Source organism: Sinohyriopsis cumingii, chromosome 8 (genome assembly GCF_028554795.1).
Source record: "Sinohyriopsis cumingii isolate HCF-2022 chromosome 8, ASM2855479v2, whole genome shotgun sequence".
NCBI classification, from domain to species: domain Eukaryota; kingdom Metazoa; phylum Mollusca; class Bivalvia; order Unionida; family Unionidae; genus Sinohyriopsis; species Sinohyriopsis cumingii.
Window position 1 is genome coordinate 50980676 of NC_142968.1, and position 72089 is coordinate 51052764.

Here is a 72089-nt window from a genome sequence, read left to right on the forward strand (position 1 = left end):
TTTTAACTTGCGCGATAAACGGAAATATGTATATGGAAAAATTATCACCAAAGACATATAAACACATGGACACGCATTAGCCTCGAATAGAATTGAGCGAGTATCTGGAAAACAAAATGCGTCAGTGAGTGGAGGAATCAGTTTATAAGAACGTTTAATGCAATTAGAATGGGAAGGACTGAAAAAATTGAACATTTGTGGCTTGAAAATTACAACATTATTGAAACCTCAACCAGTAAGATCCAGGCAACATAAATTAGAATTTCCAAGACGATAACCACAAGAAGAATTTCAAAGACAGCAAGGCAACAATAACTACGAGAACTTCTAAGACAACAAGAACAACAACAGCAATAAGAATTTCTAAGATAACAACAAATGCGACAAAGACCAGTATCGCTTACATCCCCACGGGAAGATTTCTCGAAACTTTTCAAGAACAACCAAAGAAATAAAAGGTCTTGTTCTTCTGTGTTAACCCTAATGAAATGTTGATCGATTAGCAAAACTTGTGCGATCAGTTCGCCCTGGTACTATTGCACCAGAAGTGGTAAATGAGAACACATAAATTTGTCAGTGATTGAACACCAGTGGTATCAGCTACAGTAAAACTTTTCGCGCACTGATTTATGAACTCAATAAAGACGTTGGATTTATATATATATATATAGATATATATACATACATATATATATATATATATATATATATATATATATATATATATATATATATATATATATATATATATATATATATATATATATATATATATATATATATATATATATATATATATATATATATATATATATATATGTATATATGTATATATATATATATATATATATATATATATATATATATATATATATATATATATATATAATATACATATATATATATATATATATATATATATATATATATATATATATATATATATATATATATATATATATATATATATATATATATATATATATATATATATATATATATATATATATTCTTCTTCTGAGCACTGCTTGCTGATAAACATGGCCTTCAAACGATCTTCGTCTGACATATATTTCATTTTGTCATTATACATGCTGTTGTAAATACAACTCATAATGTTAGCTCAATCATCATTAACGAAGCCAGCTTATGAAGTGCCTCTTTCTAAACGAATTAAACCTAATTACGCGGAAATGAACCCACCCTCAGTTATGCCATTTCAACTGAATTTGCATCAAATACGGTTGACATCAAATCGTCGTCAATAAGAACAATTATACGTTGGCTAGAAGACATTTCAGATGACGATCAATTTTAACTCATGGGATGTAGTATAGCTCTTGACATTATCAAGAATACCTCAATGGTTCTCATCAGTTTAACCTTTGATGCATTTAGTAGTTTCTAAAAACCTCGGGTATTGCTCTTGAGGGTTATATGCCGCTTGAAATATCAGTGTCTAGTCGATTTAATATCAATTAATCCCGCGTCGCTAACGTATCTCTCACGTCTTACTAATTGGTTGACATATATTGTGGTTTAAGACGGGCCCATTGTAGATCGTCATGTTCAAACATTGACGTTGCAACTTTACTTTATAGATAGCTATGATATTTAATATAATCTGAGTCGGAGGATTACATGTAATACAAGATCTTATTGTTACACATACAAAACACATGTCTTTGACTGCACCACCAAATTAACAAAAATGCTCAGTGAATCGTCCAAAAAGACGAAGACGAATTCACCGATGAATCTGCCCGGTTATATTTCCAGTTTAGGTCTCACTAACAAGTACTCATTTGCAACAAAAGAGAGCTCAACCGTTATCCACCAAGGACGCATTTGTCCGTGTAATATTTCTTGGGTGAAAATGATCGTTTGTGCCACCATTCAATAGAGTAATCAATATAGATCTCAGTGGGTTTTGTATTAGGCCACAAGGGCGCATAATCTCTGAAGATTTAAATATTCCTGAAGCAAATAGTTTATATGAATGTATGGCGGTTGTATCAGTAACAAAATGTAATTGGTTAGATGCACGTGTGCTTTTTGCATTTGAGCGTGATGAATGATGATAGGGTCTGCTTGTTGAGCAATTGTCAGACGCCATTACTGTATTATTTGAATTAGGATGGGCCCTCAATGTTAGAGACGCGAAAGTATAATTAATGCGGAAATGCAGCTGCAATATGAGATTACCAGAAGATCTGCTCTGTTTATAAAATGCAAATGTGCATGTGTTGTCGTCAGTGCAATTTGTGGAATAATTAGTATAGCCGAGTTAGATTATGTGTTAGCAGAACATTAAAATCACCGACAACTCCAAGCATGAATAAGGAACCGAGGGGCAATGGATTTACAGACAGTATCAGTCGATAAATATCCTTAAAACTAAACAAAATAGCATATAAATATAAAAAATAATTAGTCACGGCACAATAACAAAGACGATTACCTCATTAGTGTAAGAATGTATGTTTATTTGTTAGTGACATGATTAATATAGATCACCCTCGTCTAGTACTCTATGACTGCAAACTGTTCTTTCTCATGTGTTTCATTGTCATTGATTCCAATCCTAGGGTGTGCACATACACGTGATTTATTGTAGTATAAACCTAAGTTTTGCAGGATTGAAGGATGTGTTCTGTATCAGCCATAAGAATTCAACGACGGTGCAAAACACATCTTCCTACTGTTACTTTAGAGTTATCTATTATGCTGGCATTCTTATCAACTGCAATTAGTCCATGCTCTTCTTTCGAATAATGTTCCTACAAATGATCAAGAATTCATATAATTTCTGATATCATTTTTTGAAAGCACTTATATACAAAATAAGTTCACGAGGGTGTGAAAGTTAGCTGCCAGTTTCGCTCCTATTAGTCAATGGTATATTCGATCGGCTCAGTTCTTTAATATATTTCATTGGCTGAATTATGTTTCCATGCACCGTTTGATACATCAGATATACACCTGCATATTGAATCTCAATTTTGGGAAGGAGATCAGGAATATATGCGCAGCAAGTAAAACTATTGTATTTGTTGTTTATGGAATCCATACATGTTGCATTGTAGTGGCGAGGCCTGTGTTCATTTATGACTACCATATAACAGACTTGAAGGTGTAATACATTCCTGACGTAAATGATTGATTACAGAATGTCTGTCGTATTCAAAATTGTTAGGTTTAGTACCATATTTATATGCATGTAAAGGAATAAAAAAATTTATGGTTGTAACTTTTGGATAATCTTGCTGATCACAAATGAATGAGGCTTTCACTTAAATTTTATTGCAGTTGTTTCCGCTGTGTGACTTTGGTTAGATTAATATTAACGATGAATTTGATTCTTCCTCTTGTGCATGTTGCGATGTAACATTTACACGCGCATATTCAATGCTGAATTTACTTTGTATAGTGCGATTCGTATTATTGTCAATTGCTCTCTGAAACTGGCATAAATAATAACTACAGTAAAATAGCCAACTATGTCATTTAAAGTAACTCACAGTGCGTTTTCTGATGACAGCTATAAGTATGCCCTCAGTGGTTTTGAAAGTCTTATCTGTGTGATTGTGAAAGGTTTGGTTTGTATTTGGACTTGAATTTTGTGAAATATATGGGAGAGATAAAAAAAATTTTTTAAATACGCTAGGGACACCAATATTTCTTGTATTGTTTCTCTTTGATAGTTTAGATAATTTTGATTGCGAGAAGAATTTAATTTTCCAAATCTAAAATATGTTGTAAATTGTGGTTAATTTTGACCTATGTCTGTGTCTACATTACCATTCGATCCGATGGATACATTATCACACAAGTGAATATGTTCATGTACGATAGTATTGTAGGTGTCTTGTTCAAGGGAGAAAAATATCTATCTTGGTACGTTTTCTTCGTTTTTCACCGAAGTCTTCACGTATTCTGGGAGGAGGTAACACCCGAGGGACTCTGGATCCTTCAGATTACCGTTCTATTTTAGAACGTTCGCAACAGTGGATACTTGTTTTCTTCAAACAATACATTTTAACAATCTGTCAATATCTACTGTATTTTGTTTTGTTAACTTACATTGTTTGGTAGTTTTTATTAATATGATATTCATTTAATTACATACTATTGTAATGCAACATTGTATGTTGGACTTGACCATGTCCAAAGTTGAGTACTTCTGATTGACCTGAATTTACTTCTTATTTTATTCTGTGTAAACAACTAATGCAGAGTTAAATTATTCTCTTTGTGGATGGGTTTAGAATCAGAATTATTAGTAACAGAAGCAATTATGTTTATTTGGGTCTAGGTCCAGATTTTGGAATTTTCTTATTTTATCTTAAATAGTCGAGATTCTGGTTTCTAAAATTAACTAATAGTTTTATTTCGCAAATACCAGAATCATCCTAGAAGTTTATCCCTGTGGTAATATTTTTTATATAGAAAAGACCAATTGTGACATGAGGTCAAGTAGATAACTATATACTATTGTAACTGAGAGGATTATTTCAATTGTGCTTTAAGATCTAACAATTTAAAGTTCTATTATATTTTGTGACCAATATTTCAATTTTGAGCTGGAAATACATTTCTTCAAGTGATTACTTTCTCCGGAAATACAAAAGTATTCTGATAAAATTCTTGGATAGAGACATTCACATGAATTTATAGAGAATTCAAACCTGGAAAGTTATATTACTGTGATTCAACAAAAGACTGTTGACACATCAACACTCTACAAGTTACCACAAACACGATATCGCCTTCAGCTTGGTGGTAGTATGAACTTCTACTAAATTGTATTCAGGACTTTAAGTAATTACTACTTGTTTTTGCAATTCTTGGATTTTTGGAGGATTTCATTCGCAATAACGTAATTATTTCTGATTTTCACTTTGTATTCTAGGGAAAGAAAATCAGTTGTTGAATTTTACAAAGTTTGTTGTTTTCTAATCTTTTCCGGTACTTTTTTTAAGAGAATAAACTCGTAAATACACAAATATTGATGACACAGTGTAACAATAATTTACACGAGAAGGGAAACGGATTGTACCAGTAAGTCCTTCTTGATATAGTCTGTCACAATTCGTCTTAAAGTTGACGAATGTACATTACTATCTGCTAATGCTTTTTCCAGTATATTTCTGTGAAATGTGTGTGAATTATATATTTAATTTATCATTTATCGCTATTCTTTCTTAAACTCGGTTCTTCTTTTTTTATATAGCAAATTCATTTTTTGGTTCATAGCATCCTGTAATACTAATTATCTAACCGTCTCACCGATGACTGATATACTAACATTACTTATTACTGTTATGTATATATATTTTATGTGCTTATCTTGTGTACATGCGTGTATATTGTACTTTATGATAGTGATCATTTGTAAACTACATGTTTACGTAGTTAAGATTTGTCCATGATTATAAGTTGTAAATACTATGTTGACATAAATATTCAGCTTAGAGTGTTCCTTTGACCTCTTTACAACTGAACTGGAATTTTCCACTGAAACAACATACATTTAGGACGGAGGTAAATATTCATTAGTAGGGACTTGGTAAACGATTGTTTCTTGCTTGAGGACCAACCTGCAGGAATCCTTACAGATGTGTTGTGATTCCAGAGGAATTGTTTATCTAAATTGTTCATTGGAAGTACAAAGTATTTATCGACTTTGAAGTAAAATTATCACATTGGAAATTTTGTGAATACATTCAAATACATTCTGGATATTATCATTATGATACTATTGGAAATAATTCGGAACATGCTATGGTTTTAGACTTGTGATGACACAATTATGATTACTATAGATTTGATTCACATTACTGTACATTTATTTAGTTTTAATTTGCATTGTATACAAATACATAACATATTGATTTTACTTGCATATTTGGTTTTAGTTCCTTCTCCAAAAATATTAAGAACTTGAGTCGTAATAGTACAGGTATCAATCCAAGCCCTTGATAATTATTTATGCAATCTTTGCAAATATTTTTGTGTAAAAATATACTTATTCATATCTGCAAGTGTTTGCGAAAACAAATACTTATACAACTGACTTAGAAGGACGATACAAAACAAATGTGTCTGATAAGATTCGATTGTGTTCAAACATTTTGATAAAAATTTTATTTTTATAAAAACGATTGTATGCGATATTCTCAAAGGTAATTGAAATTATCAGACTTTCTAAGCATCCAACTTCAATTCATCTTCGCATTAGGAATGAGAGATCAAAATCATGGTTCTATTGATGTGGTAAAGTGTTTGCCAATAATCCACAATCACATAAGTGAAAGATTCTCAGAGATTTTAACAATCTAAAACAATTTTTTAAACTGTTTCAAGCGAAATATCAAAAGTACATAGAAATATCGTAGATTTTCAAATATCGTTCAAATATTAGAAGTATATGTGTGCAAATATATGTATCAACTGAGAGTTTTAGGATGACTAAATAAGTCTAATTTTTAAACTGGAGGAAAAAAACCCACACAAACACAAATCACAGACAGCGACTTATTGCAGTATCTTCAAAATAAACTTCAGCAAAAGTATCGCGTACTCAAACGTAATCCGCACCTGGCAAAATAAAAATGGAGGAAGTAATGGAGATCAGTAATACTTTGATTACAAACTAGAACAAATAATTGTAGATGAATATATGGGGCTATGTGACAAATGTTCACGAGGAGAACTATAAGAAACAATTGAAAATAGCCTTCCAAAGAGATGTTGCTTATACAAACTAATCAGAGCGAAATCTGATTATGAATGTTCTGCCGCATTGGAACAGATTTATTCAACAGAAAGAAGGAACTATTAAGCTAACGATTACAAGAGGAAACCACGTCGCTAGCTAAGAAGCAGGCATACGACGAGCGGGAGACCAAAATGTGAATTTTTGTTTGATTTGTTTCAAGCAGGATCATCCGAGTTGGGATATATTTAGCAAAGACAATAAGAGCGATTACACGAGCAAGATGTTTATTTATATTGTAATAGAAATTAATAAACTGATACAAAACTCGTGCGCATAAATTTCAACAATGGATTTAACACGATGCGCGCCAAGTTAAACAACTGATATATGGTAAATATATTTGTTTCTAACTGGAACGAATCACAGCATGTAACTTACAACTAATAATCAACAAAAATAAATAAAAATTAAACAAATATGATTTAGCGTAGATCTATCACCACGTAAGGTAAATAAATTTTGAATGTATACAAAAATTTGATTATTAAGGGTGAGTCAGGTATGGCAACGGATACAATTACCTATGATATTTGCTCAGGCAGATTCAAACTGCTCCACAGCTGAGAAATTGACATCGTCTCCAAACGCAGTCACACAGCTCTGAAATAATCAAACGGCTGCCCCAATGCACCCAGATAAATCTATAACATCTAAAGCCATGTAATACATGGTATATGGTCATGCATAAAATATAGTGATGTAAGTTACCATTGCGCGTACGTAGGGTTGAATATTTTATAGTAAATTATTTTATCCTGACTATTGTATTAAATTACTAGAATAATAAGGTTCGCATGTGAATCTGCAACTGGAATATAACAAAACCTTAAGAGGCCATATGTTCTGGTCCCTTATTAAGTGTAACATTTAAGTGAATACAATCCATCCATCATTCCCTACAAAAATACACGAGGTACAGGTAGAATGCTCAGCATTCGCTCCTTATTACCTAGTCTCCTAATGTAATGTAATTGGGGGAATGTAACTGAACGAGAATGTAAACTTTATGGTAAATTAGTTTTCTCCGAGAATAATTACCCAATCACATTATTTAACTCCAACAAACCACACGGCCTTGCGAGTATTCTCGTTAGTACATCGCTGAGCTAAAAACTAGTGACACCGGGCGGTGACAACAGGGACGGGTAATGGGCACGATATTTTGCCCCTCTGTTCGAGAAAGTCAGGTAAGGACGATTATCAACTTTTAGTAGAGATGGATTGCTGATATAGTAGTTTTCAGTTCTAAAGTAATGTGACTGTGTAAGTATTCTAGGAGAAAGATAACTTACTGAAACATTTGCTTTCCCTGGACCTATTGTTGGATAGAATTACTTGATGTGCTAATATTTATTCTAAATTTTGTATAGTTGAGGCTATGTAATATAACGCCATGTTGTTAGTTTTATGATAGTCTGTTTTCAATTTCACCAGTTTGTAACTGAACAAACATTGGATTCCCCATCTAAACAATCACTAGTTCTCCTAATTACATTAGGAATACAACCTAGGGTCACTTGACATGTGATATTTACATAAAGTCAGGAAGATATATATTGAATTCTTCTTACCAAGACAATTTAACTGGCGAATGTAGCAAATCTAATAAGCTGTGTTGATTGTTGCAATCGGGTTTGTTGGCCACATTGCTACGTTCATCGGACCTAAGATTGTCAAGATTTGCCTCTGAGAAGCTAAATCTTTGAGATAAAAGCTCGAAGAGATTGACTCTCTGCATGCCAGCCAAAATGTTCTATGATATCTTGGATCAAAATGTTACATTCGAACTCGAGGCTCGCAGAGAAGGCTATACTCATATAAGCTGTAACATTCATGAGACGTCTCTGATCTTGTGAGACCTCAAAATACTCCAAACGTATAACCCAAATCCGGCACGAAGCTTTCACCAGAAGAAAATAGCGTCTGCGTGTGCCACGACTTGTCTCTGTGCATCACCTTCATTTACTTTGACTGTATATCAACGTCTCCTAGTTCATCCTTCTTGAACTCTAAGTTCTTCCCTTCATGAACTTCCTTTTCCCTTTATTCTGACCTCGTCTTCTTTTAATCCGTACTCCTGTCTTCGGACTGTCTCGATCTTCTCTGCGAAAGCTCGTCGTTGTATGTTCTCAGGACTTACGCATCCTAGCACTAAACATGCATTTCCTTTTACACGACGACCAACTGGTCCCTTTCTTGTTTCACGAGGAAAGCACTAATATTTAGGCTTCTATGAAGTCGATTAGGAAAATTCTCAGACTAAAGAATTTCGGCTAGGGTCGTCACTTTAAAGTCAGATTGCTCTAAAGTGTACGTCCTAATTTATTCTACCCAATCGTAGGCAAGGGTCCATAATCTTTCTCAAAGAAATAATTTCCTTCATCAGATTTAGACAGCTCAGAATCTTTGTACGACGGTGTGTAACAATTTTCTCTTTGAAAATATGAGAAGTAGACATAGATTCCTACCAAGCGGTTAGGGTTGGTAGCTCAAATATTTACTTCTAAAGACCGTTTTAAGATACCTCAGTCAGTTTCACTGGGACGGAAATATTGCTCCTTTGAAGTTTACACAAAGACTTTCCTGGCTTAACTGCGATACTTTTAATTGATACATGCATTCAACTTTAAATTTTCTGTACTTCAAAATTCGACACTTCACACCCTAGATAATCTGAATGTGGGAGAGGAGACCGTTCCAGCCTGAAGGTGGATATAACTTGCCATATACATCTGGTATTGGAGAAGTAGTTCCGTAGCTGCGTGTAACCAAACCTATTCCATTCTTTCTCCAAATTTGAATGGTGACTCAAACGGAATGCTCATTAAGGCGAGGGTATGCTGAAGTTTGAGAGACTTGGACCGCATACATGTGTCACGTATCAGGTTTAAGTTGGTCGAAGCCGTCAAGGCATAGTCCACAGTATAGTGAGCAGCCTGGTTAATGACTATAAATTATGGTTATTGCCTCGCAAGCGTGGCTGTCGTAGGATGTATCTGCTAGTCTGAAGATTGTTAGTAAGACCATATGTAACACTGAGGAATCGCATTTTATATCAGCTAGATGAGAATGTGTCTGGGTCTAGGCGTTTTGATAAGAAACCCTTGGAATTTTCAGGGTTTTCAATTCTACCCGATAGACTGTCATTGACTTCCTCGATTGTAGCATATTGGGGAAGGAGTCGGATGAACAGTGTTCGATATTTACCTATGCTTTAACGTATATTCTTGAGTAGTGGCAGGGCGTGGAGGGCATTCTGAAGCTTCTAATGCTCTTAAATTTCCTTGACTTAAGCCTTAAAGCTCAATTCAGTCCGTTCCATGGTCGTATCGGAGAATGGTTGATTTGAAGGAGCTTGGTCACACTCACTGAGTCGAGTCCCAATACGAGTCCACTTGCAGCCCGGGATATTTCAACTCCGTCCTCTTTGAAAACGGTTCTTGCTCTCCCTTGTGGATAAGCAGTGAACATTCGGAAGTACGGCACTGCCGGAACTGCCGGCTGGTTTGCCCGGCATATGGTAGGTCTGGATTAGTGGAGGCATAGAAGACTGTCAGGCTATCACCGATGCATGCCGCTCTAAGACTCTAGATGGACGGACAAATTTCATGCTATCTTCATGCTAGAAGATGCGGAGGGACTTACGCCCACTGGATTGCCTACAAATGGGGGGAACAGTTCCCCAATGAGTCGAAATTGCAAGCCACGAACTAGTTAGCTGGACCGTTCTCTCGAAAGATCCCCATGACGATGAAAATGGATTTGGAAAAAAGTCTATACTTCCTGACTTACAGGCCCTAAGGGCATGCTCGGACATGTGGGGGAACTTACCACCGCTGTACTGCCTAAAACTTGGGAACACTCTCCCAATGCATCTAAATTTCCAGCGACGAAAGTTAGATGGTCTTCTTCAACATATTCTGTCCTTCCTTCCCGTTGATGCCTTATAGACAGTTGCTCTGAAATTGCAGGTTTTACGTTTAGTAGACGTTTCTCCTGAAATGACACAAGAAGAGAATGCAAAAGCATAGGTTAGCAATTAATTATGTTGTTGTTGTTGAGGGGTTTAACGCCATTTTTCAGCACACGATAGTCTGTGCATGGCTGCCAGTATAAATGGTGGAGGAAGAACCTGGGAAAACCCCGGAAAGAACCACCGACCCACCATTAATCATGTTAATAACTAGCTAAAACTGAAGCACGTATTACGTTCGCTGCATGTCATAGACGATATACGCTTAGCATTGCCAAAATAAGAGTCATGGTAGTCTTCCAAGTACTGAAGTTGCATTTATTGCATTTGGTTGAACGTTCTACTGTAACGACACAAGAAAGGAAAATAACTTATAAATTAACAATGCTGCATGTTTATAACTTGTTAAAGCCAACTCCATACAACCGATACTAACGAAGGATGTGAAAATAGTGTCAGGCTAACTCGTAAAGGACAACGATGTATAACGTGGTCTTAAGAAAGATGAATTTGATAAAGTTTACAAAGTCACTAAAATTTGACAGAAATTATACCAATAATGTATACAACCTGCAGGAGAATGAGTGTCAGACAAAGTAAACCAGAAAAAAAAAATGGGATGGTGCAAACTGAACATCAAAATGGATTGGATTGTCATTTTTAATCAGCACAACAGCGAAGGTAAAAACTGCCGACACCCGACCGTGGTAAGGGGAGGTAATGTGCAAGAGTTAATGCCCTTTATCTATATGAGATAAATAGGAAATGACAAGCTTTGTCCTTTAGTAGGGTTGATTTCTCGAGGTAGCTGTCAAAAATTCCTAATGTTAATTCCTAACGTGGGAAAAGAATTATAAGCAGAAAAGATTTTGTGCATTGCAAAGTTGTTTGTCTACCCTGAGTTTATAAGTACCATGGCTGTGGTGAATACCACGGCCACTACACACATGATATATTGGTTTCATGATTGTATGTAGTTTAGTCGCGCAGCATAGAGTGAACCGAAGTCACTATATTGAAATAATGTACCATGTAAATAACCACTTTCAGGTAAAACGATACGCAGAAATTAGACCCGGGCGCATTTTGGTTCAGATATAATAAATAGACATTACATATACACAGTTCCGTGACAATGTATAATATAGGATGACGAATGTACGTGCTTAGATAGCTATATTGGAAATTCTGAGCAATGCACGTGTTCGGTAATGTCTAATACGTAAATAAGAATAATTATGAGTAAAAAATGCACACAAGTATTTCAAGAGCTTTCATAAGATATAGAACAGTGCCATTTATAAAATAGTCTCTTGAAAAGTAATGTGTAATGTTTGTCCTTTTAAACTATGTGTAATATGACCGAATAGTGGTTACTCTGTGTTTTATCAGACCATATCTTGCAGAAGAAACATTCACATTAAATTTGTACCTCTTGTTACTGCTATTTATATTTTATCGGCCGACATCAGTGTCTACCACATGCTTATAATGACATTTGCAAACATTTGCAAACCTTCAAAGTATTAACTGAAGTTAACCTATACAAAACACCGATCATATAAATCAAATTTTCATTCTTTTTCTTACGGTAAACGCAATCCTTATTTGTCATAATTGTAATCTTTTATGTAGATACTATTGTAGGTTGAATTAAAGGTTAGTCACCTGGTTATAACACTGCAAATGTCTGCAACAGGTTTTGAGCTTGAAATTACATATGAAATATTCTTGAGGAATTTGCTAACTCTGGTAGATTTATGTCATTTCAACGCTATCAAGATATTATGCATTATGTTGTTCCTACCCAGACTGATCACTGAATTTGCTTCTGCTAGACTAACACATCATGCTATTCTTAGCATCTATAAACATAATCATAGCTCCCAAACTATAAAGTATAGCTATAAAATTTTAACATAGCTTGAAACAGAATAACTGTTTTCAGTGTCGCATATTTTTGATCCTTTTCAAACATTAGTACAATCAATCGTAGAACTGCACTATAGATAAATCATAAACAACAACAATTTTACTATTTTGTTCTTTTACTTGTTTAGTTTCCTCTTCTAATAGTTCTCGTTTTTCCTCCTTAGCTTGTTTATTTATATGTTGCATGTTTTTATTCGTGTGATTCGCGGTTCCCTTGCACATGAATTCTTTTCTTAACTTTGGAAGTACTATTGTGTCCATGCGCAAATAAATTGTTCTAAATTTAAATGCAGTTCAGCCGTTACATTTAAACAACATATCATTGACAATGATTTTTGCTATTAGATATTTTGACATCGAACACTCCCCAATTAGATTTTATCTTGAATGCAAAATCCTAACATAATCTGTAATTTGTGCCACGTTTTTAAATGTTATACATCTTGCTCTTTGCAGTTCATATATTGCATACCTCCGTTTAGTTTAAGTTTGAATTTGAGAAATGTTTAAGCTTGCATTACTAATTTAAAATAAATTTGTCTTTTGTTCATTGTCAACCAAACGGTTTTTCTTGCTTCTTCTCATCATTGTATTGTGTATGTTTTTGCGTTTACTTTTGTTAGCTTGAAATTTCGGTAGAAATGATCAATCACCCTAATACCATTGTGAAAGACATTCTAAACATTAATTAGGACACTAGACAGAATTATGCTAGTTCAAAATTGATTATGATCTATAAGTTTAATCGGTTTTATTAATTACTGACCACAAGTAACTAAATATTTATAAGAATTAAAACAAATTAGCTTAAGGCACATACAAAGCTAAATGAAATGTGCTATTGGATAACCTGATCTTATGTACCCTTAATTGTTCCCCCCAAAATAGTATGTACCTATACTATTAATGAGAAGTTTACAATATACTGTGATTAATTTCCTGCATCCTGTAAATAAACTATTTGCTAACTTCAGACGGCGGTTATAACACTGTACGTTTGACATGTTCACTAACTAGTCAAACAACATAAAATTTGTATGATCAAATAAAAATAATTCACATCTTTGTCTGATTTGCGGCAATTTCAATACGATACAATATTCATGTTAGACATATTAACATTACTGTATATGACTATGTGATATAATTTATCATCCACGTGAACTAATGTATCACACATATGTGCTCTTGGATGAAATTCGGAATCAGTTTGATTGATATTAGAAACAATATCAATGGCATTAAATCTAACATTAGAAACGATGTTACGGGACCCAGCTTGTCAGCGTACACGTCACACAGACTAACTTGCACTCTTTATAGGTATCATGCCAGCTTCGGAATGGCACTCATCAGTCTGATGTCTAATACGTTAGAATCAAGCTCATGCGGTTGGTGTGACACATTTAGTCTTTTGCATATTCTCTCTTCGTCAGTTAGATAGTATCCGAAGTTGCGTTTGTAACAGCATTGACAGTCTTTTGCAAACCACAACACGTAGACGGTGAGGTGTTAATTCAAACGTTTCTAAACGTGCTAGTCACTAACGGGATCAGGAGGAAAGACATGTTATGTAAATGATTACATGTAGAAGCTCTCCTACCTGGCTTATCTGTTTGTGCTTCAACATACAAGGTATAAACGTTTGAGTAAGTGTAATACTGACACCCTGAGCATGTAATAATTTCCCTACACCACATTAGACGCCTCATTTTCTTTTCTAATGTCCTTTTTAATATGTCGCCACAATTAGGAGGACATTGTCACATGTTCCTGGGACACTTCATTGTAACTTTTGCATTTTGATAAACTTATACTATGCTGCATATACTCTCTTGCCCTTGTCTGTAATGAAAATATTCATCCTATTCAAACATTGCAGATTGATATCTAAGACTTATGATATTGAATAGTCTGATTATAAATGTATGCATAATATAATAATATCATGTTCATCGTGGTTTTTAGCTCTATAACCTTAGAATGAGATCTTCGGTTTCACTAGTGCTAGTGGAATATTTTACCAAAGCATCTCCCTTAGATCAGTACAAGAGTTTGTGTCATTATTTATAGAATTATGTAGCATTAATGTATAAAAGTGAAATTTATGGTAGGAACAATTGCTTCAAATGAACAATTACAAAGTTCTTTGAGTCTGTTTATATGATGTTTTATTTTAATTCCAGCAACCATAGCCATATTGTGAAATGTTACTCACAGAACAGCTATTACGGTCACTCATATTTTACCTTTCTTATGCATAGTTCATTATACCTATCTAAAAACTGGCTTATTCAAAATAGTTTCTTTATCTCACCTTTCATGCCATACAGTTCCATTAGGATCTCTACTTCAATCAGTTTATATGCAGAGGTCCGAGCAACACGTGACTTGTTGTTCAGGTGGTGCGTAAGCACTTTTCTCGTAACAATGGATTCAGTGCTAACTTTTCATACAAGTCTTTTTCTGGTCTTACATAAGTATTTACTTGTACAGTTACATCATCATCCTGATTTAAATTTGTCATGTTGATCTGTGGTAAAGGCCCTTTTCTGAAGAATATTTTAATATCTGTATGTACATATTTTGAATAGTTGTTTTTATCTGAAAGTGTTACATAGTATAGTCACCCGTCAGTCACACTAGACGATGGATCTGCGCCGATAGATACTGACATTTTCTAAGTAGTATATGTCATGTCTGCAAAGTTCGATGCGAGAATGGTAATCTAGGCCACATTTGCGACACCTCTGATCTGTAGTTCGTTTATTTCCTTGGTGCTGGGCGTTCCTGTGAATCCTTATCTTCTTATGCTAAGGTCTCTGACGTACCTCTTGTTGTCATGCACATTTATCTGCGACAAAATATTCCCAAGTATCTATGCAGATGCTAAGTGCCTTTATGTCACGCTTGCATGCGTTTTTATAGCGTAGGTGACGTCTTCCAATGGGCGTTTTCCTTGTTTCGAACTCCCATATAAGAGCTCGTTTTGAATGCATCAGTCCTCTATTCAGTATACGTGGCACAACCAATGCACTCGTCCATACCTTTTTGTTGTTTATAAAAAGTCCATTACTCACTACCATATAGGAGTTTGATCAACTCACTATCTATGTGTACTTTAATTTGGTGTGTTCCGCCAGCTTGCTGTTAGTCCATAATCATTTTGTGAGTGTGATTATGTAGAGTGTGCTGTTAGTCTCTCCGATTCCGATGCGTCAATATATTATATTCGCTCTCAATTGAAAGATTGTCCATGTGCAAGAATTCGTAAACTATCTGTAGCTCAAAGACATGAATGTTGATTAAAAGCGGACTCACACTGTCCCATCACTTGCGGCTTGCTTAAACGCATGGAGACACAGGATCGCCAGTATGCGTCTCCAAACCAAAGATGAGTCGCTGACGATCCTCCTTTGATTGGGTTGTGACTGCTGCTTTGTCTGCAAATAAAAAGTCTATGATGCATTTAATTTGCACTGACATTTTCACCTTAAGTTAGGAAAGGTTGAAAAGCTTCCCGTCTGATATAGTGCGAAGGTTCGTACCTTCTGTGGCCTGTCGAAGAGCACTTGAAGGGGATGGAAAAGAAGATACTAAAAGAACAAGGGGCCAGTGACACTGACTTGCTTCGCACCTTATATGGCGCTGAACTCTTCCTATATCGTTAAAAATGGTCCCATTCATGTCTTTTTGCAAGGACTTCACAATGTTGAGTAGGGTGGGTCGAAAGTAAATTAAAATTTGTTAGGATCCCTGCTAAAGTTTGATGTTATTTGGGTAGTCAACGAAGGCGACATATAATTGTTTCCACTACTCTCTACACTTTTCTTGTAGCTGCCTGAGTGAAAATGCGATAGCGGTGTTGGATTCGTTGGCAAAACAAAATCTGTTACACACTGGGTAGAATCTTCCAGCAAGTGCTTGGAGCTTCCTCAATACAACGTTGACAAAGAGCTTAGACATGAAGCGCAGAAGGTAAATGCCACGATAGTTGTTACAATTGCCCGGTCGCCTTTATTCTTGTATTGTGTGACACAAAATGTATCCTTCATTTCTTGTCGTAGTGAGCCTTGTTTCGAGCATTGACTGAGGAGTTCGTTTAGCTTTATGAAAAGGGCTTCTTTGGCGCACCTAATGATTTCAAATGATATGCCATGGCTTCCGTTGACCATTCCAGGGACAAGCTCGTCCACGCCTAACAAAGTTCACTACCAAGCTCGTTTGTGGTTGGAAAAAATACCATCTACTTTGCACTGTCTGTTATAATCTTGCCGGTGGTGATCTTCAGCGGGGCCATCTTCTTTTGTGTGTCCAATAGCCACTTTGATACAGCTGTACATGTCATTTATGTCACCGATCCAGGGGTAGGTCTGAATTCGCGAGCAGAGTTAAAGCCATATATTAATTTCAGAACGCCTGTCCTAAGTGGTTGGAAGCTTTTCTCAGTTCGTGAGGTTTCTAGGCAGAAAAAGCCTGTCTTTTCTCCTCGATAGCTGGGAGAGTTTTATCTGAGTGAGCCCCAACGAGTCATTTGACTTTCCAGGATTTGTGCCAAAGGCTTAAACTGCGGTTGTATGGATATTATCTCTGTGATGTTCTCATTTGTTAGAGGCATTTGTTTTCGCTATGCTGGGGAGGACTTCCTCCATACCTCTGACATAATTAAGCAACTTCTCTTGTAGGTGGGTCTTGATTTGTGTCGATTCACGGCCTATCCTTTTTCTTGAAGCAATTCAGTCTATTTTGCGGGATCTTTATTTTTCTGCACAAATTATAATGATCAGTGACAGTCTGTGCTATAGTAACTGCACGTTATCTTTAAACTGCTAAGATTAGAACATCTTGTGAGTATGAGGTCAAGTTAATTACACTGTTTGGATATGAGGTGTCTCTAGGACACACCTGTATTGCGGCTGGTTCTAACGAAGGGTTTTTATGACAATACTGTAATGGCAGCAAAGTTGAAGGAGGCGCTGACAATTATCAATCATCTCACAGAACTCCAAAATGTTGGCCGGTTAGCCAGGAGCTATGGTCGGCACCGCTTCCAGCACTGAAATTACCAAGGACGAACAGTGGTTTCTGTAAAGAGACGTTTCCATTGGTAACGCTGAGATCGTCCTAAAACTGGTCTTTAAAGTCCGGGGAGGATGTTAATGATTGTGCGCAGTCGCTGATGAGGCTGATATATCCGGTTGATGTCTGAAATTTCGTTTCCTGATCTTCTCATTTCCCTCTGATGAAAATAAAATGAAGTTCAGCAGATTGTTCTTGACAGAGAAACCATCTCAGTGCTCTCCTGGCTCATCTAAAAGCTTTCCCTGGTAGAAGAATGAATACGCTACACTCGTATCCCAACGCACAGAGAGAGGCAGGCAGATCGTGGCGGGATAGAACTTCATTGGCTGGGGAATGCCCAACTTTTATCTGTCTAACGAGCTCACCAAATCCTTCCCATAGTCGGAATCAGCCCTTGGCGCCCAGCTCGACGAATTATTATTAGTCCCGATTTATTATTAGTCGTGGTTATTTCCGTTAGCATTTGTCTCTTCCGAGACATCCAAAAGGCAGTGGGGCGTGTTTATCTATTCGCCGGTAGTACTGAATGATGCGTGTCTGGGGACCATAATTCATCCGAGTCCGTTGTAATTTAGCCTGAATCCGCAAGGTACTCAGTTTCCGTGCGTCGCCAAGCGGAGGCACTATTTTAGGTTTGTTTCTGTATAAGTTACCTACTGGAAGAGAAAGGCGTACGCACTCGGCTCTCCTTATCACATTGCTGCTAGCTATTCGTGGAAGCTAATAGTGAGAGCGAGAACTTCTACTGCACTACAGTTCAACACTAGATGCATCATAACAAAGAGTATGACACTTACATGCTTGATTAATAAGACACTTTAATTCTTTCTGCACATCACTGTGAAATATATTCTCATATGTAGGTCAGAAAATGTTCAGGTCAGTGTCATTCAATGTAACCAAAACGCACCTAATTCTTTCCGTGCATTAAATATTTAAACCCCAAACTCTTCAATGTCATTATGACTTGACATTGAAGAATTTGGATTTGAAACAATCATTCAATGTCACCATGACATGTGTGGATTTGATTTGTTTATAAAGAAGTAATCTTATTTCCTTTTAGTCTATCTTTGTTCCCTTGCGTTTCATTTCCGTGTAGTTGCATCCCGATACATGTGCATATATTTAAATTATATCTGACGGTATGCTTCTGTCAGCATGGCTTTTTATTTGTAACGAAATAAAGATTGTATTTTCATCAAATAAAACAAATGATATCCAGTAATCAAATAATAATTTTAAATATTTGATCATTTAAAAAAATCGAAATTTGTTTGGAACATATTTCATTTCAAACCAATATTCACTGTTACTCATTTTGAGACCATAAATTACCACCAAAACATTCAGAAAAGTATTTAGATAGTAGAGGAATTTAGTATTTATTAGTAGCATGATAGTCAAAACTTACTTTGAAGAAAAAAGCATGCATGTATATAATCCATATATGAGATGACGTCGTCGCTGATTTTTAACACAGCCAATTTGCTATTGACTATGTCAGGCCACCCGAGATCAGAGATCACTTTGTAGAGGTCCACTATAAGGACTTCAATTTCTTGGATGAGCTCTTTGGTGAATGGGATGATATCGGACATTATATACTAACGGCTAAGAGTTTAATCAAAATGCAACGGAAAGCACGAGAAAAGATCTGTCCAACGGTCTAATAGGCCTAAGTCCTTTCGCCTACGTACAAACTAACGGTTTATTCTTCACCACGTATATCCAATCAGTGCCCGTTTTATCAGTCAGCCTTGCAAAATACCGCGGAGTGTCCATGAGATTCCATTGATGGAGCCTTCGCTAATCTTACATTTTTAAAACAATTTGTTTATCCGATTTATAATTGGATTTCTGTGGCTGTGGTGGTCCAACATTAGAAGGCGATGTCAGCAGCTATCCCAGGACGGTTCTGACCGACGAACTGGATTTATCAACGACGTAATCTGACGTTTATTCTTCCATAGTGGCAATCAACGTCGATTCATTTAATGTGATAGCGTTTTTTGATTCTTTACCAGCAATAGACATGATTCGGCGTTGAAATTCATCATTGATTTACTCCAGTTGATATGAGCCTGTTGGAATACTCACGAAATTTCCAGTCGAGCGGGGGTTGAAGCATCCTCTTTGTTTTTGTACGCGAATTCAAGTGCATTGTTAGCTTATCATCCACCAAATGATTTTGATCAGATGTTTTGCCACCTATTATACAATCTTAATTGTGCGAGCGTGGTCTAATGTGACCGACTGGACACACCAGGTGAGAGGCTTGAGTCCCAGGTGCTTTTATAAGGGTAGGAAACCTAATATAAAACTTCGGCTCTCGCTGATATGATCCTGAATGTTTGTGGTGTTGAATTAGCGACAATTTGTGTAATATATAATGCTGGTGTCGATGATGCGTCCATCTTACATTTATGTTCTGTCAGTATTATTTGCTCAGATTCTAAACGTCGTCAACGTCGCACACGCTTGATGATAAATATTGCTTATTGCAAAACTCTCGTAATCGGATATTACACCGTCGCTCATCCCAGATTATATTATTGATAATAGCTGTGCATGCGCGTGCGTTGCGTTTGATAATAGTTATGCGTGTTCTAGTAATTTATCAGCCGCGCAAGTTAATAGTTTTTCCTCGATCATATTAAGAATACCAGCAACACCATCTTTAACGGCAACATCGATTCCTATTACTGGTGCACCCACTTACGTCGCTGATAATGTTCTAATTAACGTCATTGTTTTAGCTACTACGGCGGATACCGCGTATACAACATTTTCAATGTCGACGATGCGAATACTGTATTTTTTGGTTTCGTTGTTTGCGTGTAAATGATATTTTCAGCGATGCCTGCCACGCACGTGCTTGATCATAACCCAAGGACTGTGTGAGACTGTGAACGTTAGTGTGGATATTCATTACGTGAGACTATTTCGCGAAGATTTCCAAAATGCAAAAATACGTCTTTGTGGTTAAATGTTTCTCTTCGGGATCCAATATAAATGTTTCCTCGATATTTTGATTTAGGACGACATATCCTAAAGTGTGAAGAAATGAACTCTGAGATCCTATACAAGCTCATCTCGTGTCTAATATATTGACACATCAACGTCACCGGGACCAGATTTCTTAGCTCTAGCGCGATATCTTCCGTAAACATCTACCATTAAATAATCTTAACCTTTTTAAAACGACGGACGGTTATACCTGGACAGTATTCTGTCGGGACGGCTATACCGTTCACTGTTGTATTCACTGCTTTATTGCAGCGGCAATCAAGGCTATTACAGCTGCAAGAAGTGGAAATATACCTCCAGTCTTTGCTATATCATTAATGGCAAAGATTAAGTGTAATATTGGTCTTTGATTTTCTGGCGTCATTGATGTACCGGAGCTGATGTCTGGTCAGGTAACCTTTATTTGGTACATGCAACATTGTTGATTTAAGTGATATATTTATTCCAGAACTCTGTTTCGATGCTGAATGTAGCTTTGTAATCTGAACAGGTGTCGGAGTAACACTGAGATGCTGATGTGACATTTATACAACATTATGCATGATTCAATTACGGATCACTTGAAATCTAATTACATCTTAGCGAGGCAGCTGTTAGTACCATTTTTAAAAGCCTTTGGTAAGACTTTGCTGGATTAGAACCCGCGACCTTTCGCATCCGAGGAGTCCGTTCTAACCAGTAGGCCACCGGTGCGGTTTTAGCTAAATGAATGGTCCGATTTTCTGCAATGAGTCGGTCAACCAATTTCCGATCGGTTTCCAAGTGAGCTTTCCAGGTATATTTGCACATTATGATGTAATCGATGTACGCGTCACAGTTATTGAGACTAGAGGTTGGGACCCCGAGTGGCCTAGTGGTCCAAAGCACTTACAGTTACGGATCATTTCCATCTCATCTGTCTGCGTGGGATCAAGTCTCGGGATCAGCCAATGTGGGTACGTAAGATAGCTTCACAGTAGCTTCTCGTGGGTCTGTGTTTCTTTCCGGCGTTTTCCCTGGTTGTTCCTCCATCATTTATACTGTCCGAAGAAGAGTTTGAGGATGAATGATTGTCTTGTCTCCCCTGATTAGTGTAGCTAAAAGAATTATTACCTGATGAACATCATTTTCCTATGGCTCCGGTAGCTGCAAAAGTAGCATACACATTAGAGGTTTCACTCTGAATAAGGTCAACGTTTGATCCAAGGAAGGCAAATCAGCTACTGGTGGTTTTTGCAAAGTAATAAATGAATACTATCTTTATCTAATAAGTCACTTCTCCAACAGCATCAGGTCCAGAAACTACGTATGATGCAAAACTGACACAATCGAGAGGAACTTCAAACAGATCCGCACTCTGCTCCACGAATAAGATCACATTTGGTAAAGGACTTCTCAGATAGAAGCAAAGTACCTGATTGCAAACGGCTATGTGAAGATCCAGTGTCCCAAACATTGTCAATACTAATAGACCAGTAAGTGATATAGAACGTTCTAGCATGAATGATAGATAATCTCTAAAGTATAATCAGACTGGTGTTTGTTTGTCGATAGAATCAAGACAAATCGTTCAACAAATCAAAAGCTCTGTCTGAATATTACGTGTCCCCACACTTATTAGAGACGGCATTATTACGTATATTTTTGTATTCAAGGCATATGTATTGTTAATTCTGAAATGTAATGTAAATAAAAGAAATACTTTCTCTTATATTTGCACATTACGAACAAAGATGCCTGAACATTTAGATGACGAAAATATTTTATTTTTATTTGCTGTCTGTTTAGTTGTTATTAAATCCTTTTGCAAATTCTTGGGTCTTTTATAAGCAGAAATTGTTTTATTTTTGTAAAGTGGTTTTATTCTGTTTTTATTTGATAAAATTTAGGAGACTCCAATATTTATTAATTATATGGCCTAAATTAGGTAATGAAGGATCATAATGAATTGTGAAAGGAATTATATTTTTCTCTATTGTACATATTTCTGTGCTTAAAGCCTCATGTTATGTAAGAATACGGGCTTTGTTTAGCGCAGAATGAATTATATCTGAAGGATTTCTCTTTTGGAAATAAGTTTTTAATTCTTTCAACGAATTTTTTTAATTGAAAATCATCTGAACTAATGCATCGGTATCTTTTGGCCAGTCTATATGGTATACCGTTTGAACATGACATGGGATGACACGATGAATATTCCACGTATTTGTGGATATTAGTTTCATTGACATGAACAGTTGTAGAGATAGCGTTATCAATATTTTTTATTACATTTACATCTTAAAATGAAACATGCGTACTAGACGCAGTATAAATTTAATCGTCGGGTGAAAATGGTTTAGGCGATTAATGAATTGTTGTCTGTTCTTCTTACGAATGGTTCCAAATAATAAAAACGTCATCTAAGGATCTAAGCTTAACAGATGGATTGAACGTTTCGTTTTGACGAAAATGTTTTTATCTAATTTACTCATGATAAGGGAAACGAATGAAGGAACCACAGGAATAACTACTGCCGTACCCATTAATTGAGCGTAATTTGTATTATTCAATTAGAAATAATTTTTTCCTAGGCAAGTTTTATTAATTTGCAAATATCTTCACTAGATAGTATGCTATTATTAAGATTGTTACTAAGAAAATATTTACACGCTTCAATACCATCTGTACGCAGAATTTTTGTATATAGTGATGATACATTTAATGATATCAGGATTGAGCTATCAGTTAGCTGTGGTATAGACTTCAACGTGTAAATGAAATCAATAGTATTTGAATGTTTAAAGGAAGTGATTTCATTAAAGGTTATAAAACACTATCAATAAATTTGGATCGGATTTTAGTATATAAATTATAACCTAAATTAAAGGGTAATATTAGAATTGAGGTCTACGTATTTTAAGAGGGAAAGTATCAAGTTCATCATATAGGGAATTATTATTTTTAGAGATCTCATTAATGCACATTGACATTTTCGATTTAATTTCTTTTGACAGGTCTCCTTCTTTTGTATTATTTTGCGTCATTCAATTGACGTTCAACTTCTTTAACATAATCTTCTTAATTCATAATAATAATAGTGTCTTAATGTTGTCCTGAAAAATATTACTATAATATCTCTTTTGTAACATCTCTTTTGTGATTGCGTCAATATAAAAATATAAATCGGAATCACGTCCACTAAGTGGTGTAAAAGACGATTTAGTTGTGTCGAAATAATCCATATCTTTTAGAAAAAAATGAAAAGAATCATATTTACCCTCCGAATTGTTATATTATTTATCCAAAAATATATTTTAATTTTATGCGTCTAGGAAAATTGTAAAATTAATGTCTTCAGCTAATTCATTTTATTGCAATATTTCGGTTTGGGACAACCTTTTAGCCCTTACCTAACAGTATATAGTCATTATTAGTTAATCTTCTACGTGAGATGTTTAACATGGTTTCTTTTCCTCTCTTAATTTGTTTTCTTCGCTTTTCTCTTTTTTACACACTCTTCCACTTTTGAATCTATGGAAGCTCCTATTCCTTTGTCTTGTGATGTCGTTTATATCAGTCCTTGTACAAGGCTTAGCTGGTGTGTCAATGTCTTTCTCATGGTCGATGTTTCTGATTCCCCCAGTGTTACGGCTTCTGCGTATGTCTTCGTCGTTTTTTCGTTGCTGTTGTTCATCATGTTCATTCTAGTATGAATTTATAAAATTCCTATTTATCTTGATTTTTTGGTGTACTGATATTTTGGGAGGTGCTATATGTGTATTACTGTTACATGCCTTAGTTTCTTTGGGTTTTTAATACTTCCTTTCTTGCCGTTCCTTACTCTGTTGTTTTGATGATTTCTTGCTTTTCTGCTGCTGCTTTGTCGGTTGTTTATGGATCATTTTGCCTCAGAAATACATTTTTTCGTTCATTCTATTTCTTGTCATACTTCTTGATCAAATTTGTAAAGGTTATGTCCATCACGTTTCTTCTTTAGATCATCACTAACATTTTCCATCTGGTTTAAGTGATCATTCTTGCTATTGTCCTGCTAATCTTTCGCATATTTTCAGCTAGACTTTATGTAACATATTGTCGATTGAATTTTGGAATTCTTCATTTCCGCTTCCAATGTAGATATTCGGTTTTAAGAGTAAACCTGATGGAATGATCTCCTCCTCAACACATTTGTTCAAGAAACTCCTGTGAATACAGCTTTTCATTTGTTTTTTCCGATAGTTTCAGTATTTGATATTTCAAAGACGTCTTTTCTCTAGGCGGATCATAGCTTGATATCATTATACTGTTGAAAAATTTCCGAATTGGGATATAAAAAAACAACACAAACGCCGATAGTTCTGTGCAACTAGTTTCGCATTTACTGTATCCTTCTTCAGTCACAAAATGTTTCGAAAGAAACGGATGATGTCTTTATATTTTAGAATGAAAATTACGTCACATACGTAGCGTCATAAATGATATGCGATATCACAACAATTATATATATATATATATATATATATATATATATATATATATATATATATATATATATATATATATATATATATATATATATATATAGATATATATATATATAGATATATATATATAGATATATATATATATATATATATATATATATATATATATATATATATATATATATATATATATATATATATATATATATATATATATATATATATATATATATATATATATATATATATATATATATAGACAGGATGTTTTCGATGCTCCCAATTCTTAACTTCATGGAAACTTTACTGGATTTGGTTATTTCGGTTGTTATAGTTATGGATCTGAAACTCATTCTTCCGTAACTGGCTTGGCTGGGCTTATACCATTTTCAAGTATTGTGCTTGCATTTTATGTAGTTATTTTTGTTCTCGAAGAGAACATACAGAATGCCGATGTTTTCCTACTTATATAAAATGTAAATTACGCATGGCATAATTCGCAAACTGAACTTTTGTAGTTTTAGTTTTTACTTGTATAAAACTAACATATCAATACAATATATTGCCAATTTTTTTTAAATGTTCGATCCTAATTATGATCCTTGTTTCGAACTATTTATTTATGAAATGAATTAAAATAATTTTGCTGTATCATAGCATCTTTAATAGAATTTGATAAAATTGTTTACGTTTAATCAGAATTTTGTACAGTAATTGCACCAAATTGCAAAATGAAACGATAATTCTGAAATGATTATGTCTATTTTCGGACACGTTGGAGTCACTGTTCGGATATAGGCTGACATATCTAAAAGGATCTAATTATTAGATTATTTATTATATATAAATAATACATATTTAATGGGAAATAAAGCTATATATGTGCCACGTATATTTGTAATTTCAGTGCTAGCGAAACACCGCTTGTTTCATAACCTGGAAGATTATATATATATATATATATATATATATATATATATATATATATATATATATATATATATATATATATATATATATATATATATATATATATATATATATATATATCGTCCATTTTATTTAATTTATGGTGCTTGAGACTGGTATAGCATAAGTTTAAATTATATGCTTTGTCTAAGCATTGGAAAAACAGTCCAGCAGGGACGTCCTCTTCTATGCAAAATCACCCACAATTCCACACGAAAACCCAAATTTAATATAAAAAACAAACAAATGTAATCCAGGAAACATCACCGAAGTACTTTCTGCAGCGCATGTTTAAATGAAATGAATTGATGCAGGAAATCTACCCAAATAAATAATAATAGTGACCAGCGCATTTATCTTTATCTTTTGCATATATTTCAGACGGCAGCCTCTCGTAGCAATGTGACTGTTTCTTCTGAAAAAGAGGAATATTTAATTTTCTTATCATAACTACGTGTTGAAAAATTGAAGACACACTAATACCAGATACATTAATATGACATTATGTATCTTATAGGAAGCAAAATTAGAAATGCATTTGGAAGAAAACAATTAGTTCAAAAAAGAAGTTCAGCAGCTATATGTATAGATTTCATTTTTAACCCATAGGCCAGTATGAAGATCAACCCCGAGTTTCACATTAGGATAACTTAAATCTAATTGGTATCTTGTTAAGAGAAAAATCACAAATAAAGAGATGTATTTATTTCCTCCCTGTGTAACACATACAAGGTAGACAAGATTGACGATACATTTGCAAAACACCGGATTTTTACAGTTATAATCGGCTACGCGTAATTTTTAAGGCAATTAGGTCAACAAAACTGCAGTGCAATCGTATTAAATTGGTTGAGTTGAATTTTATAGATGTTGCAAAATTTATATTTAGGGAATTTTGGAAACACATAGACGCCAGTGAAGTAATAAGTTCAACATTGTATTCTTTCCTTTATTACTAAGAAAATCTAGCCATGTCAAAGTTTGCAAAGTCGATGCGAAGAAGTATTCTACTGGTCTCTCCTAGAGAAAAAAAGATATTTTGCGCCTTCAGCTTCAAGAGGAAGCATGTGCGAAATAGAATATTTTTCTTTCTGGAATATAGGATTGAATAAAAATTTCTTAATCAACTTCCAGCTAAACGTGTATTGTAAGGAGTGAAATATACCAGATCATATATGTATATTTTACTTTTATGCTCCGGAATTCAGCTCCGTCTCTCAGTAAGTATTGGAACGGTAACATAAAACTATATATCAGCCAGATGAAAGATGAACCCATTTCCTACACTATCTCTCACGAACACTGATTTCAAGTTCGAAATTGGATTGCGATATACAAGATACAACATTGTAACACTATGACAGACCAATCAAACTCACTGATCAAAGCAACATTTGGACAAATATTACAAAAAACAAATTATTAATGCGTTCATACACAGCGACAACATAATAAGAAAAGCATGTTTTCCCTGTTTTCGATGACACCCCATGAACGTTCGTATTTCACTATGCTAAGATATATATATGATAACAGTCTTTGCGAAAATGCATTCCAAATACATTTGCATCTGTGTGGCTTGCTGTGGAGTACAATTTGTAAATTTGTATTACAAGACATAGGTCCATTCGAAGTGTTGCATGATGACTTTGCGAAAATTCCAAACGCAAGCACTCACTTTCCATACTAATTAAAATTATATCTTTGATCTTGTTAAGCTACTTAACATATATATATATATATATATATATATATATATATATATATATATATATATATATATATATATATATATGTATATATATATATATGTATATATATATATATATATATATATATATATATATATATATATATATATATATATATATATATATATATATATATATATATATATATATATATATATTTTTTTTTTTTAAAACCAATTATTAATTTATTTGTAAAATATCTTTATATAGTTACAGTTTACCTTTTAAATAAATCCAACAAATGTGATGTGATTGTGATTTGGGTTTTTAACGTAGCTTTAATAATTTTTCAGTCAAATCGCTACGATGTCAGCAATGTGGCAGTTTATAGTGATGTCTAGCCTGAGGCATCATGCCGCAGACATGTAACATGATGTCCCACCCAGTCACATTATCCTGACACCAGATCGACCAGTCCTAACACTAACCTCTTAATGCTGAACGCCAAGCGAGGCAGCTGTTGGTACCATTTTTTAAGTCTCTGGTATGACTCGGCCGGGGATCGAACCCACGACCTTCCGCATCCAACAAATGTAACAACTTTGCCAAAAATCACAATCTAGTTTGTTGCTTTGACTGCATGATGCCCTCAAGATATCTAAAATGATACCATTGATCTCTCAATACATGAATCCTGAGAAAGTATATTACTTGTGCTCACCTTGGGTGAAGTATTGAAACTAATGAGATCCAAAAGTCACCTTCTGGAATTGTACAACTGCATAGGTATTACTTACCTAAACATTGCAATACACACATTGTAACCAACATGAGCGCCGTGAACTCATTTTTGTCATGGGTTTCATGTCGTTGAAATTGTGAATATTAAAATTTGATATCTTCAGACCAAAATATTTAGTATAATCCTCACGTATGATCAGGCAGGAGCACAATTATGCATACAATGTCAAAGAAATGTCCAAGAGCGTTAATTATGTTATTGAGCCAGAGCCTGAAATTATTAGCATGGTTTTATGAAAATGGTTCACCCCAACGACCTTGCGTGGACTTTATTGGAATGATCCAGGCATGATACGATAGAAACAAGGATGCAATGACTGTTCCTTTCAATACAAATGCAGATTTTTAAAGTCCAAAGTATGCATTGCGTAACGAATTAGTGTCTAATTCCATTGCATTTGCAATACATAAATCTCGTGTACATGCGTTACTTCCCATCTGAAAATATGAACTGATTGAAATATGAATGGAATATATTTGTTCATGTATTTCATTTACATGCATAATATAATTATATATTAATGAATGTAGGATGCTTAATTGTAAATAAACAAATTTAATCGCAACGAACGTTCCTCTTTTAACCATTGCGACACTAAGTTTGTTTTATGTATTTTCTTCATTATTCTACAATGTATTTATGTAATCAAGTGCACTACTTGTTTTACTTGTGGTGGTCACTAACTCGTATGTGACGTAAATGAAAGGAGAAAAAGTACTTTGTGTCGTTTGATTCCTTTTACGTTTTTACATTTAGCTGAGCTTAATTGAAAAGGCTGAACTTCTTGTGTAAATGACTTTTCTTGAACCGGCCAAATCACACCTTTTGGCCTTGTCATATGCACTAAATGCATATCTTATCTTATGTTATTGAATTAATACTCTGTTCTACTGAAAGCATGTAATATTCTTCAAAGGCCAGGGGAAAATCAAAGAAAAACAAATATTTAAGAACTTAATATTGCAAACGGGTGGTTGTTCTTACCATTGTGCCTGGAATCGGCGAGCATCTTATGTACTGACGCAACTGTAATTGTAAAGGAAATGTTGTGTTCGAAAGGGACAACTCAGATACAGTTAACCTTCAGTGTTAATTCTAAATTATGTTGGTGTGCTATAGTTTGTTCTTCAATAATTATAAAGGTATACAGTGTTACTTCTTATTAAAAGTTTTATTAATATCCCAAAGCACTTTGTCATACCTTTAAGAGGATAAAAGAAGGCATGTAAGTATTTTTTCACGAAAACAAATTATGTACAGAAAGAAAGAATAATTGTCGCATTGCTTTCATTTGCGGCACATAGTAATGATTGTTGTTTAAATTCTAATTGACGGAGCAGTTGTTACTCACGTATAGAAAGAGAGTCCTAAAATCGATTCGTTCCCCCTTTGAATAAAGTCTCTTTCCACTTAATAAGTAAACTTCTGTGGCAGAAATGATTGTGTGACATGTCTAAGTGTTCCAGAAACATAAGGATATTTACCTCAGATATGTGTTTGCTTTTAAAGAAAGTATGAGAAGAGAAAAGCTTAACAACTTCTGTATTTTTTATTTATCAGATGCTTAAGATACAACTAATTGCACAGGTGTATCTAAAAGGAGTGCAGCATTGATTAGCATCAGCTCATAAAGCTAACTTTTTTGTAATACTTGAAAGCGCTATCATTTATCAGAGCCTGATTGTCTTGATTCAAAATATACAATAAATGGTAAAGCATTATATTATTCTATATGTGGCCACATTGTCGAAATATTTATTTTCTTGCGTTAATAATATAGATTGCAACACAGAACATTCGATCCAAGTGACACTTAATCAGACACAATGGATTACAACCCCATATATCGTGTTTAGATAATGCTTTATGTATAAGTAAACTATAATAAGATTACATCACCTATATTATTTAAAGTAAGAAATTTATTTTCACAATTAAATGCACCAACATCATTTAGAAACCTTACATTGTTATGATGTTGACTGCCATAGTAGAAAAAGCTTGTAACAGACAAGTTTGCAAATAAATAATATCCACAGATTAGACTTACCCAATTCCTGATTTGTTTTATACGTCTTAGAACCAATTATTAGGGTTACACAGGAAACTATTGTTCCCACGAAAATTACTGCTACACAGATGATCAGAAGAACAGCAATCGTGTGGCCGCTCATTGTCTTGCTGTCTGTATCACTGCTTGGAGGGACTAAACAACACAAATTAGACACAACATGATCAATATCAACTTTCATCTTAAAAGCATATATTCCGCTCCTCGATGTACTGTACCAAGTCTTGAATTGGCCAGCATTATAACTATTCCTTTTGCGTTCATAAAATAGCAGACAGGATATCCATGCTTGAATTGTAACATATGGAGACTAGATATATTAGTTAATCTCTCAACCTTAAATATAATTTATGCTACATACAGCTTTAACCAAAAAATCAAAAAAGGTAAAACAATAGAAATAAATAAAACTCTTTAGTCACAATGCTGTCTGTGAACGTATTAATTTCTCTTTTGATTCGCGCATGCATAGCATCTCTCTCTCTCTCTCTCTCTCTCTCTCTCTCTCTCTCTCTCTCTCTCTCTATATATATATATATATATATATATATATATATATATATATATATATATATATATATATATATATGAACGTATGTTTTACTTATACAATGGGTTGCTTTTTCTCCATGGCGTGCTTCCTAATATCTTTATGACTGGATATCGATAAGACGTATACGAGGGAGAATCTATTGAAGTTTTATTCAGTACCTTGTTTTGTTGCTGTATCTCTTTGCATCATATTGTTTTCGGCTTTAGATGAATTTTCATTATCTTGGAGAGAAATAGGCGTACAGAACCTATCAGGCAAGTGATCCACACAGTTAACAGCTATTCCGTGTGGACAACAAAGTATTTCTTTATCATGGAACGATGAATTGATAGAGATATAATTTCCCTGTCCCTGTTAAGAAGCAGAAATTATGTAAACTTTAACACTTATTCGTAAAACTACCAATAACACATTTATATGATTACGGTATCTTATAGATTATTTAGTGATGTGATGTGATTTTGATTTGTAAAGCAGTTTAACAATTTTTCAGTCAAATCGCTACGATGTCTGCAATGTGGCAGTTTATAGTGATGTCTAGCACTGGGGCATCATGCCGCAGACTTGTAGCATGATGTCCCACCCAGTCACATTATCCTGATACCAGGACGACCAGTCCTAACACTAACCTCTTAATGCTGAACGACGAGCGAGGCAGCTGTTGGTACCATTTTTTAAGTCTCTGGTATGACTCGGCCGGGGATCGAACCCACGACCTCCCGCATCCGAGGCGGACGCTCTAACCACTAGGCCACCGGAGCGATGTGATTATTTAGTGCTTTTTCGGACAAATACAAGTGTGCTTCCGGAAAATACTAATCTTGGATAAACTAATACAAGTGATGATCATTCTTTTGAAAGTACTAAATTAATATACGATGCATATGTGAACTACAATTAAGATTAAGTGGTACTCAATATCCACAAGAAAGTAAATTTGTATGCAAGTTAAATTTCTTCGAGAATACGCTCCCCACTCACATCAAGTTAAAAATATTAGCTTGATACCAAATGAATCTAGGCCTAGAAAAAGACTGAAATCGTCTTATCCGGTCTATTTCAAATAGATAAATTAAGGTATCTTTGGCCGGTTACCTCACCTTGGCACTGCCTCGTGTCGCTAGTTTTCGGATGAGCGAGATGCTAACAGGGATGCTCGCATGGAGGGGTGGATGGCAGGGAATTTCAGTAAAGTTGATGGGTAAGTATTCTAGTAGAAGCACAATGTACCTAAAAGTTTGCTTTCTCCTTCGAATACTTTCCCCAGTCACATCACGTTAGGAATATAGGTAATATGAGGGAGGAGGGGCTGAAGAGCATCCGACATCTACTTCGGGTGTCATTCTGGGGAAGAATAGTTGAATTTCCCACGTGAATCATAACTAGTTCTCATAATTGCATAATCAACAATGCCTCGCGGCCATAGCCATTTGAATCTTATCTACGGTTAAGAAGATGATGTTGACATCTTATTAACTACAACATTTTCACTGGCGAATGCAGCGACGCATGCATGCTGTGTTGACTGATTTAGTTGAGTCCTTTGACCGTTTGTGCTGCTGCCACGGACCATACCAGGTCCAAGGTTTGCCTCTGCAACACTAAGTACACGGTGCTCATAAACCACTTCAAACACGAAGCAAGAACGTGAGGGGTGATATCTAGTTTTCCTGCTTTGAGTAGGAAGAGGCATTTGCGCTTGTCACGATTTCCCTCTGTGTGTGTTAAGAAGTGCTTGAGAAGGAGAACATGTCCTTGCACGCCTACTGGTCTCGACCTGTCTATGGAAGAGAAGGAGCGAATGGTGATTCTTTGGTTACCGACGGATGGTAACCTATTTTTGACCACAAAGCCTGGTTATGTCAAGACGACGACCGAACCATCCGATTTGAACTGAAAATACTACGGGTCGACGTAAAGAGCATGCAATTCGCTAACTCTGCAAGTGAAGGGTAAAGCTATCAGAAAGCATACCTTTTATATTATAACCATTGTACAAGTCTGGGCTATGCGTAAGAATCTACTCCTATTGAGTCTTGTTAATTTCCTTGCAGCAGTTCTATTCAGGAAACAAGGTGAGGAATTTGGTCTATTGATATCAAAATTATCATACCGAATGTTATATCTGCCATGATTCTGGAATATATCCGACATCCCAGAGCTGTAGTCTTTAATAGTGATGCGGGCTAGCCAGAGAAAACATTCGGTCACTTGAGCGGTTGTGACACTCAAAGGGACGATAATATCGGTCCGGCACCTGTCCGTGAAAACACGCAACGTTCCCACTTCAGAGTGGGGAGGAGAAACTTCCTGCTCTCGGCATTCTGTCCTCCATCGAAGGTTCAAACTGTTTGTCTCTCAAGGCTGTCTGGATAAAAGCTAAGCGTGCTAGGGTGATTTAGTGCCTTTTCCCCTCTCTTTGAGGAGATCGGACACCACTATCGAATTGTCAGATATAATGAAAACTCATTGCCCGAAGTGAAGTAGGTAAAATGTGGGTATCCAGACGTTGCGCACTTAATCGGTTGAGGTGATTCATGGCGATGATGGACTTAGCATGTCATTTGCTTTCCGAATTAGAAATGCCTGAGTAAAAGACCAGGGATTGTGGCCTTTGCACAATCTCCACCGCGTGTTTTGAGATGATCGACCGTGTCTCTTGTTGAAGGAAGGCATCCTTCTCCCAACTTCCGTGGAGAGGAGACAGGAGGAGAGGGAAGGGGGTTGAATGAACAAAAACCCGAAGCCCCTCCGAAATGACTTAAAACACCAACCCATTTTTAATTGAAAAGGAGATTCAGTGAGCCCGAGAACGCAGGATTAGGCTGCTGATGGCGGTGGGGACTGTAAATCAATGTCTACAGTTTGTAGGCTTGATGGCGGAGAAACTTTCTTTCTGCCTCTCTACGATTGTATCTTATGTTGTTTAGGTTGTGTTCTCCTGGCATTGGGTTGGAATAGGTATTGATGTTCATATGAAGAAAGTCCCTGCCTCGGGTCCACTGCACACCCTTTGCACTGGCGGCTACTGAGTTAACATGATTGTGCTGGGGAGCGGAGAATTTTAGGGACAATTCTTGAGCTGTGGCATCAAAACGCCTTTAATTCGTACTCCAAAACGCAATTTTAATGTGGGCTTTAAGATATATTGTCCTCAGACATGCATAAGGTTGAATTAGATCTAAACTGGCCGAAGCCGTCAAGGAATTGGCTATATTATTGTGATCCGCTCTGTTAAGGACCTGAGCGATAATGGCAGTCGCCTCGCAAGTGTGGCTATTGCAGGACTGTTCGGGATTGCCAAGGAGGCATGGAACACGTTCTTATAATTTTTGTAAGAAAATGCAGGCCGACATTTGGATGACTGCCATATTTATGTCGATAACTGAAAGGTGCGTACTGAAGATCTTGGAGCGCATCTGATGTCAGCGAGAGGAGAAATCGGTAAAGCCTGGCTTTTCAAGAAGAACGCATTGGAGGTGCTCTTGTCGCCAATCCAACCCGATAGTCAGTCGTTAATCTCTAATCTTTGCTGATTGTCGAAGGAGCCAGAAGGAAGGCATCTCTTCTTCCAGTCCAAAATCAATCTGTCATTGACTTTATACGCCTGGGTTGTTGTACGGGCTAGAGCGCATACCAAAATAGCCAACACTCGATAGATTTCCTCGATGACGGCTTAAAAGATGAATTTAGTCAGCTCCATAGTCGGATCTCGTTTACTGTGCACCGCGTCCTTGTCCGGGTCGATTTGTAGGTCTGAATCTGTCATGCCGGCCGGTCGTATTTGGCAATGTCACTAGCTTTCCCTTGATGGCAGCCAGTGAATAATTGAAATTCCGACATATATAGCACTGCCGGCTGGCGTGAACGGTGTGTGGACGGTCCGGGTACTCAAAATTAATTCAAACGGTTCGGCAATAGCCGGTTCCGGCCACTCAGAAGGCAGGTTGAACATGCATATCTCTCATTGATGTCTCTAGTATGGCAGTAATCTGATGCAGATGGCAGGGCTAGATGGACGGATATATCACTAAGATCATCGAATGAACTATTTGGCTGGACAATTTCAACGAAAAGGTCCTCATACTGAGACGGATTGATTGCTTGTTTCGGCTGGACGCTGGTGACGTAGGGACGGCCGATGAAGACTGAACGGTTGATAATGTTTAGGCTGTATTAAGAGTTGGATCCAACGGATTCGGAATGAACTCCATGTGCCCTGACTTACAAAGCCGAATGCTGTCCTCGGACATGCGGTGGGACTTACACCTTCTGGACTGACTAAATTTGGGGATACTCCTGAATGAGTCTGTATCGTAAACAACGAACAGTAGGTTGCCTTCCACGATTTATCCCGTTTTAACTTCCCGTCAATGTCGAATGGACTATAGTTTGAATGTCCATTTCATGCATTTAGTAAATATGTGACCTGAAACGACATAAGAAGTATGTGAATAACTTGGTAATGACATAGAATACCACCAGTATGCGACGAGGTAGCTAAAGTGGTAGCTCAGACTTCCCCTGTCCACGTATTAGAGACGCTGAATGTCATATGCGATGTATACTTAGTATAAATAAAACAAGAGTCATGGTAGACTTCCATGCTTTGAAGTTGCATATATAACATTTGAATAACAGTCTGCTGAAGCGAAACAAACACTCAAAATTAAACGCAGAAACTAGTAATGAGTTTAAAAACACAATTCATTAGAACACAGTCGTAACGTCGAGAGAAATGAAAGTGTCGTGTCAGAAACCTATTGCCCCGTTATGAACTGGTGCACAAAACTTAATTAATAATTAAACCACAATTACATCAAAACAACGTGAAGCACGAATAAATTAAGCATACATTATCAAGCCGCACTTTATAATTTCGCTAATAAGACCTCCTTAAAAAATGGAGTAAGCTAAAAAGTCTAATTTATAGGTCACCGATGGCGTGGAGGAGCCGGGGATTAAAAGACGAAGTCCTGAATAGTGACAAAATCACTAAAGACAAAATTGGCAGAAATTGTAAAATAAGACAGACAACCTGCAGTTGATCGATACATCCGCACAATAAGTCCAAATGGAACGATGCATGTGCCTACAGGAACACAAAAATGGTTGGAGTGTAGGAGGATGAACCGTACAGCAGTGAAGCTAAAAACTAGCGACTCCTGAATGTGCCACGGGGAGGTAACTGGCAAGAGAAAGTGCCCTTTGTCTTTTTGAAATAGACAGGACAAGACGATTTTCGTTTTTTAGAAGGGCTGAATTCGCGAGGTAGAAGTTACTATTCCTAACTTAATGTGATTAAGGGGCGTATGTGAAGGAGAAAGCATATACCCCTGCATATGTGCATATACATAAGATTTGTTTTATCATAGCCAGAGTTATCGATGGACAAAATGTATTTTTGTATTATGCTAATAAAGCTTATGTTTGGATAAGTATTACATTATCTCATATCAAGATAAGCAAATATTTTTAAGAGATTTTATACTTATAGTTTAGTTTTTACTTTGCTATATTCACAACAACAATTAAATGAACTTGCAAAAGAAACTGAAGGTAATACAGACACAATGTTTAAAAACATAAAGTAGTACATTTTACACGATTAAGTACAAATAAGCTTTTAATAAGAATAGACAAAAGACATTAGTTTATAAAGATGTTGTGTTTATAACGTACCAAAACTTCCAAAGTTTTGATTCTTTTCCAAATTACTGACACATGTGGTCTTCCACAGTCAGATGATGAAAACTCGCATGCAAGTTTCAAGGGATGTCCAAGAAAACTCGTCGTGCAGTTGCACTTCTCTGTTGGCGGTTCTGTTTAATGTAATTAAATTATATATATATATATATATATATATATATATATATATATATATATATATATATATATAGAGAGAGAGAGAGAGAGAGAGAGAGAGAGAGAGAGAGAGAGAGAGAGATACAGATAGATATATAGATATAGATAGATAGGTATATAGATAGATCGATTTTAAAAAATGCTTGTTCTTCGGTTATACATTGAACGATATAGTCCCAAGACACAACCGATATCAGGCACATACAAAGCAATCGTAATCGGAATCGTAATCATCCACCTGTAATAATAATCGTAAACATCATCTCAAATAAAGTGTAATCGAAATAGTAAAAATCAGAACCAAACTACATCTAATCGTAATCGATACTCTGTAATCGACTCCATGCCTGGCACACATACATCTTTTGATACATGCATGCATCCGTTCTTCATACATACATACATGCATGCATACATACATACGTAGATACATACATACATACATACATACATACATACATACATACATACATACATACATACATGCATGCATGCATCCATCCATCCATCCATGCATGCATACCTGTGACTTGGAGTGAAATAGTTTGAATACTCTCGCTCGTTGACATTGACAGTACGGGAAACAAGGTAAATCTTCCTTCGTCGTCAAGGGATACATTTTTCAAGCGAATTGTTGACTTCTCTAACTTCTCTATCCTTCCTTGATAGGCGGGTTCCACCTTTATTTCTTTTGTATCTACCATGACCCGAATCAATGGATTGTCATTGAAATACCACTCAAGTTTACTTAATTTGTTTCCCTCTTCATCGAAGTCCCAAATCAAGTCCGTAGTACTGCCTTTACAGGCGTAAATTGTTTTTGGTACAGTGTTCCATCTAATTTCTGAAAGAAAACATAGTTACAATTTGCTGTATTGCCATAAAACTGGTCTGATTTGTAACAAGTAAGTTCACTGTTTTCTTAAGTTTTGGAGCATATCACTAAACTAAGTCAATTTGACACGTTCTTCTCTAGTTGTTTGCTGTGAATATTAATCCCTTAATGTAGTGTCATACAAATACACTTTAAAATAAACCTTAATTTTAACACTCTTGGGAAAAGAGATTGTGTTTTCTCTTGCAATATTCTTTGTGCAGCATTACTCTTCTTTAATCTAATTCACACACACATGTACACACACTCATATATGTGTATAGGGAGTAATAAATTGGCCAGGTGTCGATCAATATTTCATGAAGACAGCGTTTGATTCAATCCCAGATAAATAATTATAATTTAGTACATTTCTGAGTTATATTTAATTTCGAAATGTTGCTTCCAGGAAGTTTATATGCTGTTCTCGTTTTGTATCATTCGTTCTTGATATAATAAGGGTTAATTGAAATGTTGCTCTCTATAATATAATCAGACAAATCCTCATGTCTCAACATTTAGGACTGTTGACAAATCGTTACTCATTGGCTTAATAAGGAATTCAGAATTAACCAGAAATACTAATAATTGGCACGTGCCTTAACTCAATATTACTCTAAATATATATCATGTGCCATTAACTGTTTGTACGGAATTGGCATCACTCATATTCGATTTTTGTATTTGCGTCAAATAAAGAGCTATTTAAATGGCAACTTTGGTTACGTTTGTTTTTGGAAATAATGCAGATCATAATATTTGTGCAGTTAGGCTTTTTCAGTTTAACAGTATTCGTACTTCTTTACTTCTTGCCCAAACGTGGATGATAACTTGATCAAGATATCATCAGTTTAGAGATAAGTGCTTGAATATAGTTATAATGTTAACACGCCTTCTGAAGACTCAGTCCGAGCGTCATTTTAGCAGGTGATTTTGCGAAATAAGGAAAGAAACTGTAACATTATATGCTGTTCAGACGTCTGTAACATTCACGTATCATTGTAACATATATACATATCAAGCTAATGTATGAGATTTGGCACGGAGTTAAATCGATGACTTTGGTAAGAAGGTGATACACGAATAAGTCTATTCGAGGCATGATTCGTTCTTAATTATATTCCGTTGTATAACTGTATTGCAGAACTGTTGAACAGGAGGTGCGTTGGCTTCATGTATGGAAAAAAATGCCAAGAGTTCAAATATTGCAGAAACGGAGTTCGTACTTGCTAAACTATTTATCATAAGTTTAAATTGTGCAGAGATCGGTTCATTAGGGAAATCGGGAAGGATGTGGAAATTCTAAACTTTGGAATGGTGTGTGTTAATTATGGCAGTTAAATAAACCTAAAATTCCAGTTGGATTTGTGAATGACCTGGTGTGTGTTTCCATGAGAAACATTTTATTTTATAAATGTTTTACATCACACAATTAGCCAGTCTACGTTTCCAGTTTAAAATCCAAGAAATGTAGAAAGTAATTTGCTTGTAAAAATTGTCCAAGGGACGTCTTTGGAATTCCTTTGGAGACGCGGGACAGAAAGGCAAAGAAACGACTCTGCTAAGTGGGAAGCGACCGAATCTCGAAGGCACATAGTGTGGCGTCCTAATTTAATGCAAAGTTTTTTTGAAAGGAGTCATCATAATTGATTGAATTCATTTGTTTTGAATGCATTATGACTCGTGTATTCAAAAGAATATTGTATATTATTTTTTGGATAGGAGTCTGAAGATATTTATTTGAATTTGTTTACTTGTTATGTCATATTAATCATATATTCTAGGAATTGATCATTGTTATGTATGTATGTTGTTTATGTCAGTGGAAATCTAGTTAGCAAATTAGCTACGCAAGACATGATGAGAATTTGTGTAGTTAGTTGGCGTAACTAAGATGTGAAATGTTTTAACCGCGAATAGGTTGCACTGGCATTGAAGCAACAATGGGAACCATACGGTTTTATTTATTGTCGCACGTATATGTAATTGTATCCGACATTAGCCACAATAGTGATTAATAGTTCGCGCTACAGTGGCCTAATAATTAATAGGCAAAAGCAGACTAGGCTTTTGATCAATTAGTCATCGTGGTTTGGTGTATTAGGCGAATACGTTAAGTCCCTATACTATGTATTGTTTTTCGAAGAGATTGTAAGCAAAGGTCCCGTCCTGACACCATGTTAGCAGTTAGAGTCTGTTTGTAATACGATATGCCTTCACGCCAAAGGGGACGAAAAATGGAATGTTAGTTCATTCCAGAGAGTTATTTTGAACAAGAATATAATGTGTATTATCTTATTTAAACGGGAAATGCCAGGACGACAGAACGTCAGAACGTGGGATAGAACGATTCGACAATGAATATAAATGATCAATGCAGGATGAAATAATTCATGCCTGAACGAAGAGTGACGACCAGAGAGAATAAAGTCTTGTTGTACAAGCAGACTCCAACCGACAATCTACGTGATTCTGGAGGGAGATATGTAACCAGATCATATTACGCAGACATGCTGGAAAATTAAATTCGAAACGCATACTTAATTTTGTGACGAAGTGTGTCATGTCTGTGCAAACGGAATTGCTAACTATATTTTTATAACTTTTGGCATTTATTTTCTTGTAGAAGTGTAATATCAATTGTCTTGTACAATTTAATTTTGTTGATCTAATTACTTAAATTCGCATATTCTGTAAGATCGTGTTATTCTATTCTGAATGTCTGCCCAGATCTTTTCTTATTCCGTTCATTAATTTCATATTTGCATTCCTGTACTGATTCCGGCTATAACACCGATATCGATCATTCTCTTGATATTGATAACTATCCCCAAGGTATTATGATTTCTATCAAAGGTTCTTCGGATTATCTTGACTAATTAATATCAACAAATGTTTAAACTTTTATGGTTCTGGATATATCTGATGGCAGATCAAGCATGAACTGTATCTGGCTGAAAAAGTTTTATAACAAGATTATTTATGTTTCTTTCAGTCAAATCATACTAGAGAATTTGTACATAGTATTTCTGTTTTCGTTCTGGTTTCGTAATGGCGGCCATACGATATAGCGGATCGACAAATATTTCATCATATGTTGAGCTGTTTATGAGAAGTCGCTAAAAGATGTTTTCATTTAAGTACCAACATCCATATTAGAAATCGGGTATGCATACTTGTGTAGATATGAAAGACCGTTAACCAAAATACTCCATCTAACATTGTCCTAAAACCTGCTTAAATGACAAATATTGACGGACGCAAGTATTACGGTGCACTACGGGAACTTAAGCATGCCTTAAGCTAACTCAGCCTCATGACCAAGTGCACTAACAATGTACATTGTTTCGATTCTCGTTCTGACTCTATATTTACACATTGATTGTTGTATTTTAAGAGAGAGAGAGATACAGAGACAGAGACAGAGACAGAGAGAGACACAGAGAGACAGAGAGAGAGACAGAGAGAGAGAGAGATTTCTCACGATCGGATATGTCGAATTTCAATGATGTAAGGGTGAGCAATAACCAAACGTATGAACTTTTATTCCTCATCGGATGTCTGAAAATATAAAAGAAATTAATAATCAGTTTTTATATGTAAAGTGATAAACCTTACACAAACATGAATTTAAGTGTATAAACACGTCATGGTTGTAGGTTAAAATACATTTAGTTATTTAATTTCACTTGAAAGAAAATCTGATTGAATCCAGAGATTATGTTTAGATCGCCCCCAGAAATTCACACACCAAACATGCCAAGAAATATCCGATCAAGGCATACAAATAGCCTCCATAAAACGGTTTCTGAGCCAAATTTATTTTTTTGTGTTTAGATAGCAGCATGAATTAGTACCCATTCCAGATCCCACCGTCTTAGTCCAAACAAATAGGAAAGCAGCTTTGTAGAGGCAACAAAATGTATTTCTTAGTCGATTACCTAACTCGAGGACATATCGGGGAAACTCCTCATTTTCGACGAACAAAATAGGGTTTGACTCGGAAACAATCCCCTTTTCAAATACTACTGCGGGTTTTATTTTCTATTTCGGAAAAACGTTTATGCAGTACTGTTTGGGATATTTTGAAATTATTAGCGTTTGCTATAATGTAAGTCGCATCATCATGACAAAAATATAGATTTTTCTTACCATTGATGAGAGATCCAGTGTCACAGAATTAGGCAAAGAAATAACTTGGTTTTGTCTTTAAACAATTCGACTATTTCTTGTTGTATTTGCATACAACGTTATCTAGGGTGAATGTGTTTTTCCAGGTAAGCGACTGTATTAACATGTACCTAGCCACAGATTACTTGTGACAGGTATCATGACTAACATGATATGCACGGGTATTCTACCCTGACTAGTACTCACTCTCCTATGGATTTAAGTAAGACCAATTTCTAAAAACTACACTGGTCGTTTTTGGATCACGTCAAGGAGTATACACTCTCCATTGTTCTCCAGCCATAGGGGTAAGTGTCAAATTTACATTTTTATTTGATATGCGAAGCTTATTCGGTTTGTAATGCCTTATCGCGTAATAATGTGTTTATTACAACGCAGACTTAAAGTATTATCATATATCTAGAGATTTTACAGAAACTATTATGTCCAATTTGATTTTATTGTAGCTGATTCTGGCTGTGTTTGTAGCTGACTGTTATGGTAGCTGACCGTGTTTGTAGCTGTGATTGTCTATGAAATGTGATTGTGAATATGACTAGAGCGGTCTGAAGCTGTCCGAAGCCGTCTAAAGTTGCTTGGAGCTATCTGGAGTTTCCAGAACAATTAATGCTACGTGCTATCGATACGTATGTATGTATGTACGTATGTCTGTGCCTCGGACGTAGACGTAGCAAAATTGAGAAAGTGATGTATGCTGTCTGTACGTGTAACGTATGACTGTACTCGTAGTGGATTCATAAAGGGGGCGAGCGGTCGATAAGAGTGTGGACCAACCCAAGGAATCGTGCGACTGTACAAGGGGTCTAGCAGCATACGATTGGATCAATTGTTGTTCCATTGCATTTTTTTTGGTGTTGTTTATAGTCATAAGATTATCGTGAATCTTAGTTGTGGTAAGATTATTGTGAATCTTAGTTGTGTCAAGATTATTTTGAATCTTAGTTGTGTCAAGATTATTTTGAATCTTAGTCGTGTCAAGATTATTTTGAATCTTAATATAATTTTTGTTCGAGATTATGTGAATCTCTTATTGTGTAAGATACTGTTTGAGGTGTATGTGCAGTCCATGAGGGTTCTTGGATCTGTACTTCATTTTGATTTAATATTTGTTTTGTTTATTTTCGATGCATGAATGTTGTGTAGAGTGATTTGAGTAAATCGTATGTTGAGAGCGTGAGAGAATCATTGCATTTTTACATCATATATTTACCATTATTAATTCATTCATAAATTTCCATCTTTCTCACTTTGTGTTTGTCTTGTTCATTTAGTCCAAAATCCCACTCGGTTGCAATTCTGCGTCATCCACGATATAGTATCTTGATAACATTTCCATGTGAGACTATTTTTTTATCGACAAAACAATTTTAACTCGTCATCAACTCTGTTCTTGGTATATTTATTCTGAGATATCAAGTTGTAAAGAGTGTCAATAACATCAGAAAGCAAATTTCTAACCCAAGCAAGCTTACTAAAATAATCTCAATTCTCTTTGCGAACAAGAGATTACGTATTTCTGCTTTCGAAATATGAACTATATTCCTCACTGTCGATGATAATTGTCATTTGCATACCTCTGAAGATAATTCTTTTCATCTTTAACGTTGTATCCTCTTCTGTAATATCTTCCATTATTTTTCATATTTCACACACAGTTGCACTATTCTTAATTTTGAAATTCACACTAAATGTATTGAATATTGGTTTTCTTATTTCACAGCTCTGTTCAGTCATATAAAAAAGCAAATCACCTTTACCTCGCCGTTCTTGTATCCCATCTACCATACTAAGCTTCTCACCTCTGAGTTGATTAATAATTTTATTATAAGTCGCTTTTGCTCTTTTACAAGACATATTTTGCTCCCGTATTTTGGCTCAATCGTTTTGTTTATCGCTCATAATAGAACATCTGCTCCAGACCCTACCAGGAGTAATGGATTTGCGGTTCCTCCAGCTGATGTGATTCCAATTTATGTGAATACCATTGGAATGTGATTCAACACCCCTATTATTTTCTGTAATATTGTCTGGCTCATCTGGCGCACTAAAGATTATTTATGATATTTGTAGTATTGGATCAGCTCGTCCCTGTCTGTATGGGGTAATACGAACGAGATTTTCGGATGATGCTCTGCTCTACCTTGGGAGTGAAATATATCTATCTGTCAAAACGAGCAGGAGGGTATTCCGTTTTCAGATTTATTATTTTGTCCCCACTCATATTGAGATTTCCAACCATTTTTCCACTTCTCAGCGATAAGATGCTATTATCGATCGACTTAAGTTGTGCAAAGATTATAGTTGTGTGTTATCTAATTTGATAGGTGGATATTTTGTTTCAAGGTCTAGCACTCGCTGAGCTGACATACTTAAGTTACCTGTCATAGTATCTCCATCATTTCTGAGATAATTTGTTAAGTCTGCGCCAGCCGCGGTAGATGTAGTTACTTCTGTTTGTTTCTGCTGTTGAGCTTTTGATTAAGATTCCAAATTTTGTGTAATATCTCATTCTTATTATCAATAAATTTAACTTGGACCGGGTGATAAAATCTAGTTTTATAAAATGCAGTTTAAAATAGAATGAGTATAATTAAGGATGAAACGGAGCGATTAATCAAACACCAACACATCCATGACCTATCAGATTGCCATTAATTATGTTTATAAAAATAACATTAAAACTTACTATGAGGCTGGTGAGGCTTATAATACGATACGAATTGCTATTATTGCTGATATTTACACTAAAGTTTCTCAATATATGGAGACTTGTTCCAGGTTTTGACGCATGACACAAATTTAAGACTATGGGTAAAAAGATTGTTGATGCTAGAAAAGTACAAATAGTTGGTAAAGGCATAAAAATCTATAACTCTTAAGCTGAAATAGTTGATCGACTGATGCTATTAACCTCATCAAGAGAAGCAGGACATGTGCGTACATAAATGGAAAACGAAAATGTTGAAATTTTAGATAATCGCAGATCAAAAGGTAATCTAACATCCGATGAATATTACAGTTTACGCAGTGATCTTATCATGGCAAATTGATTCATCGCAAATGTAATTTATTAACCGAAAATCTATCAGATAAAATAAGAATGTTATCAACTTTATTACTACTTGATTTATCTCAAACTATGGCCATAAACCTTTAGCTGTCCACGAATCATAAACGGCTTTATCATCTCCAAGAATATCTGGTGCTCAGAGATAGTGGAATGAAAACGTAATGGTTTGAGCGAGGTGACATTTTACAATGCACACGGATTTTGCTGCGATATAAACTTGCTCGTCTTGAGGTACTATACCTGGCTGATCAGCAAATTTATCGTCGACGACAGGAAGTAAATACGTTTCTAGATCAAACTTGAGATTCTTTGAATCTTGACTGCTAGCAGTATTGGGATTCTTCGAATTCTGATGCAATTTACACTCCGATTGTTTGCTTGTACTCTACAGTATCACTATCGAGACCAGAGTTACGATCTTACAATCTGTTTGCGAACAACAGAGTGATGTGAGACATCTTTTAAACATAACATTATATAATTACTGTAATAACATGCCGGACGAATTAAAAAGCATCGTCAGAGCTAAATTCTTAAATATGAATATGTTATTCGACGCTGTCTAGCTATTTATGAGCTACGCAAAAATAGAAAACAAATACGTCAATCTTATCTCTGGATATGGTCCTTACTCGGAATTTAATGCGCTACTAACATATTCTGAGGTATCAGAACTTGAGAAATGCCAAAAAATATTTGTTCGATATGACAGGTATACGGTTAGGAAATAGGGTCACTTTTGTTTGACGAGGAAAGATGTAGAAAACGTACTGACAATTAATCTGTAAATAAACAGCTAGCAGTGGAGCGCAAAGCTGTGTAACCAGGTCCAAGTTCTCCAAACGGTTATCGGTTTTGATATTATTAAAATGATCAATAACTAAGCCACTTAAAATAATGCCATGAAATGCCTCAAACACGAACCGATCATAATAATATTTAACTTGGTCAGTATTGCTTCCTCTAACACCTACACTCAAATAGCCATTTTTATATAACCAACAACTTGTATTGTTTTAATATTTCTAATAATTCTTCTGTGGTTGGCCTGGTACAGATCATATATCGGATGCGGTTGAAATTCGTCTTGTATCATTAACACCTTTCATCTTTATCTTACAACCCACTGGAATTCTAATCCTAAACGAAGCTTTAGTTTTATGATTAATCTCCACTCTCAGCATATTTCAAACATAGCAGTTGTACTTTTTGTGAACGTATATCTCCTGCTCACTAACCGTTGGTTTAAGTCCACTAAGCATAATTATGCTCATGTTATACTAATAAAACTTTTGTTTCTCTAATTGACATTTTCGTATCAAACTCATTTAAAGAAATATAAACAGTAGATATTGCGATGTTGAAATTGAGTGATATCGCTCGCAAAGGAAAGTTTATTCTCGATAGAAAGCTTTCAGTGTAACAAAACTGCAACTGCGTTGGCAGGGCTTGATAACAGCAGCGCACAAGATCTGAAAATAGTAACACTATTTCATGTTCAGTTTTTAAGTTAAATACCTATTCAAGAATTCAAGAATCCCAACAACAGCAACTTGAGGAATTTGCTGATCCTTATATCACATTAAAATCGCGTCTAATTTTAAGGGGGACACAGATGATGTAGTTGTCAGATGATATATTGCATGAAATATGGAAAAAATCGATGAGTGCACAATAACAGGATCATGTTGGAGATTTGATAAAATAACAGAAATATTAGTTAAATCTATGAAATACAATCCACTGCGAGGTAGCTCATATGTTGAGCAGATGACTCAAATAAAAACTCGCAATGTGGTGCAAATATAAAGAACAATGACGAAAACAAATGTTTTCAATGGGCTATATTTTCAGCGTTATTGCTAGCACAAGATCATCCTTATCGAGTATCGATTTACAATAGTGATGTTAACAATCTACATTTTAGCGGGATTGACTTTTCTCTTGCTGAGAATCAAAGTCCAAAATTTGAAAATCAAAAAAACTCCTGTTATCAGGAGGTGTTAATGTAATTGGTGTCGATGATGAATCACAAAATATGTATCCCAGATACATCAGCGGTCGAGCATCACATGTAAAAATGTTTTTATTGTTTTTTAAAAATCACTACGCGTGGATGAAAACCTTTAACGGGCTAGGCAGAGGCCAGTAAAACAAACATAAAGAAAATAAATATTTCTGTGTCAGATGCTTGCACGGTTGTAAGTCTCAGCTGGTTCCTAATCTAGATCTCGAGTAAGGCTCTCACGTACAGCGGATATCTATGCCTGGCTAATATCAAATGATATTGCAATTGAAAAATTGCAGACACAAGACGAAAGTGACTTTTGTTATTTACGCAGATTTCGAGCCTATTTTGGTTTTATGTGCTAGGAGCAGAAAATAACCTTGATATATCTTGGAAAGAAAATTTGAGCAACATATTCCGTATGGAGTACCATATAAAGTAGTCTGTGCTGTTGATATAATTTTATCTAAACCAATGAAAATTTATTGTGGAGCTAATCCCGCTGTTTGGTTGTTAAAAATTATTATAAACGAGGTTTATATCATGATAACTTTGCTCGATAAGACAACAGCGACGAAACCGCTGACAAAAAACACCAAAAAGCTAATTTTGCTGCAGCAGAAGTATTGTATAATTGTGAGCAGGCGTTTTCGCCTCAAGATCTTGTGAGAGATCACTCTTATAGTTGTCGTAAGTTTCAGCACATAACTAATGTAATTCAAAATATACCGCACCAGACTTTGTTTCTTTTGTCTTTCACAATATTGGTGTTTATGATTCTCATATTAACATTGAGGCGTTTGGCAACAAGGGTATAATGGACTTTCTGAAAATTAACAACAATGATAAAATAAAACATATTCCTAATAACACTGAAAAGTATATGTCAATAACGCTCGGCAAGTTCAAATTTTTTGATAGCTTTCAGTTTATGGCAGCATCGTTGGACGAGCTCGTAAAAGTCTGCGTTAAGTTTGATAATTTGACTGAGGATTTCGAGGATACGTCAACCTTGGTAACAAGAAATTAATTTTTCCTTATGAGTATCTTGATGATGGGAGCAGATCTGATGAAACTTGTTTACCTGACAAAGATATGTTTTATTCTCGGCTAAATCTTGAAGGTGTCAGCTATGATGATTATGCTTATGCTGCAAAAACTTCGGTGATTATCATGGCTTGTATCTTATCACAGATATGATTTTTCTCGCATATATATTTGCAAATTTCAGAGAAGTCGGCGCTGATTACTATGGACTGTATCTAGCTTGGCACTGTTCTGCAGAGGGATGCATTACTGAAACATAGAACAATAAAACTAGAACTGTTAGCAGACCAGGACATGTTATGTTTCATCAAGCGGAGAATCAGTATCGGAATAAGTGCCGTAACTAAGAAAAATGTGCAAAGGTTAATCATAAATATTTATGCGACTTTCATAATACGGCGCCATACCCTATCTCTACGACAACAATCAGTAAGATTATTCAATGTCTGAGTCTATACCGTATGGTGGTTTCAGATGGATCAGTGAAATATAGTTTTTGATGAAACAGATCAAATCGTAACAGTGCAATTTGAGAATCCTGACAGTAGTTTTTTTTTTTTTTTTTGGCGTTGATTTTGACTATCCTATTGAGCTTCACGATAAGCATAATGATTATCCATTTTGTCCGGAATCAACGCTGATCGACTACATTTGATTATTTGATGAACAGAGAACAGATAAATTATTCGCAGGGTATATCTATCTTAAAAAGTTTTGTTGTCCGATAACTAATTCTTAATCTGCTTGACAAACGGACATACACTTTGCACTATACAAATCTGAAACATGCACTTGATCATGGTCTGATACTAAGAAGAGTTCATCGAGTTCTAGAATTTAATCAATCACGTTGGATGAAAAAATATATCGACGTTAACGATAGCCGAAGAGAAATTGAAAAAACGAAAATCGAAAACAACTTTTTCATACTAATGAACAACAGCGTCTTTGGTAAGACCATGTAAAATATGAGAGATCGCTAATAACGTGGAACATCGTAATAAACATGTTGCATCTGATGCTTTTGTCCGTATGAAAATATTAACTAAAAATCTAGTAGCCATTCATATAAGAAAGACAGAATTTAAGTTGAACAAGCTAAGTTATGTCAGTATGGCAGTACGTGAGATATCAAAGAAGTTAATGTACTGGTTACACTACGATTTTGTTAAGTGTAAGTGGCATGATGCAGAGCTGCTATTTAGAGACACTGACTCGCTAATGTACAATATATAATCTGATGATATTTATCAAGAGTTTGACGATAGCCGAGAACTATTTGAAGTTTCAGATTATCCAAAAGAAAAGCGAATTTCACTGTGACAATGACGCAAAAGTTATAGGAAATGTTACGGATTAAACAAATTTTGTTTCTATCGTCGAGTTTATTGAATTGCTAAGTAAAATGTATTGCTTAAAACTAGCTGACAATAAAATTAAAAACTGAGCCAAAGGAATCAAAAGAAATATAGTCAGTAAGGTGATAGGATTCAATAATTATAAGACTGCATTAGACGATTTCTGATTATGATGTTGAGATGATGGCAATAAGATCAAATTATCATAAAACTGAGACTGATGTTATCATAAGATCTGGTCTGTGTAATTTTAATGATAAGCGATATTGCTCTGATTGGATCAATATATTTGTGTTAGAATATAAAATGTATGATGATGATTTTAGCAAGGTGGATTTCTTAGATTAGTTATTACAGTACATTCTGTATGAATGTTAGGTATAGTAAACTTTTGTGTGAAATATAAACTAAATACAGCAGTAGTCTTGTAAATGGAGATTGTTTCTGAGCTAACCCTATTTTGTTCGACGACAATGATGATTTTCCCTGATATGTCCTTGAGTGAGGTAGTCAATAATGAAATCGACGCTGTTACGTCAACAAAGTTGTTTTCGTATTTGTTTAAACCAAACCGGAGGATCAGGGAGGAGTAAAAATCACGCTATCGTCTTAATACAAAATGGGGTTTGGGCTCAGAAATCCCCTTTATTAAGACTACTATATACAGCTACTTAACCACACACCCAAATATACATTGTTAGTCAACGGTACCTGTGTCTATGTCATGATTGTTAATCTAAATTCCACATTTTCTAAGATCAAATAATGTTCAGGATTTTAACAAAAATACACGATCTTCGTTAATAGTTTTCTAGTGGTGATTGCCAAATACACGTGTGTAGAAACAAATAAACATATACAGAGGATAAGACGTGTTTCGGATTTCTATAATTATTAGGTCGATTTATAAAACCGACACATCAAATGCAATCAATGACCACACTGTGTTAGTTTCGCCATATGTTTTGTTGTTAGAAATAATTACCTTCAAAACACAGATGTTGTGTGACAGAATCAATGCATAACTGATAATAGATGTTGATTTGACACAGCCATAGGAAAAATAAAAGTTAAGAATACAAACAAACGTAGAATGGACGTTGGACTGTTTCCATGTATTTTATGATTTCTGCATTATGTAGGGAAAACTGCTATAGTCTCCAACCGCAATTCAATTAACACCGTGACAAAAGTTCACCCGAACTTCTTGATTTAATATACCTGATATTCATTATAATATTATTAAGCTTATTCAGCTTTTACTATGGGTTACTGGCCGAGAATAAAACACAATATATACTGCATATATTATTATGCTGTAGAATTATGATGCTTTATCAGTAAGTTTATCAGTAAATGCTTTGACTGTACCGAGTATTTTGTTAAGAGTTTAAAGTTTTGTGAATGGGATGTAGTAACTCATACCTTCCTTCCCATGTAAATATTCAAAATGACAATAGAGAACAACTTTGTTCTCTGTATACTTTATATCGACATATACTATGTAACCTGAGCATGCTGTATTAGAGATCAATGTACATACATGTTGAGCAAGCGTCTTGCAACGAAGCAATATATCGTATGTGTAGTTATATATTCAAAGAGGACGAATTTGATAGAGCAGTCAAATGTTATCCTTAGTTTTCATTGTGGTGAGTGTGCCGGATTGGTGACTGGAAGGGATCAGGTTTAAGTTCTACCTTCTGATCAAGTCTAGTCGGATGCCGTGGTACATGGCCAATGCATGTTACACGAACAGCATTACACATGTTGCTGTACAGTAAAACACCAAACAATAACACCACTAAATTGCATTTCTAAAGTTCTTACAGCCCTGGTATTTATTGTAAGCCACTTATAACATTAATTATTTTAAACGTTCGATTAAATAAAATTAACAATGGAAACGTTTTATAATATAATTAAAAAGACAGAGCATTATTCTTGAAAGTATTGTACATAAAATGAGTTCTTAAATTTCTTTTGATATCAAATGGATTTGCTCTGTTGGTGCTCTGTAACACATTTCCAATCATCTTCGCCCAAAGCTTGCATGGCAATACGCTTGAAAACTTAGACACTTCACACCAAAAATTGCAGAAGGTATCATATTATTATTACGCATGCGGTATTATTATGCTTCTATAGAATTCGCAAAAAAAAAGAACTCCGGAAACTCTCAGTGTAAACAGACTAATCGCTGTCCTTTTCTGGCTCATATAAAAGTTTATTTCAAAAGAAACTGTGTGGTCTCCATTTAATATTTGCAACGTCTAATTATCATATTTCTAAAATACGTTAAACAAATAAAAATGAGAAACTCTTATATACACGTGATCAAAGATTAAGATTATCAAAGACTGTGCAGTGCATCACATTTGATGCTTGGAAACATAGACTAGGCCATGCAAAAATGACGAGCCGGTTGTTCAAGAAATTCCTGTTTGATTCGGGACGCTAACAGCTAGACAGTGTTTGGGACCCCCCTGGCGAAAATAAAGCTAGAACGTTAAATCAATGAATTTAATTACTAAGTTGTATGCATTATTTGTATCATTGATGTCTTCTGTTTTAAAAATTGGTATTGTGGTACAAACACACGTGGTCGTGTGTTTATACTAAAACAATGTTCAAAATACATATCTTAAAGGGGAAATAACGAATCTAACTTACCTCAAACCGACAAATGTATGCATAGCAAAGTTATGACCTGCAAGGATTTTAGCAATATATATAGTAAACATGTAAAGAACAAAAACATTACCCAAAAGATGAACGTTTATTTTTTATACAGAAAATCACACTTAGACGAAAATGAAGATTCTTTGATGAACGTAAATGGCGCACCCTAAATCACACTTCATTCAAGTTTGGTTCCAATACGTATATATGTTTTGTTTTAAAACAATCCTAGACTGAAGTCGCCATAAAATTAACCCCCTCAAAAGAATTTTAAAAATTAACAATATCTAATGCCTTCTTTAAGAGACATATGATTGAGTCCTAGTTAAACTGTCTTCCATTCATATCAGCATAATTGCATTTGGATAATTAAAATATATTTATTTATTCTCAGTTATACTCTTATTTTGTTTGATTATCCTCCAAGTTTTCATACCATCGCTGTAAAAATGCAGTAAGCGAACATATGCATGCACATATCAATTGATGGATGTTTACATTTATATCACCTCCAATTGATGCTTCTTGCAAAATAAAGTCTGTATAGTTTAAAGTATATAATAGGTATTTGATCAAATTTGAATAATATGTGTCTGGACTAATTATTGTGGCAGATTGATTAGGAAACTCGTCAGTCACTGCAAAAATAAGAAAGAAAAGCTATGCATTCATAACGCTCAAAAACTCATAAAATTACCACGAAAGCATCCTAGTCTAGAATGTTTCGAGTTTGTGTCTTGTGCTTTTATGTTTTGGTTTTGCGGATGGGGGTAGGTTTATAAATTATGCCGATCAAACAACATATTTTTGCTCTTACATCAAGTATGAAAACCTACAAATGAGTTGTTGTTCAATCGGCTGGACAAACTTTGGAAAATGATAGAATGTGGTTCAAACTGGAATAAAGTCCGTTTAAGATGTACACATTTTAGTCAGTCTTTGTATAAGGCTTTCGTTGCTATAAATATGACAAAAACAATGTGCCCGACTACCACTTAAAAATAATAAAATGGTCATCAGATTTTGGTAAAATCTTAAATTATTATACCAGCCCAGTTTAAATTCCTAGTTCCTCTTGAATTAAACTATTAAACTGACATAAGGTATGCGCGCAATTATAGGCCCTCATAACCTCTTTAGAATTTCAAAAGTTTGCTGCAAACATTTTATACAGTTTTTAATCGTTCAATAGGTCACACGCCAAAATCTGGTAAAGACTGTGATGAAATGCATTTACAACAAAATATAGGACCAGGTTACAAGGATTCTTAGCTTAAGCCATATCGTCACATTAATGACTGGCTTAATACAAGTAACAGTTTAATATTTCAAAGTCATCTATTGACACGCTGCGTTTGTCTTACATAAAGGGACTCAGATGGGTGTAAATCTAATCATACATATTTCGTCTACTAAAGCATATCGATACACAAATACCCAATATACGACTGTCTAGGTTGTTCTTTGCCTTTTCGATACAAAGAAGTGTTTTCCACGAGCATAGGAATCAAAATGTAAGGAACAGCTTCCGATTTTCTCTGACACGAGTATGGAAACAATCACAGGATTCTTGAGATTTTATCAATTAAATACGATTTAAATTGTAACAACGTGAAAAAACCCTTAGTACAAGTGCATATTTATAGTACAGGGAAGGATATTGCGTGATAACACAAACCTTTGTCTTATTATATTGATAAAACGTCAGACTCCTGTGAAACAACTAACGACTAAATATCGTATTACGACGCTATGGCCTTAAATTAAGTAACAGAAAGCGAAATCCGACAAGGTTTGTAAAATGCAGCAAAATAGATTTTTTTCGCCATAGATTACAAAGTGAAATTTTAACAGAATCGTACAGTAATGCAAATTAAATCCCATATAAGTGTAAAAGATTTATCACAAGTCCAAATGAATACAGTTTCTACTGAATTCCAGTGGCACTGCACATAAGTTCCAATACTGAATGCGTTGACGTGCCTAAAGTCTCGACTATGATAATATGACAGTTGCCGGATGTAAATTGCAATCAGGCAACATATTATTGTTGCCGCAATTTTTAATGACGATATAATTTTCATGGTGGAAGAGGTCCTGAAATAAGGATTTTAAATGTCACTTATCACTGGCATCAACGGTTGTATTCAAACAATACATAGGATCAGTATTGCGATATCGTTTGTTGTTCACATTTTCTATCTGGAACATGTCAGCAGATGGATAATGATTTTATTGTAAACAATATTAGGGTGCATGTCAATTTGTTCAGATTTTAGGTAACATTACTACATCATGTGCAGTGTTCAGCTGAAACACTGTTATGCCTAATGCTTGTATTTTGATATCTAAATATTTCATGGTTTGACTCAGTATGCAGATAAGCAGGAAATTGGTGATAACACTGTAAAAAATGTTCAGCTGCGGTGACGAAGGGGTAGTTTATATGATCGCATATCTTCTATATCAGTTGATGTATTATACGAAATGTTCCGGAAAATGTTTCATGACCGAACTAAGACCCTAATATCGAATTGATACTGTCTTCGCTGTTTATTGAACGGTAGCATCATAATGAAGAAGTTTTCAGACAAAAATGCTTTGTAATCCTAATGCAATGCACAGGCTCCAGAAATAATTGCCACTAAGTACGAAAAACAGTGTTCCGAGTGGCCATGTGGTCTAAAGCGCTAGCCGTTACCGATGACATCTCACTCTGTCCGCATGAGTTAGAGTCTCGGGCTCGGCCAATGTGAGTATGTGAGAAAGCTTGCCAGTAGCTTCACGTGGGTTGGTAGCTCTTACGGCGGTTTTACCAAGCTCTACCTCCACCAGTTATACTGGCTGGCGTGTATAATCTATCATGTGCTGAACAATGGCGTTAAACCCACAGCAACAACAGCTAAGTGAACAAAATAGCAAACTGATATTAATAAGTCAGACTGTAATTTAAGATTACATATCTCATTTTAGCTTTCACTAGTCTTCAGTAGGTATTGATAACATTTTCATACATAAAACAAATGTGATTAACTTGGTCTTGACCCATTTCTAATTAAGATTCAACTGCAATCTTTTATCGTTACATTTGAACTCGTATTTAGTTTAACTCTTGCTATTTCAACTTTTTATTGGCACGTCTTAATCGTTATTGTTCTAACATATTGTATAACAAACTAAATATTAACCTACCTAACATTACCGTGTCATGACAAACAAGACTTGAAAGGAATACCATTGAAAATACTTTGAAACTGAATTGATTTTTGCAAACATATTTTTATACATCTGTGCTTTTAAAGGTACTTGAAAAACAATTAGCATTGTCCATCTCTAGAACCCATTTTCCTTGGTGAAAAACATGGGCTTTGATTAATCCTTGTGTGACAGCTAGATTACCCAATAAATGCAAAGCCTCACATACAAAATACCCAACATACAGTTCGCTCACCGAATTCCTTTACCCATTCAGATATACAACAGTTAACTTGATTCGGGTAACATATCACATTATACAATGACAATGTATAGCCATTAGCATAGACAGTTTATCATTGAATAAACACATTTATTCCTAATTCTCAACTGTTATGGTAAGAAAAGGGGCCTTCTGAGTAGGTTAGGATGTATATATATCTAGCATAGACGAATCAATGTCATCATAAATATAAATATTTAAATCAGGTGGCTAAAACACATAATGTATATCACAGTTAGCTTCGTTGGCTTCAAGGCGTGTAGTAAGAGAGCTGCTGCTAATGAATAAGCTTCATGGTTGTAGTGTACAAAGCACTAAATATTACATGACAAAATTTTAATAAAGTCACAAAGTTTGAAATATAGGCTTTCTGTGTAGAAAAAAAGTAAACCTAATTCAGTAAAAGATGAAGTCTCGGTCACGACAGCCGCTTTTATTGTAAGAGAGTGATTGTAACAGATATGCATATTATCATCAAGAGTGATTCAGACATGACAATTCAACACAAAGTGTGATCAAAATCAGCTAAACATAAACTAAGGTAAATACTGAACTGTATCTGAAATGAGGGAGTGATGCTCAGAAAGTTCAATCCCCAAGTTTCATACTTTTAAGAAACGACTTTACGACAAATATTTTACCAAAGTCAGCGCAACATAATATATAGGTCACATTGGTCTACGCTTGCAATGAGGGTGTAGTACGCCATGTAACAAGATGCATTATTGTGCCATCATTTTCTTCAATGTAGCGTTCGTAGTGTATATACAGGATGCAAACACTAGTTGGTCAAGAGCTAAACTCAAACTCTTAACCTAAGCAAGTTAAACATGACATTTAGGGCAGAATGATCTTTCTTTGTATCAAAGGTGCAGTCCTAGGAGAGATATTTACAATCACGTAGTTCAAAACATGCACTAATTAAATCAGTGATTCACATATTTGATAAAAGTCACCTAAATATCAAAAGAATCAATTTCAACATATGGTTTTAAACGTTACTACCAAATCGAACTTACAAACAAAATAAAATACCTGGTTATATTGACGTTTTGTTATTTTAGGACTAATCACAAAAATCACATGATATTTCAATAGTCCAATAAAAAAACGTCAAGAAGAATTGATTTCGTGGGAGAGCTGGACAAGAATTTTCACCAAACAGCTAGCAACTGCAAACAGTTAACTGATACGTCGTGACATGTCCTTTAAATTAAAGGCATGACGAACACAGATCTGCAGCACAATATAACATGGCTATCTGTGCAGAACATCATTTGTTAATTTTTAATGCGACTGGAAAACATGACGGTTTACCTTTAGCGGCATTGTCAATACAACGGTAATGTTTACATTTATCGTTCTACATGCGTCAAATTAACACAATTTAATACATTTAATATTTACTATTTCTTATAACAAAATATATTAAAATATTCCTCACCATGTTGTTCCTTAGGTACACATGCTCTGCAATTTCATTACCAATATCACATTTGACACCTATAAGCGCCACATGAACCAAACACGTTCAACCCATGACAACAAGAATCCATAACACTGAATCGTTGAAGCTAGAAAGAAGGTATAATGGTACCAATTATACAAACACTGTTACGCGGAGCTTATCATGTAGGAACATTGTATTCAGAAATGATCAACAAAACAAGTTACGACTAGTAGGACAGGTTTTGTTGCCACAGATCGAATTTTGACCTCATTTACCAATCGAAAATGACGTATTGCACCTGTTTATACCTATGGCGCGTGGTGGGTCGGTTGGCCCCATGAGAGGGCAGTATTTTATTCAAAGAGTTGCATTTGCATATTAAACGGACATGATAATAGACATGTCGAGCGGTACCATGGGACAATGGTCCGACATTCTTTAAAAGTGTGATAGTAAGACAAGTGTTGCACTGGCGTACAAAGTCAAATATCTGAGCTAAACATCTGCTCGAGAAGGGAGAGAATTGACCTCCCTTGAATATTTTCCTGATTATAGTATATGCATGACTGACAGGCAAAGTGTAAACAACAATAAGATTCCCTGTGGTTTTAACGACCTCCTTTTCTTGCTAAACTGGCTACGAGAATACCCTAACATATGGATCCAAATTATAACCGAGAAAGATGAGGAAATCTATTTTTTCTTCATTATTTCATGCAATATTTCACAAGCGTCCGTATTGGTGCGTGCCTAAAATACCAATCTTTTTGTTGTAATAACCCACCTGTCGTTGAGAACACGTATAGTGTTGAGTCTCCGTATCTTTTTCACCTGGCGACCTTCACAAGTTCATGAAAACACTCGCTTTATATAGGGCACCGCGTGACGTATTGAGTAGACTGGTTTTTCATATATTTCAGTCGTTTTTATACCTGTCATTCAGCACGCACTATTGTTCTTGTACTATAACAGTAACCATTTTTATCGAAACTCCGATAATCAAAACCATACATGTTTGCATTAGAGATCTATTGGATGATTTTATTCCACAAAATGCCTTAGTTATGCTGCTTCGACCGACTAAAGACAGGAAAAAACAGGGCAAGTTCTCGTCTGTAAGTACCTGATCCTACAAATCAGACTACGCCATACTCGGCTTTCATTCGTGCAAACAACAACCCCCCCCCTCTGTTTCTGTCACTGTCTCTCTCTCATATATATTTTCCCGTGTATCGTGTATACTTACCTATTACTTACCACAATGTTAGTGTGCCTCAATCCATGTAAATTTCTGAGCAACAGAAGAGCGAGAACTGTCAAGCGTTTAGACACTATACAACTAATGTGGGTTGTGTGTTTGGGTAATAAAATCAATTCTTTCAGGAAATAGTTAATATGTGCTAGAAGCAGACGATCTAACACGACGTGGGTATATTTTGGAGCATTATGCAATCAGACAATTAAATTTCTCGCTTAATTAAATAGTATCTCTGAAATGACAGAAAATGGCACAGATGTCGATAGTTTGAAGAGGTGATTTTTGTATTGCCCAGGACTTATGCACACAAATTTTAGAATTTATTAAATTTTAAACTCCATTTCCACTTTGCATGCATCTTAGCATCATACATGCTTTCAAATCGTATCATAATAAAGACAGTATGCCTCCTAATTAAGGGTAGATCCGATAAAATGTTTCTCACTACCACTGGTAGTGGTAATGAATTAGGATATACTAAAATGAAGAACCCCACTACCGATGTGTTGCATTAAATAAATCGGACATGTTAATATCATCGCATTGTAAGTGTGTGGCTGGGTAAGTCAAATACATGTCACTATAACATCTTACATTCTTAGACCACAATCTTACTGCAAGCTGCACTGTAAACCAAAAACATTGATTTTTATTGTATATAAGAAAACATGATACAATTGTTGAAATTGTTAACAGCCCGATCAATTAAAAGAAATAATCTTAGTAGTGTTATATATGCTTGTATTTTAAAATTATACTCAGATTGAGATGTATTTTTTAAATTCATAACTTTGACCAAAATCCATATAGATTTATTATAGGTTGTGGGAGAATCGTTCCCACATGTATGCATTACCTTTCAAAGAAGAAGTTGCAGTACGCCTGGGTTAGTACATTAGGAAATTGTCAATTGCTACCCAGATTTTGATAATTGTATTGGGACTCTACCCGTTTTGTTTAATCCTATATGATAACATTTGCATTCTTGAATACTCCGATCCTCAGAAAATCATTGCGAGATGTTTGTGCATGACGAATCTTACAAAAGGGAAAGTAAAAGGATGGGTACAAAATTTGGATAAATAAGAAAGAAATATAACAAAGTCTTGTGTGATTTTCGGTATATGTCATAAAGGTTTGATTACGCCGCATCCATCTATTCGCTACTGAAATTTCGATATTAATCGTTCGATAATTTGATACAAAAAATCGTTTTGTTTACATTAACAGACTGCACTGTTCTTCATATTTCAACACTACTTAATTTTTCTACATTAAATTAAACTTTTGTTTGTTGACTCATTTAATTCACCAATTCTGAAAATTAACAATGATATATCTGTATCTAATATATCGATATTACAGCCAAATAAATTCTTGACATATCGATTTACAGATAAATAGTAGTAACGGTTGTCTGAGTGGTCTAAAACTCTCACCATTACAGATCACTGTCATCTCACCTCTTTGTGGGTTCGAGCCTCATTCTTGGCTAATATGGGTATGTGAGAAAGCGTGCCAGTAGCCTCCTTTGGTTCAGTGGTTCCTCACCGTTTTGTTCCGGGTTCTTCCTCCACCAGTCATACTAGTCGCCGTCTATAGCCTAGTATATGCTGAGAAAAGGCATTAAAGCCCACAACACATATATTATATATAATTTATTAAATTATTAAAATTATAAACAAATATTTTATCCACTGATTTCAATGAATGATAAAACAGTTCCAAGCACTACAGAAACGAAAAGATTCGCTTAAGAAATGATTTGAACAGATGGTAAAAGAGATGAAGAGCTTGTGGTATAGTCTTTGGGGACCATTCAAGGCGTTTGGCGGGATCCGTAAGTGATGGGAAGCGCTCTGTGAAGAACCTTTGTTTTAGAGTGTAAAATACATTGAACGGTGTGGAGTTTTGATATGGTATATAATCAATGTTCATGTTTGTATATGTGAAATCTGAACCGAATTCAGACAAAACTCTGCAACACACTGCACTCATGTTTAAGTCGACAGGAACGACTCCCTCCTAACATGCTAAAGATCTAAGAAAGTGTAAGATATTTTCAGAATATCTGAAAAGGAATCACATAAACAACCCTAAAATCTCTCATGGGTATTTATTTTAATTCTAAGTTATTTAATTAAAATATTCAGTAGTTTACTGATATAATTTAAAAGGCCTATATAAATATACCCCGATCATCTCTGAGTTACATCAATTATCATTTCTTCGTAATTGTGGAAAAATAATGCATTACACTCAATTCATGTCTCGCAAGAAAATTACAAATTCACAAATAATGAATTAATATTGTCTAATTTTGGGGTAGCTTATAGAGTGTGCTTCATTAATAAAGACTGTTCAAGTAAAATATTTCGAAATTTGACCCTTGCAAGGTAATGGAATTAACCCTGTGATTGACGTTTTGGTTTCATTTTATTTGCTAGGCTATTGTGAAAGCCCAATAGAAGATTTACGTCATTCAAGAGGAGAACGTTGCCTAAAACACAAATGAAAATTTAGTTGTTTGATTTTCTTTTTTCTGTTATTAGTCTGATCATCATGCTTTCCCATAATATGCGGAATTCTGAAAGCCATTTACTTACAAATAAGCTTTAAATTGATTAATAATCAACGCACATACAAAATATTTCAGTCTCAAAGTGCTGATGAATAATCTAGCAGTACACAGTTTGATAGTGATATGTCCTGGTTGGAATTGTTATTCAAATTTATGTAGTAACTTACATATTTCTGCATGATGCATGAATCTCTTAAGTTACTATATATGAACTCGTACCCTGCAAGGTATTTGTGAAAATGCAAAATTGCAGAACGTTTCGTATGTGCCTGTGCACAGAATGACCGAGTTGATGCATTTTTAGATTCAGTCTTTAATTTAGATTTTCGTTAAGTTCACAGAAAGAATTAGGTTCAGACTTAATATTAAAATTTTGGATTAGACCTGCAAAATTTGAAAGTGCTTGATAAGAAAATATCTCATTTTACTGCTGAATCATCACCATTACATGCTAACATTTGCTGTGAGACTGTATATAGTGTTATAACCATCATATTTTAATTTTTAACAGTTATGCTGCCTTGGAAAGTGAAGAAGTTGTAAATGTAGTCTTGAAGGAGTTAAAGGTTGAAACGTATCTTTACAACATACTCACTAGGGGATGAGATATCTATATGCGCACTTGTACAACAAAGAAAATGTTTTGTGTCTATATTTTACAGCCATGTTTGTTAAAATAGTATAAAAATATTGTGATATCTTGTATCCCACATTTGTCTTTGCCCTAAATCACATAGTGTACCTATGCTAAACTTGCTCTTTTATTTGACGATTTCATATTGTGAACGTGTGATAATCTTGTTTTGGGCATCCTCTCTAGTGTTTTGAGGGTTAGTAGATGTTGCTATATGTATTGACATTTTCATAAACTTTTTTCAACACAACTTTGCAACCATAAAACGGACATTTGATTGCGTGGCTGGGTTGGTGGGCTGTAAACTGTGTAAGTGTAATGTACCTACAGCCAAGTTTAAAATCAAACCGTTACAAAAAGAATGCATTATAGCATATAACATGCCGTTAATAATGTTGCTTAACATTCTCTGCTTGTGACTATATTTATTTTTAAAAATGTTTGAAGAATTTGTATAGAATATTGTTATTTTATGAATGTGAATGTGAATGTGAATCATGACTTCCTGCAGATCTAATGTGCAAAAATGTAAAGACCTAAATGACAAGGTACGATATGGGTTGATTTTCTCCCCGAATCAGATTCCTGTGCAAATCATGTAAATAGAAGAATCACCTCTTTGTTCCCAAAATATGTATTTCATTCGTATCCAGTATCGGTTTAACAAAGAAAATAGACTATTAAAAAGCCACTGATTTTTCTCCTCTATTGTGTATCCTATTTACGGGTATTATATACAATATGGCTAATACATACCTTCGAAACTGACTGTCGAAATACATACATCTAAATGTATTCATTGGCATACAATATGCATAATATAATATTATAGTAAGTACACAGATATCACTTTGTTTTGTAAATTTGCCTAAATGATATAAATATTTATGGTGACTACATTTGATTACCTCTGACTCCTATTTTAACTTTTGTATAAATAATTATGCTGATCTTTATGTATCACAACGACTATGCATATGAAAATCTTCACTTCTTTGCCACAAATTTTTTTATATTGTATTTCTTTACCAGAAATACACACCCAAAAGCAGCACAGATCTTTTATATAGTAACAACAGCCGCAGGCTGCTGCGGTGTATAATTAAAAATCAAAACCAAATGGTCAGACCATCAGTATCAAATCAATTTTGTATATGTATCGGCTGGGGAAAAGATCACATTGTACTTTATTTTATTACCAATTCGATCAAATTATTCCTGATGTTATTGATGAATGATCATAAAATGGGAAACTACTTTATTTTTATAAGAGAGTATATTAGTTACACGGTTTTGCTAGAGAACGAGGGTGTCAATTTTGAAACATTCATGTCGAGGATCAGTTTTTTTTATTAAATGATATGGGCCACCAGAATGATGGGATGGAAAATAAAATGAAAAAGATTGTTACAAATGTATTGGTTTCATTTTGTACCCCACCCACTCTTCATACAATAATTTTTCATCAAAGTCATTACTATCACTTAACCATAAAAAGTCATAAAAATTGTGGGTTGCAAATACTTTCCAAAAATATATTATTGCTCTGGTGTAAAGAAGTAAAAGGTATCCATTATATAACATGTATTAGTTGAAAAAATTTTGAGGTAAAAGAAAGACGAGTCTACAGGCTCAAAGAAAAATCCCAACATACCTACCCCACCCCAAATTAAACATATACACAAGCCTTGAATAAGTTCACAAGTTGATTAATATTCAGTTTGATAATGAAATAAAGAGAAAAGGAAACTCTCAGGTATGATAAATGCTTTTGTGCTTTGGTCTCAATAGAGCGCATCTCATCTGAGCGCCGCTCAGTGAGGCGCTGAGATTATATTTTCCTCATTAGGGCTAATCCCATTAGGGCGCAACAAATCTCACTAGAGCTCATTCACAATAGGGCGCAGAGAAAAAATATTAAGTTCAACAAGATTGAATTGCCATCTCGTTTGATGTTATATATGTATTATAATATGTACAAAAACTGTGGTCTCGTCAATATTAGTAAACATTCTTATACAAATGGGGAATGTCTACCTGGTCACCCTACGAACGAACAATCATTGTGAGGGATGGCATAACCACTTTAATCGTCTGGTCAACAAACATCATCCGAACATCTGGCATCTTCTTACAGCAATTCATGACGAGCAGGCAAGTTCCGCCGTTGCATGACTGCAAATCACTGCAGGACAAGAAGTGGTACGTGAAAACAAGAAATATTTGGACATTTAAAAACGCATTCAGAAGCTGACGGTAATGTACAACGATGGAAGCAATGCTGCTATTGAACTGATAACTGGTAATAGCCGCATTCTGAATCAACCCATTGAAAATAAATATAAAGATATAGTTAACAAATGTGTTTTTCATTGTTCGCGCTCTAGTGATACTAGTTCTTCGCACTCTAGTGGGGTGCGCCCTAATAAGATTAGCTCTAGTGGGACAAAAATATTGTTTGCGCTAAAGTGTTACAACCTTTAATGGTTTGCGCTCTAATGAGACGTTACCGCTTTTCTTTCGCATCGGTTTGGAATCAATTCCAAATAATTTATAAAATCTCAAACACACATAGTCACACATCCTGAATATTATATCGAGTTTTTCGGTGTCTGGTCATTTTTGTTAATGGAGCAGCATGCTCGAGAATAAATATACTTTATACGCGATGTTAGCTTGGCAAATAATCAATTAATATTTCGTTTAATGTGAAATAACGCAGCAACTATGGTTGACAATGTTTCCAGATACAAACAATATATTTGTTTGCGTGTGCGCCTACTCACACGTGTACATACGGAACATTCGCACAAATCAAGCTGAAAAACAACAATAAATATATACAAGTCATTCATAGTGCATCAAAGCTGGCAAAGTTCTAAAAATATGTCCAAAAAGACCGTCAAAGCCACATTTTTCACGTTTGGGTCATTCACATCTCTGTATCTCTCCCTCTCGTCAGGGATACTCATAGTATAATATCGGTGGAAATATGCATGTGTATGATGCAACTTATTCATGTATACATCCCCTCTTAACAGATACGGCGAATAGGTTCCTGGAAGCGCTGTTAATTTTGGAGGACATCAAAGTGACATAAATCTGGTAAAATGTGACTTTTCGATTGAACAAACGTAGGACCACTATTAAGTGTTAATTTGACATAGTTTCATTTAATCATATGTACATATGTTGCATTTGATATATAGTGAATACGGTATAACCATGCCAAGTACTCATACACACAATTTAATTGACCGCTAATTTGTGGTCCACAAAGGGCTATTATCATAGCTTGTCATTTAAATCTTTAATCTTAAAGCAGCTTGATGCTTGCAAGAAGATTAACTTGTTTTTAATATTGTATGATTCCCCTCTAAAACACTTGTTCAAAATATTTACTTTATTTAAAAGAGCATAGGATCAATGTAAATCGAAACTGAAGATTGCAGATATCTGTCAGGACTAGGGTTGAATAAGATTTATAACGTTATTATGGATACCCATTGATTTAGGACTCTGGAACATACATATTGTTTCCAGCTGCCCTAAGAATGCTTTTCAATTTTGCGAAACCAATTTTCCCATATGCGGCGTTTTTATGTCTTTTACATGTTACTGTTACATCAACTGGACAGTTGGCACCATACTACAATCATTGTGTACTAGAAACAATGAACTTATGAAACTTCTCTGAAAGTGAACAAGCCCCCCCCCAATATATGAAAACAAGTAAAATGTAGGTTTATAATCAATAGACAAGCTCTGTAGAAAAATTTGCTAAGAATATAGAAACATTAAACTTTCATCTGGCACCCTTAAATGCTTGTTATACATTGAAATGACTGGACTGCTGAAAATTAATTTTAAAAGAAATCAACAATCAAAATCTACACTAGCATATTTTGCACATCTGCATGCATGCATGTATGGATACATGTATGTGTGTGTGTGTGTGTATGTTATATGTGATTAGAGTTAATAATCCTACAGGACTTGTCTCCCTTGCTACTGAAACCGGTGGTAATTTGCGCCTGATGAATAAGCTAGTATGATGTGATTTTGAGAACTGCTTAAAACCAGCGTATAGCAAAAGCCTTTCCAAAGCGATGACGACGATTAATAGTTGAGGATGATGATTGACGATGAGGATAAGGATGTAAATGGATGAGGATTGTGGAAGACCATAATGAACGAGTATGATCGATTATAATGATGATAATGGATGATGAATGAGGATGAATGAGTAGGGTGATTATAAGGAGTAGGAAGGCGATGATGATGATGATGCATATGATGACGAGGAGGAGACAGGTTGGAAGATCATCTTTTCCAGGTATCGGACCATTTTCTACAGTATTTTTTATCGATAATACTAGCTGTTCTTCATGTTGACTGCTTTTATCATAGTTTTGCAACAAGAAATGTTCTTCAAATATGTATTAGTATTTTAGGGAGTTGTGACTAAAGTACAATATACTATTTGTACAATATTTGGTTATTTTGTCCAGTCCATGTAATTGTCTTCTTGATATGCATGAGTTTTGCTTGCGGCGTTTTACTTGTGTCAGGTTTCATTTCTTGGTGGCCATAGTCTACTGATACGTTATGATAATGTATGCATGCATGTATATGTGTCTGCGTTGGTTACAAGATGCGAAACGGAGACATCGATGAGAATATACACCAGTATGATTGAGACACATATCGAAACTGGGACATCACAGCTTTGTAAAAGTGATAGAGATGGACTCCCACGACCTTACGAAGTAGTTTGAACTTGAAATTAAAGTATTTATGTCCCCTTTTCGTTGGTAATTTCTTTACATTATACCTTGCACAAAATTGAACACGTCCCACTCGACTCAAGACGTTGCGTGTATCAGTTGAAAAACCGAGGCTCCTTTAAAAGGTGAAATTCACAATTGTCAGAGCCGCTGCCTTCGCTCGCACATTGCTAGCGAAATGCTTATCAAACGATGGCATGAAGAACATCTAACTGGGTTCATATCTGGCAAGATATGGTGGATGCGGGAGGTCGAGAGTTCCAACCCCAGCTGGTTTATGAAAGAGGCATAAAAATGGTACTAGCAGCTACCTCACCTGGAGTTCATTATTAGGAGGTTAGTGTTAGGACTGAGCGACCTGGTGTCAAGATAATGTGACTGGGTGGGACATGATACTACATGTTTGCGGCATCATCCCTCGGTGTCAGACATCCCTAGAAACGTCCACTCTGCAGACATCATATCTATACAGCTGGAAAATTGTTAAAGCTACGTTAAATCTCTCTCTCTCTCTCTCTCTCTCTCTCTCTCTCACACACGCACACACAAACACACACAAACACACTGTCGTCCTAAAACCTTTCTTAGGTATGATGAAATGTGGAAGTGTTTTTATCTAAATCATTGATACAGACATGCACGTCAGATATTGCAGGCTGTCTATGAGCTTCGCTCAGCCTAACGAAAATAACTTCTACTTTCCAATGTTGTTTAAAATACAGGTGATCTTTTGAAGAAACTTTCAGAAACAACTGATGACGAGATCTGAATCATACACACACAGATTATGGATCACTACCAGAATAAGTCCTGCTTAATAGTGTGAATCCCTCTCGGCAACGCCCCGATGAATCGAGTTATGCAATTAGGAAACAACACCTGTGATTTAGACATCGCCGTATTCACATGGATGACCTTATAAGCGAAACCGCAAGGCACTTATTCGTGATATTTATTCCGTTTAGGTATTATCAAATATATATTTTTTTTTTGGATTGTATCATACTGTCCGCTCATCAACATCATATTACGGAACAAATAAGCATGTGAACGAATGTTGTAAATACATTAAAACACAAATGTACTGATATCAGTATGCTGCTATTGTGGTGAATTATGCACATAAGTGTATTTATCTGAGCCACGAGACCATGCTATTTCACCATAGTGCCGATGTGTCACACCGCAATAATCGCGCACAGCATCCATCGGGCAACCCAAAGGAATCAAAATACTCTGCATCCGGTGAATTATTATAGAGGTAAAGACATACCCAACGAACTTCTGATCCATCAAACAGATCTCGACATTTACGACGCAGTATCGGGTATTCTGTTCCCCTTGTGCTTGGCGTGAAAGCACACTACTAAGAGACAGCGGAACCTTTGACTACGCACTGTCAAATCCTGGCATGTCCGACAACATCTTTCCGATATCAAAATTACTTAGCGGCGTACCGTTCCAGAAAGAAATAATCCAATCCCAATACCGAGGGCAAGATCTGGCTTTTTCTGACATCTGGAGGACGGTACCACGGCCGAATATTTTTCCGACCAACCCTGGTAGCAACATGCCAGCTAAACTAGCGAGCAATGGTACCGAAAATCTACCCTGCCTTTTTTACTTACCTTGACTATATTTTATCCTGATTCCGGTAGCAAACGCACGGTAATTCTTAACTTTACTTTGCTGATGTGAATTGACTCTGACGTGATTGTTTCCATTCAGTTGTGTTTTAGTGAGTCGTAGGGTAACCGGGAATTCTCTTTTGGCTGCCTTGGCGATATTACTACGCTGATTTGTTGCTCAGTAAGTGCAGTCTGCTTATACGACATTCTCACTATGTTATGCTGAATAAACAAAACGAAAACGTTCACGCAGATAACACTAACGTAACTCTGGTGCCATGATCAGCTGTTAGGACTGTCTAAATTTTGTGAGCTGACGAGTATGGTAATCTTCGTTATATACAATATTTTGGGTTAAACAATCAACGCCAGTTTACCCTTCTAACTCATCAAGCGTAATGGTCTTATCACACAACAACCCCGCGTGTACCACATACTTATTAACTATTAGACCACCCAAAGTCTATTTAACTTCAACATCCGTCATGGATGTTTTCAATCGCAGATCGTATGTACACACATCAAAATGATATATCTTATATAATTTCGCAAATTCATCTGCAGAGATTTGCGTGCCCATTTCCGTATCCTGCTTGGTGTGCATCACTTTGATGAGCATTATGTACACAAATGAGAGTAATGTCTTTTGCCACTATTCTAGTTACCATCCATTTCTCATTTAGAGTATCGCTTACGGTTGATACCATACATCTAACAATCATGTTTTAAAAAATCTGGTTATTCCATCCCTGGTCGTTACGACTCTCATTTTGAAATGCGATAAAAAATATGTATCGGAAGCTTTACACCAGGCGGCGTGGTAATTCTCCACTGGATGTACCTTATTACTAACACTACTGTTCTCCAATTTACAGAATGTTCATTCGTTTATATGGTCTTTCATTTTAGCTAATTATTTATCAAATTGATGGACCGCTCCGGTGGCCTAGTGGTTAGTGCGTCGGCCTCGGATGCGGGAGGTCGTGGGTTCGAACCCCAGGCCGAGTCATACCAAAGACTTAGAAAAACGGTACTAACAGCTGCCTCGCTTGGCACTCAGCATTAAGAGGTTAGTGTTAGAACTGGTCGGCCCGGTGTCAGGATAATGTGACTGGGTGGGACATCATGCTACATGTCTGCGGCATGATGCCCCAGTGCTAGACATCACTATAAACTGCCACATTGCAGACATCGTAGCGATATGACTGAAAAATTGTCAAAGCCACGTTAAAAATCCAAATCACATCACATCACATCACATGGTTCAGAGTATCGCTTACGGTTGATACCATACATATAACAATCATGTTTTAAAAAATCTGGTTATTCCATCCCCGGTCGTTACGACTCTCATTTTGAAGTGCGATAAAAAATATGTATCGGAAGCTTTACACCAGGCGGCGTGGTAATTCTCCACTGGATGTACCTTAATACTAATACTACGGGTACATTGCCTCATTCTGATTATATCATCTGCAACTTGGATCTTGCCAACTCTGATGTAGTCAAAATTGCAAAACAGGTAGGTCCACAAGGTGAGAAAAAGACACGTCAACTTATGAGCATTATCTGTAGGTTTGGGAAAAAAGATTATTATTCTTGACCTTTTGGGTCATATAAGGAACAGAAAAGACCTTGACCAGAAGAGCTTAATAAAATTGTAGTATTAGCATTAGTGTACATCACATCACAGTATTGTTTAATACAAATACAGTGATCTGCGGTTGGAGATAAGCTTTGCTCACATCGACTCGCTTATGTTCAAAATACATTTTTTCTTAGAAAAGCGGCCAATTTATTTTTAAGCTGTCCGCATGAGTGATAGAGTGATATTTGGAAACCATGATAATCAGATATTTAAAATCATGCTCGTGAGGGGTAAATAATCAGAATTTAAATAATACTCGAGATGGTTAAATAATCCGTAATATCCTCGATGGTGTGATTATTGAGTTGGTATTCCGAGGAGTGAAAAAAGCTCCATTCGTTATTAGCCAGTGCCAACTCATCCCCAACATCATAATTAGCCACAACTTGGAAAACACCCACTTGACTCTTGCCTCTGATCTCGAAAACAGCTTCATAGTAACATGTATGTCATCTCGGATTTTGATGATCCTCTTGCCTTTTCCATTCATATCGTGAGATTCATTGTTGATGTACTCAAAGTACTCAAATTCCGACGTGTACTATCCATAGGCTCCTCGTGAAAGAGCTTTAAGTAATCGGGCGTAAACTGAGGAAGCAACAAATGATGCTTTTAAACCCCGTGTCCATCACCGCAGCAGAGATTTCTCATTATCTTTTGGCCACGTGGTCATAAAACAATACGTTTAGCGGTTTTTGTCATGGCGGTACTAGCCCTTAGGGATGGCCTAATTTCTTTTACAGCAGATTTCGTTTCAACCTGCGCTGGTTTAACATCATTAATTTTTCACGACTTTATTCTCAATGGCTTTACCCATTAAGGTCTTAGCACCTGTCGCAGCGGTCGTAGATATTTCAGGCGCTATTGTGCTTCTTTTGGAGATTAATCTGGTAATAATGAGGTGATTTTGGGGAACAGCTTAGATAGAAACCCACTTCGGATTTATAAGTGCTTGTGCTTATTAGTTCACATTATGTACTTTTATTTTCAAAGATTTTCGGATGTTTAAGTAACATGTCACACGTTCCCTATTCAAAACAATTAGTTTTCCCAATCGATCATTCACACTCATCGTCACATCGGAAATAATATTGTATATTAACCGGATAATACATAAACGGTGATGTTTCTGGATATTAAAGCGCCCTGGGGAATGTCTCTGGGAAACTGTAGATGGTGTTACTGTATGTGCCTCGAGCGCCATAAGATCGGCCAGCAATCGAACAGTAAAAGAAGATACCATTTCCGCTGCTTAGGTTAAATGGATTCTGGTTTCAATGAACCCCGAACGTGATTGTCACAGGATTAAACCGAAATACGGCTGTTATCGATATAGAAATCCGCAGTGTAATTTTCCACTAGTTTAATTCTTGTTTTCCGCGTGACATTATTTCGCTCAGTTTTAATATTTTTAGATTATCTACCTGCAGGAGTATTAACCGCAATAGTTCATTGTAGATATCAGTAAAGTTATACGTCCCAGGGGTCATCACGAGATCTCCCCACGGTTATTATACCGTGGGCACTGACCCATACGACGCAGTGTTGTGAACACCACCAGGTATCGAGAGGCATTATTACTCGCGGTGATGTTATGAAATGAAAACCATATTTCTGGGGAGATTAACACGATTTCATCCTGTGAGTAATCATCCAACTGAATCGGATTTCCCCATTTAAGCATAAACATTTTTGCTGGTGCCAGTGTCAGCTGTAGGATCAACCATGAGTGTAGCGTTGTTTAACGGCATTATCTCCTATTTTAACTACGTACATAAGAGAAGTTATCAAGCTGTGTTAATTAAACCCCGAAGTACTCGATGATCCTCTCGCGATAGAGTTTTGGATGCTAATAAATGATCTAGGACCTTCTTATTGTCGATTTATACTGCAACGTTTCTAGCTTGTTTACTAACTGACAATAATATTAATCTCTGTACCAAATGCATTTTATTTTCGTAATATTAAACACCGGTTCATTTTTTGAAATCAGTGGTAGCAGCGAAGCTGCTTGTGGCGTCTGCTGGGGTGCAGGTGGTGCCTCTCCTAACTTTAGCATCAGCTTTTAAAAATGCTTCTCCAACATCGTATCTGTCTGAATATGTCGATTCTTTTACCGTGGAGCCTTTGATCGAGCCTTGTGCATTTATCAGTAATTATAATAAGTTCAGCGCTGAATTCTTCCAATGTATTATAACCCC

General features: G+C 35.5%; 1 protein-coding gene across 1 annotated transcript; it reads right to left on the reverse strand.

Moving 5' to 3' along the window:
- Positions 1 to 30325: 30325 nt before the first annotated feature.
- On the reverse strand, positions 30326 to 57503 carry LOC149793499 (uncharacterized). The gene is made up of 8 exons (XM_089969010.1): positions 57347 to 57503; positions 48422 to 48633; positions 41553 to 41629; positions 37718 to 38038; positions 37012 to 37151; positions 31488 to 31680; positions 30756 to 30911; positions 30326 to 30390 (listed from the first exon to the last, which is right to left on the reverse strand). Exons 3-8 carry the CDS (start codon positions 41620 to 41622, stop codon positions 30326 to 30328), a joined length of 945 nt encoding a protein of 314 aa, XP_089825136.1. The 5' UTR covers positions 41623 to 41629; positions 48422 to 48633; positions 57347 to 57503.
- Positions 57504 to 72089: the final 14586 nt, after the last annotated feature.

Excerpts from the sequence above, each read along its gene's own strand:
- LOC149793499 (XM_089969010.1), bottom strand. The coding sequence starts at position 41,622 with ATGAGGAATAAAAGTTCATACGTTTGGTTATTGCTCACCCTTACATCA. Across the intron at positions 38,039-41,552 it reads GAAATTCGACATATCCGATC|AAATTAGATGGAACACTGTA; the intron begins GTGAGAAATCTC and ends GTTTTCTTTCAG. Across the intron at positions 30,912-31,487 it reads AGATACAGCAACAAAACAAG|TCCCTCCAAGCAGTGATACA; the intron begins GTACTGAATAAA and ends TGTGTTGTTTAG.